The sequence below is a fragment of the Ovis aries genome, chromosome X (assembly GCF_016772045.2).
Source record: "Ovis aries strain OAR_USU_Benz2616 breed Rambouillet chromosome X, ARS-UI_Ramb_v3.0, whole genome shotgun sequence".
Lineage (NCBI taxonomy): Eukaryota > Metazoa > Chordata > Mammalia > Artiodactyla > Bovidae > Ovis > Ovis aries.
The window spans coordinates 129,975,928-130,048,016 of NC_056080.1; the positions used below are offsets into that span (position 1 = coordinate 129,975,928).

The following is a 72,089-nucleotide window of genomic DNA, read 5'->3' on the forward strand; positions in this document are numbered from 1 at the left end:
ATGTAGGTTTGAGAATCAAGCCTATGGGCAGCTCAGAGTGTAGCTTCAGAGTCTATTATAATGCAAACACATGAGGAAACTAAGGGTCAGGTTAAATGACTTGCCTAAGATCATACAGTAGCTACTCTGGGATTGAATCCAGGTGCACCAAATTCTAGGAGCCTATGCAGCAGCATTCTTGTCATTAACCCTGCCTCATCTTGCTCTGCAAATCCAGTTTAGGCTTATCACATTGAATTGTAGGTATTTGTTGATGTGTCTCTTTCTCCATTAGATTATGATTTCGATGAAAATAACAAAGCTTAGAACACATAGTAGGTGTTCAAGAAATGCTTATTGAGTGAATGAAGGAATGCTGTTATATGAGCTCTTCTGTTCTTTTTTTTTGCGGGGTTCGGTGGGGGGGGTTGGATCCCAAGCAGTGATGGCTTACTGCTGGCCACTACTTTCTCTTTAATATAATCATAGAATCATGAAATTTTAAGGCTGTAAGGGACCTTAGAGATCAGGAAATTAAGACCCATAGAGGTTAAGTAACATACCCAAGGTCACTTGGCCAGTTAGTTGCAGTCCAGTACTCTTCAATAGGTGTTAATGCTCTCTCCCTCCTTCCACATTCTCTTTTTTAACCTAAATAATTCCAGTACCAGCCAGCTTGTAGACGGCAGAATGTCAGTAGAAGGACACATTGTGAATGTGATGGGCAGCCGATGCAGTGCTTTTTAGTGTTAATGAACACTTTCCTCCTTGGTTTGAGCAGGTGCCTGCTAGCTACTTTGGTTCCAGTTCAAAATACACTTTTCAAGAGCTCCTGTCTACATTATGTTCCTCTTAGTGCTCTGGTTATTTTAATGAGTTTTTCTTATCTCCTATTTATAAAACCAGACCTACTTTCTGATGTTTTGTTGTTATTGTTTTTTAATAACTCACATTCCCAAGTCTTGTTCCTTTTCCATTGCTCTTTTTCTTTTATACTTTTAATGCTTGTGTGCTTGGAGTTGTGCAGTGCATTTTAAAATGCAGTCTTGTTGCTTGCTACTGTAGTGCTACAGCAATCAGTTTTTCTATAGGGAAAAATAAGCTAACTGGAAACCTTAACTAACCAGAACCTACAGTGTGAAGTTGTGAAAGTAGCAAGTAGCATAGTCTCTAAAATCAGGCCGAGTTGCATTTAAATCCTGGCTTTACTGTCTATCCATCTATCTGCCTATCTATCCTGTTGATTGATCTCCCCTTATTCTTTTTTCTAACTGACATAGTTTTTATAATGTTATTAACATAGCATTATGTTAATCTCAGATGTATAAGGTAATGATTTAATATTTGTATATATTGCAAAATAATCAGTACAATTAACATTTTATTACTGAATTGTGTGACCTTGGACAGATCACTTAACCTCTTTGCATGTTTCCATATCTTTAAAAGATAGCTATAATAGTATGCCTATCTCATAGAGCAGATGTAAAGATCAAATGAAATAATATGTATACCTAGGTTTTAAAATCCTCGTTATGTCACATACTGACTATATAATGATCTCAGTAAAGTTATTTAACTTCTCTGAGCTTCAGTTTTCTTCTCTATAAAATGGGCATTGTTACCAGTTGGCATTTGCTGCATAATATACCACCTCAAAAGATGGATTTTGTTTTGTTTTGTTTTGTTTTGGCTTAACACAACAGAAATTTATTTTCTCTGAGTTCTGGAGGCAAGAAACATGAAATTAGTTTCACTGTGCCACAATCAAGGTGTCTGTAGGATTACGCTCCTTCCAAGAGGTTCTACCAGATCGTCTCTTGTTGCTTTTTCCAGCTTCTGGTGGTGACTGGCACTCCCTGGCTTGTGGTCACATCACTCCAATTTCTGCCTCTGTGATCACACTGCCTACTCTTCTTCTCTCTCAGATATCCTTGCTGCTGCTAAGTCACTTCAGTCATGTTTGACTCTGTGCGGCCCCATAGACAGCAGCCCACCAGGCTCCCCCATCCCTAGGCTTCTCCAGGCAACAACACTGGAGTGGGTTGCCATTTCAAAGTTGCCTCTTATAAAGCTGCTTGTGGTTGCACTTATACAAGGGCCCACTTGGGTAATCTGGCACGGTTTCCAAATGTCCGGGTCCCAAAAGGTAGTGGTTTAAAACAACCAAATATTTGTTCATGACTCTGTGGGTTGGTGGTTTGGACTGCACTCAGCTGGGACTGTCTCTGCTTCATGTTTGTCCTCTGGGTTCACTCATCCATTTATGTCAACTGATCTCACTTGTATGTCTGGTAGCTGACTGGTTGTCAACAGGGCTGATGGAAGTACGTGGGCTATGTGTCATTCATTACCTGGCAGACACTGGTCTAGCCCATTCACCTGGTGAGTGAGGGTGGCTAAGAGCATCCAGAGAGCAGGCTCAAAGTGCAAATACTTTTTAAGTCTTGACTTACACTTGCAATTGTCCCATTGGTCAAAGTAAGTCATGTAACCAAGCCCAGAGAAGGTGTGGGAAGGCACTGACCAAGGACACGGATGCAGGGAAAGGGATTGACTATTGCAGCCATTTTCCCCGAGACAATCTGTCATAGACTTGGTAATACCTGTTTCCTAGGATCTTTGTGAGAATTGGAGATAACACACATCAAAGACTGAGTGAAGTGACTGGTATACTAGATACTCAGCAAATGACAGCTAAAGTATATTATATTGTACCTGACATACGTTTGTATATAGTTAAGGAGTTTTCTTTTATGTCCACTCTCCTTCTCGCATTACTTGGCTATTAGAAGAAAACTATGATCCAAAAAACCCCACAAAAGCAAAAAAAAAAAAAAATTAGCAAACAAACCCACATGGATGATTTTAAATTTAATTGAGTTTTTCTAAATTAAACAAATATCCACAACAAAACACCAAGTGAAGAATAAATTCACAGACCCAAAGTGACAGGATTTGGGTACTAAGAAAACTTTATTATTGTACTTTCTCCACCCCTAACCATAGGGTCTATGACTCTGAGCCCATACAGGATATTGGGTCTTCAAAGGAAAAAAAGTCATTATTGTGACCAAGGCAGTGACATTTAACAAATAGACATTTAACAAATAATTTCTACACCTGCAAGTTGAACTAAACAGGTTTTGGGATTAACTCTGTTTTCCAAACAGTTACATTGAAATCCTTGAATCTTTGAGTTAGAAGGGACTTCAGAGATCTTTGCATTTTGGACCTTCTGTTCCTCCACAGTAGTTCTCAAATATTTTGATCTTAGGGCTACTTTATAGTCTTAAAATTATTGAGGACCCCAAAGTGCTTTTATTTCTGTGTTTTATATCTGTCAATACTTATCATATGAAAAATTTAAGCTGAGAAAAATTTTAAAAATACAAGAGTATACAGCACATATTAAGTTACTTGGCAAAACAACGATTCATCATATATCACATAGCTTCTGAAAAATTCCACTATACACTTTGAAGAGAATGAGAGTGAAAAAAATAATGGCTTAGAGCTATTATAAAAATGGTTTTGACTTTACTAAACATCTGAAAGAGTTTCGGGGACTCCCAGAGGGTCCCTGGAGCATACTTTGCAAATTGTTGCTCTACAGTCTCCCTGTCAGAGATCGTGAAAGTGAAAGTCACCCAGTTGAGTCTGACTCTTTGCCACCCCATGGGCTATACAGTCCATGGAATTCTCTAGGCCAGAATACTGGAGTGGGTAGCCTTTCCATTATCCAGGGGCTCTTCCCAACCCAGGGATCAAACCTAGGTCTCCCACATTGCAGGCAGATTCTTTACCAGCTGAACCACAAGGGAAGCCCAAGAATACTGGAGTGGGTAGCCTATCCTGTCTCCAGCAGATCTTCCCAACCCAGGAATCGAACCAGGGTCTCCAGCATTGTAGGCGGATTCTTTACCAACTGAGCTATCTGGAAAGCCCCCCTGTCAGAGAGGAGCTGCTCAACTGAAAAATTTGGAGGCAGTATGGTATAGTGAAAAGGCTCCACATTGGGACAGATGACATTAATTTCCTCACCTATGAAATGGGGATGATAATATGATAATAATTAAATCTACCTTATATAGTTGTGAAGTTTAAACAAAATGAAGCAATGCACCTAACTTCTATTAAGGGCCTTGTACAAAACCTAGCATCTATCAAGCTCTCAGTGAATGTCAGTCCGCCTATCACTGAAATAAATGTCAAGTAGTTCACTGCCTTGTTAGGCAGCTTATTCAGGCTCTGGATTTTGGACATTTCCTCCTCCTGCCTCTCTGTGATTTCTACCCAATAGCTCAAGTGCTTATTCCTTTGTATAGAATAAGGCAAAGCACTTGAGTTTTAGATAAAAACAGCTGTGGCTCCTTTAGATCTTTCTTATAAGCTATGTTATGGTTGTCAGATTATCCTTATCACTGTGTCTCTGGATGCAGAGGCTTATACAACAAATATTTATGGAGCACCTAAATGCTGTGCTCCATTTTTTTCACCAGTAGTGAAAAGAATAAATAGACAATCCTTCTGTTTTCTTGAGGCTTATATTCTAAGTGTCAGAGACAGACCACGTATAGTAGGCAAGTAAATAACAGATGCAATAGGTCCTACAATGGAAAACAAAGCAAGGTAGGGAATAGCCAGTGATGGGGAAATTGTACGGTGATCATATAAATGCCTCTCTGAGGAAGTGGCATTTGAGTAGAGACCTGAATAAAGAAGGAGGGCAAATCAGGATGAGGAAAAAGTTGGTGTGAAAGTTAAATTTTATTCTAATCCTGATTGGAATCTATTGGAAGATTTTAAGTAGGAAAATGGAGTGCTTTAAGTAGGAAAATGAATTATATTTTTAAGAGATCAGTTATGTCATTGTGTGGAGAATAGACTAGGGGAAAAGAATAGAAGTAGAGAGACTAGTTAAGCAATTCTTAAAATAATCCAGACAAGAGGTGATGGTGCCCTGGTGGTGGTGAGAAGTTAAGCTGGGGTAGAAGGCAGAGCCAGCAGGGTTTGCTGATGGATTGAGTTATGTGAGGAACAAGGAGGGATCAGGGATATTGCCCTAGAGTTTTGGCCTGGATACCGAGATGAGAGGTAGTGCCATTTACTAAAATGTGGAACACTGAGTGAGGAACAAGGTGGAGAGATAGGATCAAGAGTAATACTTGGGATATATGTTAAATTTGAGTTGCCTATTAGACATTCCTATGGAAATATAGAGTGAGTAATCTGGAGCTCAGGGGAGAGTCTGCACTGAAGATTGCCATTTGGGAGTTCTCAGTCTGTAAATTGACAAGATATAACATTCAAAAATTGAGCCATAGAGCACTCCAATGGTTGGTGGTTGGTAAGATGGGAAAGTACCAGCATGTGAGTCTGAAAAAAAAGGTGGCTGAGACATAGGAGAAAAAAAAAAACAGGAGATCGTGTGCTCATAGAAGCCAAGGTATGTTTCAGAAAGAATGGAGTGATCAATTGAGGCAAATGATGCTGATAAATTTAGTAAGATGAGGAATAAGAGCTTATTTTTGCCTTTGGCAAGATGAAGGTCCCTGGTGACCTTGATTAGAGTGCTGTCAGTGGCATGGAGACACAAGCCTGTTTTGAGTGGGTTGAGGAGAGAAGAGAGAATGAGAGTTGAGGACGCAGAGACAACCCTATAGACAACTATCGTGAGGAATTTTCCTATAAAGAGGAGAATAGAAATTGTGAGGTAACTGAAGGTGGACATATGGTCAAAGGGGTTTCTTGCTTGTTTCAGGAGGGAGATTTTGTAGCATTTTAATATGCTGGTGGCAATGGTCCATTAGTGTACTGATGGAAAGAGAAATTGGTGACATCAGAGAGAGAGGGGTTAACTGCTGGAGCAGAATGTTTGAATAGCTGACTGTGAAAGAGGTTCTGTGAAAAATTGAAAGGACCAGCCTTATGGAAATGTGTAAAATTCCTCCTTAGTAATAGGGAAGAAGTCAGGGTATATGGATAGTGATGCAGATGAGTTGATAGCCTTGGTGAAGATGAGGCAGTTCTCTTCTGATTGTTTATATTTTCTCCCTGAAATAATCAGCTGAGAATTATGAAGGGGAGTTGTTTGGAGGTTTCATGGGGGAAGAGAAGCATGAAACAGATGAAATAGTTGCCTTGGAGAGAAGGAAGTGAACTGACTAGGAACATTTAGAATTGTCAGACATTGCTGAAGGCTCACTTAAGATTTCTGGTCAAATTAAATTTAAAGTGGAACTATTCTGCTGCATAGGTGGAGTTGTTCTTAACTAGGACTAAGATGCAGGGAGTACAAGGACACCTGCACTTGCAGATATATACAAGGCAGTGGATGTAATGATGGAACCTGAGATTTAGCTGGGTAGTATAGGAAGTCAAGTTATGAAAGGACAGATGGACTGAGGATAGTAGGATCCATGGCTGGCAGGTAGAGGTTATGTGGCAGAGACAGGCTTTGAAGCTGAAATGATGGAGGTGATGCAGTTATTATTGGGTAGGACAACATCTAGAGTATGACCATTTTAGTATTTGGCTGGGCTTGGATGATGGGAAATAAAGTTGTATGAAGTGACGTCAAGGGATTGGCTGTATCCCCCAGTAGATATTAAAATCACAGGAAAAAGTGGTGGGAGAAGAAACCTGTGAGCCAGATGCTAACATTTCCAGTGAATTAATGAAGGCGAGTGACTAAGAAGTTGATTTAGGGCAGCCATAAGGAGGCTTGGCATGGTCTGATGGTGGACACTTAAATTGGGTTGGGGTTTTTGAGGGGAGAGGGAGGAGAAATGGTCTGGAAGTGGCAAAGTGGTGGTAGGAGAACATTCTTCTATCTCCAGGGCCTGTGAGTGATAAGAAGGGTGTGGGAAAGAAAACATCCACCATCTGAGAGGGCTGAATGGAAGGTGAGACTTCAGGAAAGCCACATTTCTTTTCGAACAAGAAACCAAATTAAACATTGAGAATATAGAGGAATTTGCTGATGATTGGCTTTGCGTTTCAGAGACTGTGGCAGGAGGGTTTGAGAGTTCATCAATAAACAGGGTATTGAGTCAGATCAGAGAATATATGGAGGTTTAACAGGTTAGGAATCCAGATAACAATTCATGTTGGGAGGCTGAGACTTGTGGAGGTGACTGACATAAACAGGGATGGAAGATATGTTGGGATTAGTCCTGTTGGATTCTTAGGAGGAGGTTGGATGATCGGCATTAATTAGAGTCTCTTTCTGGGGCTGGTCTCTTGGCCACTTTGTATTGGTGAGCTGGGGGAGAGGAGCTTACACCAGGACCACTTAATACTCCCTGGCCTCCCTTAACATTTTCTCTGGTCCTTTTCAAGCCTGGAGTAAGAGATTTATTAGGACTTTTCAACAATGGCAGTACCTTGGGATCTTTAAGTTATGCACTCCAAGTTTCCATTAGTCCCTGTCAAGGCCACTTCAAATAAATACATGATCTAAAAAAAAAATGTGTGCTTGATAATGTAATACAGTTTAAAGACAAATACCCTAGCCACCCCTAAGCACCTTCCTACCAGATTGCTATACTAAAACCCCTTTCTTTTACCAGGACTTTCCAGGTGGCTCAGGCTTCCCTGATAGCTCAGTTGATAAGGAATCTGCCTGCAATGCAGGAGACCCCAGTTCGATTCCTGGTTCAGAAAGATCTGCTGGAAAAGGGATAGGCTACCCACTCCAGTATTCTGGCTTGGAGAATTCCACAGACTGTATAGTCCATGGGGTCACAAAGAGTTGGACATAACAGTGATTTTCACTTTCCAGGTGGCTCAGTGGTAAAGAATCCACCTGCCAATGCAAGAGACGTGGGTTTGATCCCTGGTTGGGAAGACCCCCTGGAGAAGGAAATGGCAAACCACTCCAGTATTCTTGCCTGGAAAATCCCATAGACAGAAGAGCCTGGTAGGCTGTAGTCCATGGGGTCACAAAAAGTCAGACACAACTTAGCAACTAAACAAGAACAACAACAATCAAAATTTCAATCACACATAAAAGTAGATTCACATAATGAGCTCCCGTATACCCCATGACCTAGATTTAACAGTTGTTAACATATGTCATCCTTGTTTCATTTATTTTATTCTTTTACTGAAATATCTTCAAGTAAATTACAGACATTGAGACATCTTACTCCTATACCTCAGTATCATAAGCCCTTTCTATATAGAAATTCTGAAGCTGCCACTGCCTTTTAAAATGTGCCAAGAACTGGACAAGAGTGTTCCAGATGTGGACTGATCAATGAGTATTCAGAAAGAACAACTAGGCTCACTTTTTGTTAATAAAGTTTATAATCTCTAAAATTAGTCATTTTAGAGGCCGTGGCACACTATTGACCCAAGTGCATTTGCGATCAGCTGAAGTTCCCAAGTTCTTTGCACATGAACTGCGGCTGTCAAGTCAGGCTTCCCCCATCTTAGTATTTATGTAATTGAATTTTTGTTGGTTTCAGCCTATTGAGAATATTTTGAATGGGAATTTTGCCCTCCAGTGAATTAGTTAATCTTTTCCTGCTTTGGTTCATCGGCAGAGTTGATAAGTAAACCTTTTATGTATTCATGCTACTTTCTAAAATGGAAGCTTATGCCTCCTCAAAATAGTGGAGAGTGCAATAAGATCATCTCAAGCATTTGAGTGGACTCTTTGTAGGACAAATAATCTAAGTTAAGTGTTCTTGATTAAGGACTGAAATCTAGTCTTCTTGACTCTTCCAAGTCTCTGGTTTAACAGATTGGTGGTGTCTGAGTACAGTTTTCTAAGACAGTCAAAATCATTCCAGAATAACTTTTTAATATAAGCAAATCACCAAACAGTTTCTTTGTAGAGCCTTAGAAACACCCACATTGTTCGTGACAGCTAAATCCAGGGGTTGGTTTGGCTTTCTGGAACTCCCTGGGTTTGCTTATGTGACTTCTTAGTCAACTGTTCTCACAATTACACAGGGATCATTTTTTAAACCCAAGTGTGTGAATGATCTGAATGGACAGCCCCTCGCTCTGCCTCATGCTTAGAAAATGAGACTGTACCAGGAACATTCATCAACTGCCAGACAAGTGATATTTTTTATAAAATTTCAAACTAGATATGCTATATGCCTAAACAGAAGGCACAGTCATAGCAATATTCATGGCCAAAATAGCAGATCAGTATGGTATAATTCCACATTCCTCAATATGGTTCCTAATCCTTAGGTATTTGAGAATGAGAGCTCTCTGACAGCAGCCTTCATGGTGAGGCACCACACATAGTAATTGAGACCATGGGTACTGGACCTTGACTATCTAGGTCTAAAGCCTGCCTCTATCACTTGGCTGTGGAATTGGGGCTATTTATTTAACCTTGTGAATGTGTGCTGTCACTTAGGTCATGTCTGACTCTTTGCGACCCTATGGACTGTAGCCCACCAGGCCCCTCTGTCTATGGGATTTCCCAGGCAAGAATACTGGAGTGGGTTGCCATGCCCTCCTCCAGGCAATCTTCCCCACCCAGGGATCGAACCTGCGTCTCCTGCATCACAGGCAGATTCTTTCCTGCTGAGCCATCAGAGAAGCCCTTATTTAACCTCAAATAAGAGTAATTTCCTCATCTGTTAATGATAATAAATAGTACATGCACCTCTTGTATACAGCAGCGTGAGGATTAACAGTGAAAAATGCGGCAATGTACCAAGCATTTAGTAAATGTTAGCTACTATTATTTAGCATGGTTCTGATAGTTCTTATGGAGACCCAAGGTACTGGCTACCGTTTGGTGCCATGTTCATGAAGTTCTTCATCTGGATTTAAATATGCCTACTTTATGGATGTGAGAGTTCGACTGTGAAGAAAGCTGAGCACCAAAGAATTGATGCTTTTGAACTGTGGTGTTGGAGAAGACTCTTGAGAGTCCCTTGGACTGCAAGGAGATCCAACCAGTCCATTCTGAAAGAGATCAGCCCTGGGATTTCTTTGGAAGGAATGATGCTAGAGCTGAAACTCCAGTACTTTGGCCACCTCATGTGAAGAGTTGACTCATTGGAAAAGACTCTGATGCTGGGAGGGATTGGGGGCAGGAGGAGAAGGGGATGACCGAGGATGAGATGGCTGGATGGCATCACGGACTCGATGGACGTGAGTCTGAGTGAACTCCAGGAGATGGTGATGGACAGGGAGGCCTGGCGTGCTGCGATTCATGGGGTTGCAAAGAGTCGGACACGACTGAGTGACTGAACTGAACTGAACTCTAGGAATGCTCTAGGCTGCCACATAGCCTACTGTACTTACCTTATCATCTTAATTTCTACTCCTTTGCCTCCAGAGATCTGGGTAGAACAGTTTAAAGACATATGGAGAGAACTTAAATGTTTTCTACTTTGAGTAAGACAAAGTAGTTCTGGTCTCTTGATTGCTTGTTCTAAGTCTTTGGGTTAGTTCCCATGGTGACTGACAACCACACCAATGTGTGAGGGGAAGAAACATAGGAAATTCTACTTTTCTTCATATATGAATCTCAAGATACATTGCTTTCGGCATCCCAATAATCACCTAGGAAATGATAGTGATCTCCCTTGTATATCCACTTATGTGGTAAGAAAATGACTTAAAAACAGTGACAAAATTTGACATAAATAACTTGGAGAGATGTTGTCCAGAGAAAGAGTTGACATGTATGCCCTTTTCTTATTTTTCACTCTAAGTTATGATGTTCCTTTTGCAGCGATTGTTTTGAGGGGTAACTATTCTCTTGGCCAATAGGAGCATACATCTTGTACTTTCTGTTACTAGACTTACTACTTTTGTTTTCTTAGAAAAGGTAATTCATTTTTGAAATTTATAATTTTTCGGTAATTTTACATGAATTGTAAAAATAGTACAGAGTATTTCCATGTACATATCACCTAGCTTTCCTAGGTGTTAGGTTTGCATATTACGTAACCATGGTATCATTATAAAAGGGTTTCCCTGGTAGCTCAGTGGTAAAAATCCTCCTTCCGATGCAGGAGACACAGGTTTGATCCTTGGGACAGGAAGACCCCCTGAAGAAGGAAATTGTGACCCAGCCCAGTATTCTTGCCTGGGAAATCCCATGGACAGAAGGAGCCTAGCAGGCTACAGATCATGGGGTCACAGAGTCAGGCATGACTTAGCAACTAAACAATAACAACAAACCATTACAAAAACTAAGAAAATAACCATGGTAAAGTATCAGTAAAGATTTTACCAGTTTTTCTACTAATGTCCCTTTTCTTGTCCAGAATCCAGTTCAGGACCTCACACTGAAGTTAGTTGTCGTGTCTTCTTAATCTCCAGTCTGTGACCGTTCTTCAGTCTTTCCTTATTTTTCATGACTTTGAGACTTTTGAAGAATACTGGCTAGTTATTTTGTAGAAGATCACTCTGCCGGGGCTTTTCCAATGTTTTCTCATGATTAGACTGAGGTTACACATTATTGGAGAGGTTAACACAGTTGTGTGCCCTTTGTGCAGTCTATCAAGGGGACAGGATGTTGCTATACATTACGGGTGATAATCTTCACTTGGTTAAGGTGGTGTCTGTCAGGGTTCTCCACTATAACTTACTATTTTCCCCTTTGTATTTAAGAATATTTGCAGGGAGATATTAGAAAGTATGAAAATATTCTGTTTACGCTTATGATTTGCCCACTAATATTAACATTCATCAGTTGATCTTGTCTGCAGCAATTATTGCAATGAAGTACTAATGGTGATTTTCTATTTCCCACATTCCTTGTATATTTAATAATTGGAAAACTGGAATTCTTATGTTAACAAGAATCTTATGTTAAATTTTATGTTAATAAGAATGATTCTTATTTTTATTTATTTTACCAGCACAAACTAATATTTATTTTATTCTTTCGGTTATATCCCTATATTTTTTAGTTTGCTGCTCAAATTATTCCAGCTTTGAGCAGCAAATTATTGTAATCTCTTTTAAATTGGCTCCTGTGCTGAGCATGCCCTTTATCTTTTTCAAAAATGTTTCCTTATTTGCATCATCACAAGATGCACCAGGTTCATCTTCTCTTTTCCCTACTCCAGCCCTGGAATCAGCCAACCTTTTGTTTAATGGGGAATGGCATTTCAAATCCATGATCCGTGCCTTACATGTACTTGCTGTTGAGATATCACTGCTTCTGGGTCCTTAAGGTGGGTATAGATAGGAAATACATGTGTGTGTGTATATGCTAAGTCGCTTCAGTTGTGTTTGACTCTTTGAGACCCTATTGTAGATGGTATTGGACAGACCTTTGTCACATCCCTAACCCTTGGCAACTATTGACTTGTTTTTGTCCATATGGTTTTCTTTTTTTCAGAGTGTCATATAAAATGCAATTTTAACAATTAACACATTGAAAGGTATTTAGATTGTTTCTGCCCTTTGACTCTTATGAATAAAGCATTGTAATAATAGCTTTAAGCATTTATGTATAGGTTTTTGGGTGAACATAAGTTTTTACTTCTCTTGGGTGGTTAACTAGCAGCAGGGTAAGTACTTTAAAAATGTATTTATTCAAATATCCAGAAAATAAAAAGAAAATCATATGTATTCAGTACTACATTTTGGTAACTACCGTATTAATACTGTACCATTTCAGTATAGTTTCATAACTTTACATCAGCTTTACATTGTTATTATCATTTACTGTCAGAATCTTCTGATTTTGGTCAAACTGATTGCATTTTTTTCTCTTAGAATTTCTGTCTTATAATTGCCACAGTGATATAAAATGTTATATTTTGGTTGTTACATGGATTAGAATCAACCCTGAAACAGGTGTCCATGGGGACAAAACGTTCAGTCTTGAAGCCAGGGACTGGCTCTGTTTACTAGCCCCTGAAAAATGTTGACTTTATAATGACCAGTCTTTTATTAATATAAATTTATTTATTTTAATTGGAGGCTAATTACTTTATAATATTGTATTGGTTTTGCCATACATCAACATGAATCTGCCACAGGTATACATGTGTTCCCCATCCTGAACCCCCCTCCCTCCTCCCTCCCCGTACCATCCCTCTGGGTCATCCCAGTGCACCAGCCCCAAGCATCCAGTATCATGCATTGAACCTGGACTGGTGATTCGTTTCATATATGATATTATACATGTTTCAATGCCATTCTCCCAAATCATCCCACCCTCTCCCTCTCCCAGAGTCCAAAAGACCATTCTATACATCTGTGTCTCTTTTGCTGTCTCGCATACGGGGTTATTGTTACCATCTTTCTAAATTCCATATATACGTGTTAGTATACTGTATTGGTGTTTTTCTTTCTGGCTTACTTCACTATGTATAATAGGCTCCAGTTTCGTCCACCTCATTAGAACTGATTCAAATGTATTCTTCTTAATGGCTGAGTAATGCTCCATTGTGTATATGTACCACTGCTTTCTTATCCATTCATCTGCTGATGGACATCTAGGTTGCTTCCATGTCCTGGCTATTATAAACAGTGCTGCGATGAACATTGGGGTACACGTGTCTCTTTCAATTCTGGTTTCCTCAGTGTGTATGCCCAGCGGTGGGATTGCTGGGTCATAAGGAGATCAGCCCTGGGATTTCTTTGGAAGGAATGATGCTAAAGCTGAAACTCCAGTACTTTGGCCACCTCATGCGAAGAGTTGACTCATTGGAAAAGACTTTGATGCTGGGAGGGATTGGGGGCAGGAGGAGAAGGGGATGACTGAGGATGAGATGGCTGGATGGCATCACCGACTTGATGGACGTGAGTCTGAGTGAACTCCGGAAGTTGGTGATGGACAGGGGGGCCTGGCGTGCTGCAATTCATGGGGTTGCAAAGATTCGGACACAACTGAGCGACTGAACTGAACTGAACTGAACTGAAGGCAGTGTTTTAAGGAATCTCCACACTGTTCTCCATAGTGGCTGTACTAGTTTGCATTCCTACCAACAGTGTAAGAGGGTTCCCTTTTCTCCACACCCTCTTCAACATTTATTGCTTGTAGACTTTTGGATTGCAGCCATTCTGACTGGTGTGAAATGGTACCTCATTGCGGTTTTGATTTGCATTTCTCTGATAATGAGTGATGTTGAGCATCTTTCCTTGTGTTTGTTAGCCATCTGTATGTCTTCTTTGGAGAAATGTCTATTTAGTTCTTTGGCCCATTTTTTGATTGGTATAATGACCAGTCTTTAACGAGATGCCCTTTGTGTATGAGCAATGAATTATCTGACATTAATTGAGAGTCTTCTTAAAGAATCCCTGTCTTAATATTATCAAACCTATCAGCTTGTTACAGAAGTTGAAGTTGCTGCCATTAGCATCACTCTTCTGGATCAAAGTTTAATCATTTTCTCTAGAAGATTTCTGTTAAAAATGCACATTTTTAATCTGAGAGGGCAGATGTGTAGCACATTAGCTAGCTGTCACCTCAGAGAGATCATGGCTCTGGTCTCTGAGAGTCCTCTATACTGATACCTTTATGTTAGTAGGCAGATACTCATTTCTGTTTTCACTAAACTGTGAGCTCTTAGACTGAGGTCAGAATTCACCTCTATATTCCCTGTGCCTGGCATTGTAGTAGTTGGTTCATATATATGTCTTGAATGGATGAATAAATGCCTGGTGAGTACATGATGCTTGAAGATAGAGGGTGGGAGGTTTGCAAGGAAAAGCTCCCCATATGTAGCACAGGCAGGAAAAGGGAAGCCTAAGTGGAAGGGCACAAGAATGGGTCTGGAGTACCAGAGAATGACAGGATGTATGATGTTAAGTTGCTTCAGTTGTGTTTGAGTCTTTGCAACCCTATCCATGGAATTCTCCAGGCAAGAATACCGGAGTGGGCTGCCATGCCCTCCTCCAGGGGATCTTCCTGACCCAGGGATCTAACACGTGTCTCTTATGTCTCCTGCATTGTCAGGTGGGTTCTTTACCACTAGCGCCACCTGGGAAGCCCAGCAACAGGATGATATAAGTCTATTGTGGGAAAAGCAGACAAGATAGAAACTAATTGGAGGCCAGCTTCAAAGTTCAAGGCTTTGTGGAAGCTGTGGCTAAGGGGGTGAGCTCTGGAGACAGAATGGGCTAAAACTCCAGCCTTGCTGCTTTCTGCTAGAATTTGGCTTTTACTTCAAGTAAGACAGCGATAAATTTTGGATGGGATGTTTGAGTAAAAAAATAACTTGATGTTGCTTTTATTCTGACAGGATCCCTCTGGTTGTAGTGTTGGGGGTAGAATGAGGTGGGAGGTCAATGCCAGCATGGGGAACATTGGTAAAGAGGCTATGCCAGTAATCCAGGCTGGCAACGAGAGTGGCTTAGGACGAGATGGATGCAGTGCAGATCGTGAGACATGGTCAGATTCAGCATGTATGCTGGAGACAGAGTTGTCAATATTTCATGATGGATAATGCTGGACCTCTTTCGTCTGTGCCCAACAAAACAAAATGAAGCACTATAATGTCTGTAAACTATCAAATAGAAGTTGATATTACTGGGTTAAGCAGAGCTAATTTTCCAGTAAAGCAAAACTTTCTTGCTTTACAAATCCAAGAAGTAACCTTGGATTTGGTATGTTTCCGACAGCTGACATGAGGCTTTCAAGTCCACATTTTCCAGCTGTCTTCTATAAGGAGCTTCAGCAGAGTAGTATTTACATTACCTCTTTTCCTGCTGATTAAATCTGTAGCAAACGGAGCAGTGTGTACAATTTTATCTCAGTTGAGAGCATTTCTGACTGTAGATCTGTCATTCTTTGTATGGGAAATAGAATTCTTTTAGGATGTACTTATTACAGGGAAAGATAAATACACTATGAAAACAATTTGACCAGATAAGGGTTCATGAACCCCATCTATCCACCTATGTACACACACTCAGCTTCATGTAAGTCTGCAGGTCTCTCTGGCCCTGATATGAGAAAACAAAATCTTGGTTAGAGTAACAATGGGTATTCTAATACCTGAATAAAATTTTCATTATTCAAATTCTTCATTTGATTACCCAGATGATTTTTATTTTGGTTCATGTAACAACTGCTCTGTGAGGGTGTGTGGGAATAGGGAAACTTCTGAATACTGTATCCTTATGTCACTCAGAGGGGAATTAACCGCCTTGATTCATTAGCACCTCTCAGAATAGTGCCCCATCCCCTACCAATTTGACATAACTAGGTATACAAGCAGCAAGAGAAGTGTTGGCAAGGGAACCTGAATCCCTCCAAAGATATACAGTCTCATGGCTGAGCTGAACTGAGATTGAAAAACATAATCAACCTTCATTCCTAGGTCTGTGGTGGCATCTAAGATCAATCTCCAGGAGTCCTGTGTATCTGTGGAAGGCACCTGAGACAGCAGGCAGATACCAATGGTTCCGGGTAGTTTTTTAAATCCCTCCTTTGTGGAGGTGGTATTTGATCCATTGATGTTTTCTTAGAGGTGTGGGCTGGAAAAGTCCTTGTGACTTCTGTCAGTGTGCCTATCTACAGCTTAGCAGCCAGAGGATGAGCTTGCAGACACGAGGGTGCCTGTAATTAAATCAGTGATATCCTGCTTCCTCTGAAAATGCAAGTGAAATTCCATTTTGATGGATTCTTCTCTGGGCAGGAGTAAATTTTTCTTTTTTAAAAAATTAATTAATTATTTTAACTGGAGGGTAATTTCTTTACAATATTGTGGTGGGTTTTGCCATACATCGACATGAGTCCACCACAGGTGTACATGTGTTCCCTATCCTGAACTCCCCTCCCACCTCCCTCCCCATCCCATCCCTCTGGGTCATCTCTGTGCACCAGCCCTGAGCACCCTGTCTCATGCATCAAACCTGGACTGGCGATTCATTACACATATGATAATATACGTGTTTCAATGCCATTCTCCCAAATCGTCCCACCCTGTCCCTCTCCCACAGAGTCCAAAAGACTGCTCTATACATCTGTGTCTCTTGCTGTCTTGCATATAGGGTTATCGTTACCATCTTTCTGCTGCTGATGCTGCTAAGTTGCTTCAGTCGTGTCTGACTCTGTGTGACCCCAGAGACGGCAGCCCACCAGGCTTCTCTGTCCATGGGATTTGCCAAGCAAGAGTACTGGAGTATGTTGCCATTTCCTTCTCCAGTGCATGAAAGTGAAAAGTGAAAGTGAAGTCGCTCAGTTGTGTCCGACTGCAGCCTACCAGGCTCCTCCATCCATGGGATTTGCCAGGCAAGAGTACTAGAGTGGGTTGCCATTGCCTTCTCCGACCATCTTTCTAAATTCCATATATATGCATTAGTATACTGTATTGGTGTTTTTCTTTCTGGCTTACTTCACTATGTATAATAGGCTCCACTTTTATTCACCTCATTAAAACTGATTCAAATGTATTCTTTTTAATGGCTGAATAATACTCCATTGTGTATATGTACTACAGCTTTCTTATCCATTCATCTGCTGATGGACATCTAGGTTGCTTCCATGTCCTGGCTATTATAAACAGTGCTGCTATGTACATTGGGGTACACGTGTCTCTTTCAATTCTGGTTTCCTTGGAGTGTATGCCCAGTAGTGTGATTGCTGGGTCATAAGGCAGTTCTATTTCCAGTGTTTTAAGGAATCTCCACACTGTTCTCCATAGTGGCTGTATTAGTTTGCATTCCCACCAGCAGTGTAGGAGGGTTCCCTTTCCTCCACACCCTCTCCAGCATTTATTGCTTGTAGACTTTTGGATCACAGCCATTCTGACTGGTTCTCTAATAATGAGTGATGTTGAGCATCTTTCCATGTGTTTGTTAGCCATCTGTATGTCTTCTTTGGAGAAATGTCTATTTAGTTCTTTGGCCTACTTTTTGACTGGGTCATTTATTTTTCTGGAATTGAGCTGCAGGAGTTGCTTGTATATTTTTGAGATTAATTCTTTGTCAGTTGCTTCATTTGCTATTATTTTCTCCCATCCTGAAGGCTGTCTTTTAACCTTGCTTATAGTTTCCTTCGTTGTTCAAAACTTTTAATATTAATTAGATCCCATTTGTTTATTTTTACTTTTATTTCCATTACTCTGGGAGGTGGATCATAGAGGATCCTGCTGTGATTTATGTCACAGAGTGTTTTGCCTAAGTTTTCCTCTAGGAGTTTTATAGTTTCTGGTCTTACATTTAGATCTTTAATCCATTTTGAGTTCTTATTTTTGTGTATGGTGTTAGAAAGTGTTCTAGTTTCATTCTTTTACAAGTGGTTGACCAGTTTTCCTAGCACCACTTGTTAAAGAGATTGTCTTTTCTTCATTGTATATTCTTGCCTCCTTTGTCAAAGATAAGGTGTCCATAGGTGCATGGATATATGCATTACTATACTGTATTGATATTTTTATTTCTGACTTATTTCACTCTGTATAATAGATTCCAGTTTCATCCACCTCATTAGAACTGACTCAAATGTGTTCTTTGTTACAGCTGAGTAATATTCCATTGTGTATATGTACCACAACTTCCTTATCCATTTGTCTGCTGATAGACATCTGGGTTGCTTCCATGTCCCAACTATTGTAAACAGTGCTTCAATGAATGGGGGGTACATGTCTCTTTCAATTCTGGTTTCCTCAGTGTGTATGCCCAGCAGTGGGATTGCTAGGTCATATGGAAGTTCTATTTCCAGTTTTTTAAGGAATCTCCACACTGTTCTCCATGGTGGCTGTACTAGTTTGCATTCCCACCAACAGTGTAAGAAATTTCCCTTTTCTCCACACCTTCTCCAGCATTTATTGTTTGTAGACTTTTTGATAGCAGCCATTCTGACTGGCCTGAGATGGTACTTCATTGTGTGTTTTTTTTTTTTTTTTGAAAAGTTAAAAATTCCTTAATTTTTTATTCCTGGTACCATTACCACAATTTACAGGGCAATATACCTGATGTAATGAAAAGAAAAAGAAAAAGACAAAGCTACAACAGATAAAAGACCTCAGGAATGTACATCTAATTGACACTACATTGCATTAATCAATAGCTGCACTTTTTGCAAACTATGGCTATGACAGTCCTGAACAAGAAGGGTTTCCTGTTTAAGCTGCAGTAACTTTTCTGACTATGGATCATCGTTCCTTCTGTGGCAGATTTTTACAGTTCCTCTAATGCATTTGGGACGACTGTCTCAAAGTAACCTTCAACTTTCCTTACAACTCCTCGCTCTCTCTCCTGCTAAGAAATGTATCCCTTTTTTCTGAGTTTTTAGAACCTTCTGCTACCATATCCACCACTTCCACCACCAGATCCATAACCACCACCAGAGGGACTGCCCGAGCTTCTTCCACCAAAACTACCTCCTTTCATGGGTCCATAATTTGACTGCTGTTGTCCACTATAATTTCCAGAATCATTATAGTTTCCACCACCACCATAGTAACCTCCAAAATTTCCTCCTTCATTGTAACCATCATATCCTCCACCACTGCCACAATATCCACCACCTTGGTTTCCATTTCCTCCTGGTCCACCACCACCGTAACTTCCTCTACTACTATAACCAGGACCACCACCATAGTTGCCACCATCACTTCCAAATCCATTATATCTGCATCACCTCCTCCATAACTCCCTCTGCTGCCACCACCTCCACCACCATAGCCTCCTCTTCCACCAAATTTTCCACCATGGCCAAAGTTACCTCCAACACCTCCAAAGTTTCCTCCACGACCCATCAAGTTGCCAGATCCACCACCACGACCTCTTTGTGATCCAGCAGATTGCATCTCTTATTTAGAAAGGGCCTTTTTCACTTCACAGTTATGCCCATCAATAGTGTGGTATTTCTGAACAACAGTTATATCAACTGTATCAGGATCATCAAAAGTTACAAAAGCAAATCCTCTCTTTTTCCCACTCTGCCTGTCTCCCATAACTTCTATGGTTTCAATCTTGCCATACTTTTCGAAGTAGTCTCTCAAATTATATTCTTCTGTATCTTCTTTAATACTACCAACAAAAATTTTCTTCACTGTTAGATGGGCACCAGGCTTTACAGAATCCTCTCTAGAAATAGCTCTTTTTGGTTCCACTACACGCCCATCAACCTTGTGTGGTCGAGCACACATTGCTGCATCTAATTCTTCAACACAAGAGTAAGTCACAAAACCAAAGCCCCTGGAACGTTTTGTTTGGGGATCTGTCCTCACCACACAATCTGTACGTGTGCCCATTTCTCAGAATATTCTCTTAAGCTATTATCTGTAGTTTCAAAGCTCAGACCACCAATAAACAGCTTTCTCAACTGCTCCAGTTCCTTGGGATCATGACCCTCCATTTTAAGACCAGACTCACCATTTCCAACTCAAGTTCAATATGGGACCCTTCATTGTGGTTTTGATTTGCATTTCTCTGATAATGAGTGATGTTGAGCATCTTTTCATGTGTTTGTTAGCCATCTGTATGTCTTCTTTGGAGAAATGTCTGTTTAGTTCTTTGGCCCATTTTTTGATTGGGTTGTTCATTTTTCTGGCATTGAGCTACATGAGCTGCTTGTACATTTTTGAGATTAATTCTTTGTCAGTTGTTTCAGTTGCTATTATTTTTTCCCATTCTGAAGGCTGCCTTTTCACCTTGCTTATAGTTCCCTTCGTTTTGCAAAAGCTTTTAAGTTTAATAAGGTCCAATTTGTTTATTTTTGTTTTCATTTCCATTACTCTGGGAGGTGGGTCACAGAGGATCCTGCTGTGATTTATGTCAGAGTGTTCTGCCTATGTTTTCCTCTAGGAGTTTTATAGTTTCTGCTCTGACATTTAGACATTTAATCCATTTTCAGTTTATTTTTGTGTATGGTGTTAGAAACTGTTCTAGTTTCATTCTTTTACAAGTGGTTGACCAGTTTTCCCAGAAACACTTGTTAAAGGGATTGTCTCTTCTCCATTGTGTATTTTTGCCTCCTTTGTCAAAGATAAGGTGTCCAGAGATGCATGGGTTTCTCTCTTGGCTTTCTATTTTGTTCCATTGATTTCCATTTCTGTCTTAGTGCCAGTACCATACTGTCTTGGTGACTGTAGCTTTGTAGTATAGTCTGAACTCAGGCAGGTTGATTCCTCCAGTTCCATTCTTCTTTCTCAAGATTGCTTTGGCTATTCGAGTTTTTTTTGTGTGTTTCCATACAAATTGTGAAATTATTTGTTCTAGTTCTGAAAAATACTGTTGTTAGCTTGATAGGGGTTGTGCTGAATCTATAGATTGCTTTGGGTAGTATACTCATTTTCACTAAATTGATTCTTCCAATCAACGATCATGGTATATTTCTCCATCTATTTGGTCATCTTTAATTTCTTTCATCAGTGTTTTAGAGTTTCCTGTATATAGATCTTTTGTTTCTTTAGGTAAATTTATTCATAAGCATTTTATTCTTTTCATTGTAATGGTGAATGTGATTGTTTCCTTAATTTCTCTTTCTATTTTCTCATTGTTTGGGTATAGAAATGCAAGGAATTTCAGTGTATTAATTTTATATCCTGCAGCTTTACTCTATTCATTGATTCAGTTCAGTTCAGTTCAGTAACTCAGTCGTGTTCACCTCTTTGCAAACCCATGAATCACAGCACACCAGGCCACCCTGTCCATCACCAACTCCTGGAGTTCACTCAAATTCATGTCCATCGAGTTGATGATGCCATATCTGAGGTTATTGATATTTCTCCCGGCAGTCTTGATTGCAGCTTGTGCTTCTTCCAGCCCAGCGTTTCTCATACAGCCTTGACGTACTCCTTTTCCTATTTGGAACCAGTCTGTTGTTCCATGTCCAGTTCTAACTGTTGCTTCCTGACCTGCATATAGGTTTCTCAAGAGGCAGGTCAGATGGTCTGGTATTCCCATCTTTTTCAGAATTTTCCACAGTTGATTGTGATCCACACAGTCAAAGGCTTTGGCATAGTCAATAAAGCAGAAATAGATGTTTTTCTGGAACTCTCTTGCTTTTTCAATGATCCAGTGGATGTTGGCAATTTGATCTCTGGTTCCTCTGTCTTTTCTAAAACCAGCTTGAACATCAGGAAGTTCACGGTTCACGTATTGCTGAAGCCTGGCTTGGAGAATTTTGAGCATTACTTTACTAGCATGTGAGATGAGTGCAATTGTGTGGTAGTTTCAGCATTCTTTGACATTGCCTTTCTTTGGGATTGGAATGAAAACTGACCTTTCCCAGTCCTGTGGCCACTGCTGAGTTTTCCAAATTTGTTGGCATATTGAGTGTAGCACTTTCACAGCATCATCTTCCAGGATTTGAAATAGCTCAACTGGAATGCCATAACCTCCACTAGGTTGTTTGTAGTGATGCTTCCTAAGGCCCACTTGACTTCGCATCCCAGGATGTCTGGCTCTAGATGAGTGATCACACCATCGTGATTATCTGGGTCATGAAGATCTTTTTTGTTTAGTTCTTCTGTGTATTCTTGCCACCTCTTCTTAATATCTTCTGCTTCTGTTATTTCCAGACCATTTCTGTCCTTTATCAAACCCATCTTTGCATGAAATGTTCCCTTGGTATCTCTAACTTTCTTGAAGAGATCTCCATTCTTTCCATTCTATTGTTTTCCTCTACTTTTTTTCATTGATCACTGAGGAAGGCTTTCTTATCTCTCCTGCTATACTTTGGAACTCTGCATTCAGATGCTGATATCTTTCCTTTCCTCCTTTGCTTTTAGCTTCTCTTCTTTTTACAGCTGTCCTGTAGAGCTAAGGCCTCCACAGACAGCCATTTTGCTTTATTGCATTTCTTTTCCATGGGGATGTTCTTGATCCCTGTCTGCTGTACAATGTAACGAACCTCTGTCCTTAGTCCATCAGGCACTCTGTCTATCAGATCTAATCCCTTAAATCTATTTCTCACTTTCACTGTATAATCATAAGGGATTTGATTTAGGTCATACCTGAATGGTCTAGTGGTTTTCTCCACTTTCTTCAATTTATGTCTAAATTTGGCAATAAAGAGTTCATGATCTGAGCCACAGTCAGCTCCTGGTCTTGTTATTGCTGACTGTACAGAGTTTCTCCATCTTTGGCTGCAAAGAATATAATCAATCTGATTTCAGTGTTGACCATCTGGTGATGTCCACATGTAGAGTCTTCTCTTGTGTTGTTGGAAGAGGGTGTTTGCTATGACCAGTGCATTTTCTTGGCAAAACTCTATTAGCCTTTGCCCTGCTTCATTCCGCATTCCAAGGCCAAATTTGCCTGTTACTCCAGGTGTTTCTTGACTTCCTACTTTTGCATTCCAGTCCCCTATAATGAAAAAGACATGTTTTTTTTTTTTTTTTTGGTATTAGTTCTATAAAGTCTTGTAGGTCTTCATAGAACCGTTCAACTTCAGCTTTTTCAGCGTTACTGGTTGGGCCATAGGCTTGGATTACCGTGATATGGAATGGTTTGCCTTGGAAACAAACGGAGATCATTCTGTCGTTTTTGAGATTGCATCCAAGTACTGCATTTCGGACTCTTTTGTTGACTATGATGTCTTCTCCATTTCTTCTAAGGGATTCCTGCCCACAGTAGTAGATATAACAGTCATTTGAGTTAAATTCACACATTCACTGATTCCTAGAATGTCGACGTTCACTCTTGCCATCTCCTGTTTGGCCACTTCCAATTTTCCTTGATTCATGGACCTGAAATTCCAGGTTCCTATGCAATATTGCTCTTTACAGCATTGGACCTTGGTTCTATCACCAGTCACATCCACAACTGGGTGTTGCTTTTGCTTTGGCTCCACCCCTACATTCTTTCTGGATTTATTTCTCCACTGATCTCCAGTAGCATATTGGGCATCTACTGACCCAGGAAGTTCCCCTTTCAGTATCCTATCATTCATTGATTAGCTCTAGTAATTTTCTGGTGGAGTCTTTAGGGTTTTCTATGTAGAGGATCATGTCATCTGCAAACAGTATGAGTTGTACTTCTTCTTTTCCAGTATGGAATCCTTTTATTTCTTTTCTTTGATTGCTGTGGGCTAAAATTTCCAAAACTATGTTGAATATTAGTGGTGAGAGTGGGCACCCTTGCCTTGTTCCTGATTTTAGAGGAAATGTTTTCAGTTTTTCACCATTGAGGATAATATTTGCTGTGGGTTTGTTTGAATATGGCTTTTATTGTGTTATGTTCCTTCTGTGCCTGCTTTCTGAAGAGGTTTTTTTTTTTTTTTTTAAATCATAAATGGGTGTTGAATTTTGTCAAAGGATTTCTCTGCATCTATTAAGGTAATCTTATGGTTTTGTCTTTCAACTTGTTAATGTGGTGTATCACATTGATTGATTTGTGACTTTTGAAGAATCCTTGCATCCCTGGGATAAAGCCCACTTGCTCAAATGTATGATCTTTCTCATATGTTGTTGGACTCTGTTTGCTATAAATTTGTTGAAGAGTTTTGCATCTATATTCATCAGTGATATTGGCCTGTAGTTTTCTTTTTTGTGGCATCTTTGTCTGGTTTTGGTATTAGGGTGATGGTGGCCTCATAGAAAGAGCTTGGGAGTTTACCTTCTGCAATTTTTTGGAATAGTTTGAGTAGGATAGGTGTTAGCTCTTCTCTAAATGTTTGGTAGAATTCAGCTGTGAAGCCATCTGGTCCTTGGCTTTTGTTTGTTGGAAGATTTTTGATTACATTTTCAATTTCCATGCTTGTGATGTGTCTGTTAAGATATTCTATTTCTTCCTGTTTCAATTTTGGAAGGTGATATTTTTCTAAGAATTCGTCCATTTCTTCCAAGTTGTCCATTTTATTGGCATATAATTGCTCATTGTAGTCGCTTATGATCTTTTGTATTTCCATGTTGTCTGTTGTGATATCTCCATCTTCATTTCTAATTTTATTTATTTGATTCTTCTGGCCTGAAGGGTTTCTTTTGAAAGATAGCTGTTATCCTTACGGGGATCCCCTTGAGTGTTATTTGTTGCTTTTCCTTTTCTGCTTTTAGTATTTGCTCTATGTTTTTAATATTTTTTTTTAGTTTGATTAATATGTGTCTTGGGGTGTTTTGCCTTGGGTTAACCTTTTTGGGACTCTCTGGGTTTCTTGGAGTTGAGTGACTATTTCCTTCCCCATTTTAGGGAAGTTTGCAACTATTATCTCCTCAAGTATTTTCTAATTCCCTTTCTTTTTGTCTTCTTATGGGACACCTATGATTCGAATGTTGGGGTGATTAACCCTGTCCCAGAGTCTCTGAAAGTGAAAGTGAAAGTGAAGTCGCTCAGTCGTGTCTGACTCTTTGCGACCCCGTGGACTGTAGCTTGCCAGGCTCCTCCATCCATGGGATTCTCCAGGCGAGAATACTGGAGTGGGTTGCCATTTCCTTCTCCAGGGGATCTTCCCGACCCAGGGATTGAACTCAGGTCTCCCGCATTGCAGGCAGATGCTTTAACCTCTGAGCCACCAGGGAAGCCCAGAGTCTCTGAAGTTGTCCTCATTTAATTCTTTTTTCTTTTTTCCTCTCTGCTTCATTTATTTCCACCATTCTATCTTCCACCTCACTTATCCTCTCTTCTGCCTCAGTCATTCTACTGTTGGTTTCCTCCAGAGTGCTTTTAATCTCAGTTATTACATTGTTGATTATTGATTGACTCTTCTTTATTTCTTCTAGGTCCTTGTTAAACATTTCCTGCATCTTCTCAATCCTTGTCTCTACTCTATTTATCTGTAACTCCATTTTGTTTTCAAAATTTTGGATCATCTTTACTATTATTATTCCGAAATGTTTTTCAGGTAGACTCCCTATCTCTTCTTTTGTTTGGTTTGGTGGTTTTTTTTTTTTTTTAATCATGTTCCTTCACCTGCTGAATATTTCTCTGCCTTTTCATTTTGTTTAGATTGCTGTGTTTAGGGTGCCATTTCTTCAGGCCAGCAGGTTGTTGTTCCTCTTAATTGTGGATTCTATTCCCTGTGGGTGGGGTTGGGCCAGTGGCTTGTCAAGGTTTCCTGGTTTGTGGAACTTGTGTCTGTATTCTGGTGGGTAGAGCTGGATATCTTCTCTCTAGACTGCAATGAGGTGTCTGGTAGTGAGTTTTGGGGTGTCTATGGGCTTGGCATGGCTTTGGGAAGCCCATCTTTTAATGTTTAAGGTTGTGTTCTTGTTTTGCTGGAGAATTAGCATGGTGTGTCTTGCACTGGAACTTGTTGACTCTTCAGTGGAGCTTAGTTTCAGTGTAGGTATGGAGACTTTTGGGTTAGCTCTTGTCTATCAGTGTTCCCTGGAATCAGGAGTTCTATGATGTTCTAAAGTTCTGGAGTTAAGCCTCCTGCCTCTGGGTTTCAGTCCTTCTCTTACAGTAGCCTAAATACTTCTCTATCCATATAGCACAGAAGATGAAACCCTTAGGCTGATGGTGAAACAACTCTCCACAGCCAGGAACTGTGGAGCCATCAACAGCCAACTCCACAGCCAACAACTCTCCATACCCAGAGAGACTGACAGAGTTATATGAAGAAGAGAAGAAGGAGGAAGGAGATAGAGGTCACTTGGAGGAGAAAAGGGAGTGTCAAGAGGGGAAGAGAGCAATCAAGCCAGTAATCTAATCCCTACGTGAAAATGGATACTGAAGATTAGATTCTTAAAGGTACAAAATTGATTACAAATATAAAAAAGCAAAGATTAAAAACCTAGAACAGAGGTTAGACTCTGACAAATACAATATAAAAATGCAAAACAAAATTGATCACAAAAATTAAAATATATATGGAATTTGTTGTTAAAGATAGGGTTTTTTTTTTGAAAGGTAATAGTAGGCTATAAAAATGAAAGGCAAGAGTCATAAAGAATTAAAATTTTTCAAATTTTAAAAAGTGATAATAGTAAAAATATACCTAGGAGTTTTTCAGGAGCTGTTGTGGGCAGTATGGGGTCAGTTTTGTGTCAGATAGTCCCTTCTTCTGGCTTGTACTTAGTCTCAAGGTCTATAGCTGCTCCTCAAATACACAGTCTCAGCAGTAATTGCAGGGTTTCATTCTGTTGCACCTGTCACTCCTGGAGCGGTTCCCCCTTCTTTGTTTATTTTGCCTTCCTCTGTTTGCAAGTCTCTTCAGTGTCTAATTTCTGTCCTGACACAAGTGGGCAAAGGCTCACTTGTTCGACTGTGCTGTGGAGAGGGACGGACACTGCAAACAGATACCACTGGCATGTGTGGGGAGTGCTTACAGTGGGTGGATGGACCACACTGGGTTTGCCACAGCCCACGGTGATGTGTACTTCCCAGGTCCACACTGCTCAGCCTCTAGAGTGCTCTGCAAGGGCACTGTCCCAGGTGAGCCCTGCATTTTGAGCACTTCCCAGGTCTAAGCCTCTCAGATTCTCAGGTGTTCTGCAAGGTCACAGACCCACATGGGCTGTGTGTTTTGTGCCCTTCCCAGGTCCAAGCTGCTCAAGTGACTGGGTGCTTGGCAAGTGGACTGTCCCAGGTGGGCCATGCATATTATGCACCTCCATGATCCCGGCTGCTTGGTTTCCCATATGTGCTGTGAGGGCACAGTCCCAGGTTTGACGTGTATCTCCTCTGGGGAGCTTATCTCAGGCTGTGACACTACTGGCAGATGTGAACCACCCAGGATCCCAGGAAGATGTGGTAAGCAACTGGCAGCCTGCTCAGTTTGCTGGAAGATGTGATCTCTGGGACCAATATTGTAGCCACTCCTTGCCTTCCAGCTCTGGCTGTCATACACATGCCTCTCTGCCTCCAGGGAGGTAGGGCCCTAAATGGCAGCCATCTTGCTCTCCTTTGGTATTCGTTAGGGGCACAATCTTTTGTTCTGTGACGGCTCCAGGGGTCACCATGCAGGATTACAGTCTTTCGCGGGAAAGGTCTTTTTTTTTGGGGGGGGGGTGCTATGGCACTTTAGCTCCCTTAGATTGCCCTCAAGGCATTCAAGCCCAGTCCTTACCCTAGGGACTGATGATGCAGCCTGCATCTCCTTGCCCAGCTCCACTTGCTGCTGGCAGACGCACAGTATCCAGGCTACTTCTCCACTGGCAGTTGCAGTTTGGTGTGTATTCTGTTATTCCCTCCCCCCCCCCCCACTTATATTGCCTTCTGAGATTCCAAAGCTCCTCACAGACACACCTGTGAGAGGGTTTCCTATTGTGTGGAAACTTTTCCTTCTTCACAACTCTCTCCCCAGGACGGGCCTCCATCCCTAAATCTTTTGTCTCAGTTTTCATCTCTTATATTTTATCCTACCTCCTTTTGAGACTTCCCTGGTGGCTCAGATGGTAAAGCGTCTGCCTACAATGAGGGAGACCCATGTTCAATCTCTGGATGGGGAAGACCTCTTGGAGAAAGAAATGTCAACCCACTCCAGTACTCTTGCCTGGAAATTCCCATGGATGGAGGAGCCTGGTAGGCTACAGTCCATGGGGTCACACAGTCAGACTTGACTGAGCAACTTCACTTTCACTTCACCTCCTTTTGAAGAGATTGGGCTGTCTTTCTGGGTGCCAGGTGTCGTCCACCAGCATCCTCTGCTAGCGTCTAGAAGTTGTTTTGTGGACATTGCTCAACATTCAGATGATCTTTTGATGAATTTGTAGGGGAGAAAGTGGTCTCCCCATCCTATTCTTCTGCCATCTTGGGACTGCCCCCTGGAGTAAAATTTTCAAAACGTAAGCGCAGAAGCCTTCAGTGATATTTTTAGAACTTGTCTTTTATTGTGCTTCAGTGTATTGTAGAAAGTATACAAAGTCAGAAATTTATTCTATCATTAAATAGATTAGAATTCTCAGCATGTTAATAGGGCAAATGACTAGTTTCTGGAAAATCTATTTTTTACAGACTGCATTTTACGTCTGTCCATTCTGTAAAAATGTAATTTTCTGGGTAAATATATATATATGTATATTCAGAGCCAGTTTATGAACCACATAAACTTATCAATCTCATGATTTTGTAATCTTATGACATACACACAGAGAAAAACACAATGCAACCCAGAACCAGGCAGTATGAGACAAAAAGTTCTCTGAATAATAAAAATGTTTTCATTTATTCAACTTTTAACAAATTTATTGAGCAGTTATTAGATACTAAGAACTGTATGAGATACATATGAGAACTATAAGAGATATGAATACAAATGTGAGCAAGACAGATAATATCAATGCCCTCTTTTCTAGTATGTGTATTGAGGGTGTTGTGAAACAGGTGATAAATAAAGCACTGTAAGGTACGGAGTTAAGAGTAGGCGAGGTTCAGAAAAAGAACAAGACTGGCACTCTACAGGAGCAGATCACCTTTAATGAGAGGGGGCAGCAGTCAGATTAGCGAACTGCTGCACTTATGTAAGAGAAAGCTACTGTCTTAAGGTGGCCTGTTCTTCTCCAAGGTTGCTGGGAGTAGTTCTCTCTTAAATGGCTGGGGCAAGGAGTTCTGGAGATCAGCCAGAGGCTGGGCTGGCTTGGAGCTGGGCATAATCAACCTAATGTCTTATTTTTTCTTTGGGTGAGAGTTCTTTCTTTTGCCTAGAATGGTGGGAAGGACGTGGAGGGGAGTTGTAACTCCAGGCAACCTTGAGCCATGCAACTTTCCTTCATTCCAGACTTTAAGGAATATATATATATAAAGAGAAAGAGATGTGGGTGCCGTTAATGTTCAGGGCTTCTTCGTGCTGATAATGAGGGTCAGGGGTTTGTAGTCTGGGAGGAAGGAAGTCTAAGGCCTGTGGTGTTGAATTTTTATTCTGGCTGCCAGGGTTTCAAGCAAAAGAACAGTCTTGACTTGGTCTCAAGAGATGGCCCAAATCTGTTCTTGGCGAAACCTTTCAGAGATTGAAGAGACAGGGCCCAAATAAGAGGAATAAAATAAGTACCAATGGTCCCAAGAAAGGGAATAACCAAGGGAGGGCCTGTTGGAACAGGTTTTGAGGAGTGTAAAGGTTTTTTAACTCTTTTTTGTGGCATTCAATTCTGTCTCTAAGTTCTTCAACTCTGCCCTGGACTATGTCCATTTCATTAATAAAATAGCAGCAGTCTTCCTTCCCCTAGAAAGAGGCAGGTCCCTCCCTTTTCTGTGATGAGAAGGTTCTGCTGCTGCTGCTGCTAAGTTGCTTCAGTCGTGTCCGACTCTGTGCGATCCCATAGACTGCAGCCCCCCAGGCTCCCTCGTCCCTGGGATTCTCCAGGCAAGAACACTGGAGTGGGTTGCCATTTCCTTCTCCAATGCATGAAAGTGAAAAGGGAAAGGGAAGTCGCTCAGTCGTGTCCGACTCTTAGCGACCCCATGGACTGCAGCCTACCAGGCTCCTCCACCCATGGGATTTTCCAGGCAAGAGTACTGGAGTGGGGTGCCATTGCCTTCTCCATGAGAAGGTCCAGGGCTCGCCTATTTTGTAGAGCCACAGAAGCTAATGAGTTAATTTGTCTTTGGATCGAAATGAAGGACTCTGCTACTTGCTCCATATCCTCATTAAGTTCTTGGGACAGCTTGTAGTAAAAATGGGCTGAGGTCAAGATGCCCCCAATTCCGGTGCCTAGGGCTGCTGCTATGCCAGTCCCAATCAGGAGCGGGGGTATGACAGCTCATCTTTTTCTGTGGGAAAGTTTCCCTTGGGGGTAGACTATTTGTTCTATCTCTTCTTCTTTGAGGAATGTTAGACCTGGGGTCAGGAAGACCAAGATGCAAGGTCCAGAGGGGTCAAGAGGGACACATGAATATGCATAGGTCCCACAGAGAATGAAGATTCCCCGGTTGGTGCAATTATTTGTGCTGTTCCAGAGAACCCAAGTGGAATAGAAGGAGGGAGCAGAGTTTGCAAGACCAGTGTAGTTGGGACTATAGTCGTTGTTACAGGTTGGGTTTGAAGAGGCTGCGAGTAGGACATTGTCAGAGACTGGCCCAATAAGTTGTGTGGTTTTTTGTTTGGAAGGCAAGGTACAGTTGTCCTGTAACAGCCAGGTTGAGGGTAAGGGAATTGCTATGTATGGTGAGGGAGACAGTGACATGCATATCCAACACTGGGATGTGTGTTGTGTGTACTGGAAGAATTCTAAAGAAGAGTTGAGAAGGCGGGTAAGGTGTTGGTTATCAGAGGGAGGTTTTAGGAGAGGCCGTAATTGGGAAAGGAGGTCTAGGTATTTATAAGGCTCAGGGGTCGCCTGTAACTGGTAAATTAAGTTCTTTATAACTTTTTTTTTTTCTGATTGATCTAGTATCCCGCCCCCGTCTGAGTACCCCCAGTGGGTAATGGGATAGAAACATTTTTTTTCATTTAGCTTAGGGTAGGTGCTCATGAAACTTCTTCTCTTTTGTACTTTAACAATGAGTAGGGGTTTGGTCTTTCCCCACTCCCCGAGATTCATGGTGCATGGTCTTGGAGCCATATTATAACATGAGGAGTGAACATAGGAATAAATGTCTGAGCAGGGACAGGGACTAGCCAGAAGGCTGGGGAGCACAGCAAGGATAAGGAATAATGGTTCTGTTGGGCAGTGCAGAGGAAATGGTACCCTAGGAGTAGAACACAGGGTAACAACCTAGGTGATACCATTGGAAAGACCAGTCCTGAGGGGAGATAGTTATTAGGCCTATAGCAAGGACTAAGATGAAGAGTGCAGTTAGAGAGACAGGAAGAGGCCAGTCAGGGCGAGGAGCAGAAGGTCCCAAGTTGGTGGTTGCTTGAGTCTGAGGAGGAACAGTGTTCATTAGAATGTAGAATGATGTAGAGAATGAGAGTAAAGAAACCAATTTCATCTGGAGTCAGGTTGTAGAAGGTTCCCTGAAGCCACAGTTGAGACACCAGCATGGTCAGGTCTTCAAAGGAGGTTCCTGTCAAGGCACTGGTCCAGAGGTCTTGCAGTAATTGGGTCAGGAATAGCTGTAGGTTGAAGAGTGTCCAGGTCATTCAGTGTCTTCTTGGATGGTCGATAGAGGTTGTCGCTGGGTGATTTTTAAGGAGGTAGGCCCTGTGGGAGAGACCTGATAGGGGTCAGTTAAGAAGGGCAGCGGAGGATCAGAGATCAGGTGAGAGAGGTGTACCCAGGAGGTGACTCCAGTGGGTAATGGGATAGAAACTTTTTTTTTTTTTGCAAAGGCAGTTTAATGTCTTAAGACACTTGTATCATGCACAAAACTCTTTTCTGCTTGCCACAAACCTTTATACTTTCTGTATTCATCACTTTATTTGTCCATTCATAGAACAGCCATATTTCCTTTTTCTCTTAATAAAATGTAATTCTATTTCTTATACCTTTTTTACTGAAAACATGCATCTTACTTCCTTTCAGAAACCATGAACTGTTGTTTAGCTCATTTATAAATTAACTTCAGCAATATTATCCGAAGACAAAGACATACACTGAGATATACGTATATATCCAGAAAAACAGAGATCTCAGTGTTTTCTGCTTCAAGATTGAAAAGGTCTCTTTGCCCCCCCCCTTTTTTTTTTTGCTTGAAGTTGGACTAATCTAAGGCTGACATCTCAGGCAAAGTGGGTTGTCTATTTCAATAACGTGATAACAGTTAACTACAGGCTTTTGCCTAGGCACATCTCTGTTTTATCAGGGTTGGAGCTGTTGGGTCAGGAACAGCTGTAGGTTAAAAAGTGTCTAGGTCATTCAGTGTCTTCTTGGATGGTCAGCAGAGGTTGTCGCTGGGTGATTTTTAAGAGGTAGGCCCAGTGAGAGAGACCTGATAGGGATCAGTTAAGGAGGGCAATGCAGGATCAGAAGTGACCCGTTTTAGGCGAGAGAGGTGTACCCAGGAGGTGACCTTCTAGAGTTTAGCTGCAGTTGGGGTAAGCAGTATGATTCTGAATGGTCCCTGCTACTTTGGGTTTAGGTCACCGTGGGGATTATCATACAGATAGACAATGTCCCCAGTTTGTAAAGGGGGCAATGGGGCTTGGGGGTCAGGGGCAGGCTATGGTTGACGAATTTCCAGAGGGCATTGTGGAGTTCCGCCAGCAGAGGGGAGTGTTGGAAGCTTGGTATGGGAGGAGGTTCAGCGGGGAGTCCAGGAGGGAGCATGGGCCTTCCGTACATCACCTCAAAGGGGCTCAGCCCCAGGAGCTTTCTGGGCAAAGCCCGCACTCTGAGAACAATCGGCAAAAGTTTAGTCCAATCCAGATATACCTCGAGGGTTAATTTGGTAAAAGTTTCTTTGATTATCCTATTCATCCTTTCTACCTTTCCTGAGGACTGGAGACAATATGGAATGTTAAGTTTCTAGGGTATCTGTAAGAATTAGACAAGTTGTTGGGTGACCTTGGAAATAAATTCCAGGCCCTTATCAGACTGTAGGGATGAAAGCAGGCTAAACCTGAGGATAATTTCTGTGAGGAGGATTTGGGCCACAATGTGGGCTCTTTTGTTTGTAGTGGGAAATGTTCTACCCATCCCGAGAAAGTGTCCACAAGGACCAGGAGGTATCTGAATCACTGAACCAGGGGCATATGAGTAAAGTCTTATCTGTCAATCCTGTGCTGGGAGGCTACCTCGCATTTGATGGGTTGGAAAGGAGATAGGTTTAAGGTTGGAATTGTGATTAATACATTGACATATTTGACAGGAGCGGGTAAGGTTACCTAAATATTGTTGGTCAGCAGTGGATATGGGGAAGTGGTTACAGAGGAACTGTTGGAGTGCCTTGGACGAGGAGTGAAAGAAAGTGTAGATAAGAGAGGCTTTCTCTGGTGGTGGTTGGGTTGGAGTCAGGGCTAAGATAATGGGACTGGAGGGAGGGATGGGATAGGGCTCTTTTGCCTTCTGGTCTGCAGGATTGTTGTAGGCTGATATGAGACTTCCCTTTTGATGTCCCCTATAGTGGAGGATGGCGACTTTGTTTGGTAAGAGTGCTGCTTCTAGAAGTTTGTGGATCAAGTCTGAATTAATAATGGGGGATCCCTTTTGGGTTAGGAAACCACTCTCTCTCCATATTAGGATGTTTGAGTGAAGTATGTTATAGGCATATTTGGGGTCTGTGTGGGTGTTAACCCTTAGATTTTTAGCCAGAGTTAAAGCTCTGGTGAGAGCTATCAGTTCTGCCTATTGGGAGATGGTGTGAGGTGGCAGAGGTGAAGCCTCAGTTCTCTGGGTCCCATGATTGTGACAAGGGTCCCCCTGGATGATGGCACATCCTGCCGCGAAGGGTGGGGATTTTTGGGAGCTGCCATCAACGAACCTGTGTGGGGTGTCTGGCTCTAGGATGGGCTGATCTGTTAGGCTGCAGCTATGTAGGAAGGGGCCTGTTGTAGAGGATGTGGGTGATAAGCTGACAGGGAAGGGAGAGCAGGGGGAGAATGAGAGCAGAGGGTCGAGGAGAAAGGATTGTAGGACCTGTAGCCTGGAAGCAGGGAGAGGAAGGCCCGATGTGATAGTACATCTCGGAAGGTGTGTGGAGAATAGACTGTTAAAGGGGCATGTCTAGAGAGTTTATTTGCTTTGGGTACAAGGGCTGCGATTAGCAGCCATGGCCTGTATGCAGGGAGGCCACCCCTTGGTCACCATGTCAAACTGTTTTAATAGGCTATGGGAGCCCAAATGTCTTCGGCCTGCTGACACAGAAGTCCCAGGGTCTTTCCTTGTTTGGAATGGGCAAAGAGAAAGAATGGTCTGGTGCGATCTGGCAAGTGGAGAGTTGGCACTTGGAGGCGGCTATGGGTGAGCTGGTGAAGAGGATTGGCCAGCGAGGAGGGGTTAAAGAGGGGGCTCATCTAGACATCCTTTTGTAGCCTCATAGAGTGGCTTTGCAATGAGGAAGAAGTTAGGGATCCAGATACAGAAAAAGTTTAGGAGGCCAAGGATAGACAGAAGCTCCCTTTTTGTTTTTGGAAGTGGACAGTTAATTAAGGCCTGGATTCTATCTGGGGGAATAGTTGTTTGTTGGTGGGATATGGAGAGAACCAGGTAGGTGATGTTCGTCTGTACAACTTGGGCTTTGGATCAGGACACCCGATAACCCCAGGATCCCAGGGCCCCAGGGCCCCAAGGAGTTTGGCAGTATGTTGAAGACAGAGTTTTCAGGTTGGGCTACAAAGAAAGAGGTCATCAACCTATTGGAGGAGATGACTTGGGGCTACGTCGAATGTCTGTAGGTCCTTTTGTAAAGCCTGTCCAAAAAAGTCGGGGCTGTCTCTGAACCCCTGGGGGAGAACTGTCCATGTTAGTTACAAAATGTGAGTCTTGGAGTCTTGCCAGGTGACGGTGAAAAGGGGTTGGGAGAGGGGGTGGAGGGGGATAGTGAAAAAGGCATCTTTGAGATCTAAAACTGTGAAGTGGGTTGCAGGTGGGGGTATGGCAGACAGAAGGGTTTAAGGATTAGGAACTACTGGGAATGTCAGCGTCATAGTCTCATTCATTTTTCTCAGGTCCTGGACCAGTCTCCAAGAGTTTGGTCCCTTTCTTACTGCCAGAATAGGGGTGTTGTGTGGTGAATGGGTAGAAATTAACATAGAGGCTTGACGACGACAGTCTATGATAGGCTTAAGTCCCCTGTGGGCCTCTGGGGTGAGAGTGTACTGTTGTTGGCTGATTATAGTCGAGGGGTCTTTTAGGGTAATGTGGACTGGGGGATGATGTTTGGCTATAGATGGGTGATCAGTGTTCCAGACTTGGGGGTCTAAGGTGGGTAGATCCAAGGGAAAGTCGGGGGTGAGGGATAGGGATGGTCCAGGTGCCATCTGCATGCAGAATATATAGACTGTATCAAGGGGCGAAGTATGGTAATAAAGACTCCCAATTTGGATAATAGCTGTCTCCCTAGGAGTGCCACTGGGCACTTAGGCATTATGAGGAATGTGTGTATGAGGGTCGATTTTCCAAATTGACAGAGTAACGGAGGTCTGATTTTTGGCCTTAAGGGAACTCCAGAGACTCCCTTGATTGTGAGTTCTGAGTCTTGAGTTAGGCCAGAGTAGGAAGTTAAGAGAGAGAAAGTGGCTCCAGTGTCTACTATAAAGGAGATCCTTTTTCCAGCCACTACCCCATCTACCCTAAGTTCCAAGCTCATGTCTGGAACACAGGCCAGGGGGCTGGAACCTGGGCCCTGTCATTGGAATAACTCTCGTAGTGTTGGGCTGGGGTTCTGGGGAGAAGTAGGGATCTCCCCAGGGGTGCCAGGGCGTCTCTGTGGACATTCCATGTCTAGGTTTGGGAGGTGGGGGCCTCTCCAGGGGCATCAGCATGTCCCTGGGGACAGTCCCATCTTTCAGTGTCCCCATTGGCCACAGGTTGGGCATGCTTTTGTGGGGGGCCGTGGGTTCGGAGATGCCTTTGCCCAGCGTCCTGACTGGTTGCACTGGAACCAGGGTCTTGGGGAGGGGGGAACGTCTTAAGTTCCAGTCTGGGATGACTTGGGCCGGGCTGATCTCTTCCCTTAATTGCTGCCACCAAAAAGGCGTATTTAGCTTTTCTCTCACAGTCTTTTTCTCTTTTAGCTTCTTCCTATTATTGAACACCTTGAAGGCTACTTCTAGGTCTCTTTGGGGGGGTGTCTCAGGGCCCTTCTCTAGCTGTTGAAGCTTGCATCTCATGTCAGGGGCGGACTGGCTGATGAACATGAAGGTAGAGTAACCCAGCAGGGGTGGTGAAATCTAGGTAGAGTAACCCAGCAGGGGTGGTGGTATCTAGGTTGATAAAACTTTTGGACTGCCTTTATTGAGGCATGCCAAGAATAAGGCTGGATTTGTGTCTGCCCCTTGGGTGATTTCTTTTATCATAATTGACATAAATATGAGCATTTTTCTGCATTCCTTCTAGAAGGCAAGTAATCATATGATTGAGTCTCTTGATATCTGGGTCACTGGGCTGGTAAGTCCAGTGGGGATCTAATTGAGGTACCACCTCATCAGCAACTGGGCTATCCTGGTCTTAGTTATATAAGTGATTGGCATGGGCTTTTGCTGCTTGCCAATTATGCTTTTTCATCTGGGGTGAGAGTGGCATTTAGAATGTATGTCACTCCAAGTGAGGTAATAGGCCTGGGAGAGTCTCAGGAATTCTTTCCTGTATCTGGCAGGGTTTTCAGAAAATGACCCTAATTTTTCTATCTGGCTCATATCTGACAATGAAAATGTCACGTGGACTCGGGTGGGGCCCTCTGGCCCTGCTACCTCTCTCAGGGGAAACATATGTTGGGTATGTGACCGTGTGGTAGGAGGAGAGGGAAGAGGAGAGGGGGAGTCAGGGAGATGGGGTAGCAGGGTTAGGGGGAGTCAGCAGAGGTTTTGGGGTCAGTAGGTAAACTGGATGAGGGGGAAGGACAGAGTTGGCAGATAGGGAGGGGGCTTGTCTGCTGGGTCAAACTCTAGGGGTGCAGAAGGTCATGACTGGTGGTTAGCTGAAGAGGAGTCCTTTTGTTTGGGAGGCAAGGTGCATAGAAGGACCTCATGGGTGAAGCAGTTCTTGCATAGGGAGGGCCTGCTTGAAGGGCCCAAAAGGCTTGGGCATATGGGATCTCCAACCCTTTGCCATTCCATTTGAGGAAGTTAGTGAGATCTGATAAAATATTGAAATCAAAAGTCCCAAACTCAAGCCAGTGATTTTGGTTGTTTAATTGGTATTGAGGCCAGATCTGTACACACAGTTGTTTTAAGTGGTTAGCCTTGAGTTCAGTGAGAGAGAGTGGCTTGAGACTTTTGAGAACACAGGCTAGAGAGGAGTCCTTTGGGACAAATTGGCCAGACAGACTCTATAATTCAAAGGCAAGCAGAGGCTCCTATTGGGAGCTCGAGTTGTGACCTGTAGTCACAATAGTAGTTATGAGAAGAGAGCTCTGTGTTGAGGTGGAGCATCCCCCACCATTGCCTACAGAGTGGCCCTAGGCTGGGGAGTCCCTGGTACCCGGAGAGGACTAAGTTTTAGGGTGCCTCTAGAAAACTGTCCAGATTGGATCTTACCTTAATTTAGGGGCTGGCTTGAATGGAGTATTGCATGTAAAGCGGTCGAATGGCAAAAGGCCTGTGTCCTGGAGTTGGTCGGTCTCACAAAAAAGAGAATGTAGAGAAAGCAGGAAGGAAGAGAGAGAGAGGCCAATATTCCTTGGGGTATGTGGAAAACCAATCAAGCCCTTACACAGGACTTGTATCACTCACCAAGGCACAGGGCATCCTCTCGAAGAGTTCTTCAAAGCCCAGGCAGGAAAGTGAGCTCGGCAGGCTTCCACACTCCAAAGAGCTGTGAAGGAGAAAGAACCTCAACTCCTGGGTTTCGGCACCAAAAACAGAAGGTACGGAGTTAGAGTTGGCGAGGTTCAGAAAAAGAACAAGACTGGCACTCAACAGGAACAGATCACCTTTAATGAGGCGAGAAGGGGCAGCAATCAGATTAGTGAACTGTTGCACTTATCTAAGAGAAAGCTACTGTCTTAAGGGGGTCTGTTCTTCTCCAAGGTTGCTGGGAGTAGTTCTCTCTTAAATGGCTGGGACAAGGAGTTCTGGAGATCGGTCAGAGGCCGGGCCGGCTTGGAGCTGGGTGTAAAAAAACTAATGTCTATTTTTCCTTCGGGTGAGAGAGTTCTTTCTTTTGCCTAGAATGGTGGGGAGGACCTGGAGGAGTGTTTTAACTCCAGGCTACCTTGAGCCACGCAACTTTCCTTCAAGCACCATGCAAAATGAGTCTCATAAGGAGACAGATGCTATAAGGAAAATAAGATGGGACTCAGAGTGCGGAGAAGGCAATGGCACCCCAACTCCAGTACTTTGCCTGGAAAATCCCGTGGACGGGGGAGCCTGGTGGGCTGCCGTCTATGAGGTTGCAGAGTCAGACACGACTGAAGTGACTTAGCAGTAGCTAATAGAGTGACTATGTTAGGGTGCCAGTGGAAATCAAAACTGTTTTGTACATGTTAAAGATGCCAATTACAAACACAACAGCTGTTACCAAGAAAGAAAAGAAAGTGAAGTCACTCAGTCATGTCTGACTCTTTGCCACCCCGATGGACTGTAGCCTACTGGGCTCCTCCGTCCATGGAATTTTCCAGGCAAGAATACTGGAGTGGGTTGCCATTTCCTTCTCCAGTTACCAAAAAGTCATCACTATAAAGCTTTTTCATACAGAAGCTCCTCAGGTCCTGTCAGAACTATTTCTCTTATTTTATGCACAGATTAAATGAACTTGGTCTGCTGTTTCTTTCACCCACAGCAGAGTAAAAGCTTGGCATCTCTTTGTGTTTCTAGCACTTGATACCATATATATCTAATTCCCTGCTGAAAATATCCACTCAACCTAACATGTTCAAAGCTTAATCTAACTTCCTCTTCACACTACTTCTGTATTTTTAATGCAACTTCATGATTCCTTTATTCACCCCTTTGATCCAAGCTTATTCCTAGACTCTGCCCCTCCCTTACTGCAATGAATCACTAAGTTGTGTTGAGTAATACCTCCCAAATGTCTCTCATCTCTCTCCTACTCTCCTTCTGAACTGCTACTACCATTCAAGACCACATTACTTCTTGTCTGGATTACCACGTTACAGTATGATCTTCTTGAAAGCGTAAGTCACTCAGTCGTGTCCAACTCTTTGTGACCCCATAGACTGTAGCTCACCAGGCTCCTCTGTCCATGGAATTCTCCAGGCAAGAATACTGGCATGAGTTGCTATTCCTTTCTCCAGGGGATCTTCCTGACCCAGGAATCGAACCCGTCTCCTGCACTGCAGGCACATTCTTTACCATCTGAGCCACCAGGAAAGTCTATCTTCTTAAACCATCTTCAATCATCCTTTACCTACTACATTTTGGTAACTCTTGATTATCCTTCAAAACTCAGCTCAGTGATAACTTCTTTCAGGAAGACTTCACAGACAACTCTGACTTGTTCCCTCACCCCATCTAAATTAGATAATCTCTATTATATGTCCCTATAGTACCCTGTGATTAGTTTTATTTTAGCATCTAGCACATGGTGTATTTGTCTCTTCACTTGTCTGTCCTTCCATTGCTCTGTGGGCTCCTAGGTATCTGTTAGGGATTGTATCTTTTGTCACATCTCTGATGTCCACCATGGTGTCTGACAATAAATATTTTTGAATGAACAAATGCTTGAATCAAATTAGAAAATCTGCTTAAAGGGAAACTGGCAACAGTAAGAAATGGTAGCTTATACATGTAAAAGTTAAGAAGGAAACAGTGAAGTTATGTCACTTAAAAAAAAAAACTCAAAAAGTACCACAATCTGGGGTCACTTTGGTCCCATCACTTCATGGCAAATAGATGGGGAAACAGTGGAAGACTTTATTTTTGGGGGCTCCAAAGTCACAGCTGATGGTGATTACAGCCATGAAATTAAAAGACACTTATTCCTTGGAAGGAAAGTTATGACCAAACTAGACAGCATATTAAAAAGCAGAGATATTACTGTGCCAACAAAGGTCCATCTAGTCAAAGTTATGGTTTTTCCAGTAGTCATGTATGGATGTGAGAGCTGGACTATAAAGAAAGCTGAGCACCAAAGAACTGATGCTTTTGAACTGTGGTGTTGGAGAAGACTCTCGAGTGTCCCTTGGACTGCAAGGAGATCCAACCAGTCCATCCTAAAGGAGATCAGTCCTGGGTGTTCATTCGAAGGACTGATGTTGAAGCTGAAACTCCAATCCTTTGGCTACCTGATGTGAAGAGCTGACTTATTTGAGAAGACACTGAGCGACTGAACTGAACTGATGCCGGGAAAGATTGAGGGCAGGAGGAGAAGGGGACGACAGAGGATGAGATGGTTGGATGGCATCACCGACTCAATGGACATAGGTTTGGGTGAACTCCGGGAGTTGGTGCTGGGCAGGGAGGCCTGGTGTGCTGTAGTCCACGGCGTCACGAAGAGTTGGACACAACTAAGCGACTTAGCATTGACTGGGACTATTAGTATAATTATCTATTATGGTTTGTATAATGTAATGCAGTCATTCCCATTAATTTTAAAGACATCAAAACATCTAGAAGAGACTATTTTGTAGCTTCCATTTAGGAAAATATGGGAACATGTACCACATAATAGGACATAACTTAAGACTAATCTACATCAAACCAGATTTGGGGAAAGTGATTAAAGACAAAGTTATTTAAAAATTAATTAATTTGGAGGCTAGTTACTTTACAATATTGTGGTGGTTTTTGCCATACATCAACATGAGTCACCCATGGGTATACATATGTCCCCCCATCCTGAACCCCCAAAACCCCACTCCCACCTCCCTTCCCGACCCATCCCTCTGGATTGTCCCAGAGTACCGGGTTTGAGTGCCCTGCTTCATGCATTGAACTTGCACTGGTCATCTATTTACATATGGTAATACACGTTTCAATGCTATTCTCTCAAATCATCCCATCCTCACCTTCTCCCACATAGTTCAAAAGTCTGTTCTTTACATCTGTCTCTTTCGCTGTCTTGCCTATGGGGTCATCATTACCATAAAGATGAGTAGTTTTAACACACATAGTTCTGGAATTTATGTATTTTTTCCAAATTGATTTGTTGGTTTAGATATAAATAATTCATAACTGAAACCTAAATCATTTTTACAGAGGTGCTATTGAGTTCATTTTCTGAGACTATCCTCAAAAATCTTTCATATACTATACAATTAAAAATGTTTCTCTAGATGGAAATGCCTTCAAAATGTCCTTCAAAATGTTCATGACTCATGTAAATAAAGTTATGAATGCTCTAATGTAAAGGAGCTTGGAAGTAATGATTTATGTCTAGACCTTTTGTTTTATTGCTCCTCATTACTATACTCTTTGGCCTTTTTTTCCTATCCCTGTTTTCCCATAAAACTCTTCTTGCAATGCAAGAACAAGGGCTTGATCCCTGTGTCAGGAAGATCCCCTGGAGAAGAAAATGGCAACCCACTCCAGTCTCTTGCCTGTAAAATTCAATGGACAGAGGAACACGGCATGCTACACAGTCCATGGGGTCACAAGAGCCGGATATGACTTAGTGAGTAGACCACCAACCACCATCAGTTAAGTAGCTCAACAAATGGCTAGAGTATACATACAAAATATAGGTAATAAAGATATAGGCAACTATGAATCCATATTAAGTGATTAATGGCCATCTAACTATTTGTTTAGGAATGATTGATGACCATCATTTGGGAGCAGCAGAACCAGGACACATTGTTGCTACAGTTTTCTCACTGCTTACATTTTCATAGCATAATCTTTTGTGGGAATGGGTGTTTGGAAGTGGAGTGGGTAAGATGAGTGGATTGGGGAATAGGGAAAACAATAAAAATGAAAGCAAAGTCCATTAAGAAGTCTTTTCTGTACATAAAATATTCAAACTTTTAAACATAAAACATACAAGTTAACATATGAATTAACTTTTCCTTCAGAGAAGGAAAGCTCTTACTAGGGCAAGAGGAAATTTCAGGATGAGCAATCAGTATGAGAGTTCTGTCACTGCAGTTTCAAGTTGGTTTAGAAGAGTGACATGTTGTATAAGACTGGGAAGCTATTGAGACAAAAATCCTTTCCAAAAGAAGAGCAAGATCAGTCTTACCTTTTTAAGCTCAGTACTTTAAAACACACATGTTTCTCATGCAACATAAAAAAAATCATTCTATACTCTACAGTCTCTAGTATCAATACTACAGTTTATACACAGGAAGTAGCCTGAGAAGTGCTGTTGTTTGACACTAGAAACCTGCAAATCACAGAAATAATCATATATTTATGCTATTATATGCTATGCTTTTTCTTTTAATCCCTTAACAAGCCCATAAGGCAGGTCCTATTATTATCCCATTTTCCAGATGAGAAAATTAAGGGTTCCAGGAGGTGATGTTAATTGCCCAAGATAATAACATAGCAAGTGATGGAATTGTCATGAAACACAGGCATCTGGGTCTCCCAAGAGCTATGCATTTTCCCACTAAGATATATTGTTCTGTGCACTGGCAAGCACTATTTTCCTTTCCCCTCATAATCTCTCTACCCATGTTTCTGGATACGGGAATAAACGTGGCACATCGGCTTATTGAAATTGAAGGTGTGAATGTGGAAACATATGGTTACGATTCCATAACCCGAGCTATGCCTGGGGCATTTGCACCAGCGATTCATAGCAGGATTGTCTAATATGATTTGAGGACTACATAACCTGAAAGGTTTAGAAGGCTTTCTCACCGAGATGTCACATGGGCCAAGGGGGACAATATTAAACGGTATTACGTAGATGTGAGAGCTCTGTGGGAGTGAAGGAATAGTCCTACTAAGTCCTTGGCAGAGCTGAGACACCTGTAAGATGCTTTTGTGGAATAGGATTCAAGGATGGAGTCATATTAAGCCTTCAGTGTAGAATTTTGTGGTTTATGAATGTATGTTTTAGCCAAGTGTGGCACCTCTGATGGCTACTAATGAATATGTTAAGTATAACTGTTAACAGGATTTTAAAGACAGAAATAAGAATATAAGTGTTTTACACTGGAAGGATGAAATATTTCTTTCAACTGAGACAGAAACCAAAATATTTCAGTCACTCCTGTGACTCTAATGAATCACAGACATGGTGAGCTTGCCAAAGACACAGAAGCAAAATACATTCTCCGTTGTCCCTGAAGAATTTCAGGGTAAAAGTAGATTTTTATAAATGCTTCAACTTAGAATGAATGAATGAACAACAGGTGAATAAATGAGAAGTTCTTCTGTCAGATGGCCCCTGCTCCCTGCAGAAAATATTTCCTCAGAGATGATGTTGTATCTGCTACTATGAAAAATCCACTAAAATCTGTATACAAATGGTAAGAACTGTTTATTAGAACTTACTATGTTTTAAGCCCTTGCTAATGTAATACCCACGAGAGCTATGTAATATTGGGTACTCTTACTGATGGGCTTCCTAGGTAGCTCAGTGGTAAATCTGCCTGCCAATGCAGGAGACACAGATTTGATTGCTGGGTCAGCAAGATCTCGTGGAGGAAATGGCAACCCTCTTCAGTATTCCTGCATAGAGAATCCCATGGACAGAGGACCCTGGCAGGCCAAAGGGTCAGACACAACCGAGCACATGTGCACTCTTAATGATATTATTTTACAGACGAGGAAATAGCCTTGGAGTGCTTCTATTTCTTGATCTAGGTTACACAGCTGTAGACTAGTGATTTTACATTAGCCCCCTTTACTACTACACTATACTGTTTTAAAAATTCTGAGTAGAGAGTACCCTTAAAGTAACTCAGTCCAGCATAAAGAATACAGGTAATAGCAAAGATAGGGAATTTAGCTTAGTCTCCCTTGAGGAGGGCTTCCCTGGTAGCTCAGATGGCAAAGCGTCTGCCTGCAATGCAGGAGACCTGGGTTTGACCCCTGGGTTGGGAAAATACCCTGGAGAAGGAAATGGCAACCCACTCCAGTACTCTTGCCTGAAAAATCCTAAACAGAGGAGCCTGGTAGACTACACTGCAGTCCATGGGGTCGCAAAGAGTCAGACACTACTGAGCGACTTCACTTTCTTTTCACTTTTCTTTGAGGAATCAAACATTTAACCAGAACCTTAAGATGCCTCAGAAGTGCCCAACAGAAGTAAGAAAGTGGCCCAAAGTTTGTCTGTCTGCAGAGCTGATTCACATAATAGAACCACTGTCATTACTTGTTGCATGGTGGAGATGAAAGGGTAAGGCAATCACCTTTCTACACCACATCTATGCTAAAAGTGGCTCTATGCTTGGTTGCTTCAGCTGTGTCTGACCCTTTGTAGCCTCCAGTCTTCTCTGTCCAAGGGATTCTCCAGGCAAGAAGACTGAAGTTGGTTTCCATTTCTTCCTCCAGATCTTCCCGACCCAGGGATCGAACCCCCATCTCCTATGTCTCCTGCATTGTAGGCAGATTCTTAACCGCTGAGCCACTGGTAAACCCCCAAACACATTCTGGTCAAAAACCTTTTGTTCCTTCCTATTGCCTAGAGAATCAAGTTCTGATTCTTTACCTTGTTACTCAGGGCTGGCCACAAGATGACCACAACCTAACTTAGCAATTTGTCCTTAGGCCAGTCTCATACACTACAGACTAGACAAAGTTTGGGATCATGGATAACATGCAGCTCAAACAAACAAGATTTTATTAAGCATGCAGCAAGCCATATTGTTAATGAAAAGTACTTACAGCACAGTTACAACTTCTTCCCAAGTACCCAGATAATGCCAGTGATAAACAATCCACCTGCAATGCACACACACACACACACACAATGAGGCACGAGTTCTATTCCTGGGTCCAGAAGAACCCCTAATGGAAAGCATGCCACCCACTCAAGTACTCTTGCCTGGAAAATCCCATGGATAGAGGAGTGTGGCGAGCTACCATTCATAGGATTGCATAAAGGACACAACTGAACACAAGCAGTTAAGTTTACACAGTGACAACTTGACCTAGGGACAGTACCAATTACTGACACCTCAACCTACGGGCAGCTTGACCTATGGACAGCGCCTATTACTGACAGCTAGACCTAGGAAAAGGACAAGCGCCAGATAGTGACAACTCAACCTACGAGCAGCTCCGGTGATAGCTCGCATCAGAGGCAGGTCCAGTGGCAGCTCCCGTGGAAACTAACTCTTAACACACAAGAAGAACAGCAACCTCAAAACCAACGCGAGTTGTCGTGGCTTCCTTTTTTTATACCTTTGGTCTCCACTCCCTGGAGCCTGATTGGTTATGCCCTATGCAAAATAGGTGACAGTACCTGCATGCCCCTGATTGGTTACACCCAGGAGCACTCCAGCAAGGGGTGTGTGTTTTCCCAGGTTAGGCCCTATGCAAATGTGGGATGATGCCAGCATGTGTCTGATTGGTTACACCCAGGACCAATCAGGGAAGGGGGTGTGTTTTCCCTGGTTAAAGTGACAGTGAAAGTTGCTCAGTTGTGTCCAACTCTTTTGGACCCCATGCATTATAGCCTGACAGGCTCTTCTGTTCATGGAATTCTCCAGGCAAGAATTCTGCAGTGGGAGTGCCTATCGCCATGGGATCTTTCCAACCCAGGGATCAATCCCAGGTCTCCTGCATTTTAGGCGGGTTTTTACCGTCTGAGCTACCAGGGAAGCCTAGGAATACTGGCATAGGTAGCCTATCCCTTCTCCAGTGGCTATGCCCCACCCAAGAATCCAACTGGGGTGTCCTGCATTGTAGGCTGATTGTTTACCAGCTGAGCTTTCCCAGGTTCAGCCCTATGCAAATATGGGATGGGGCCAGCATGTACCTGATTGGTTACACCCAGGACCAATCAGGGAAGGGGGTGTGTTTTCCCTGGTTAAAGTGAAAGTGGCTCAGTTGTGTCCAACTCTTACGGACCCCACGGATTATAGCCTGACAGGCTCGTGTGTTCATGGAATTCTCTAGGCAAGAATACTGGAGTAGGAGTTCCCATCGCCAGGGGATCTTCTCAACCAAGGAATCGAACCCAGGTCTCATGCATTTCAGGCCAGTTCTTTACCATCTGAGCCTAGGAATACTGGCATAGGTAGCCTATCCCTTCTCCAGGGGACATGCCCACCGAGGAATCCAACCCAGGTGTTCTGGATTGTAGCCTGATGCTTTACTTGCTGAGCTTTCCCAGGTTTGCTGCTGCTACTGCTGCTAAGTCACTTCAGTCGTGTCCAACTCTGTGTGACTCCATAGACGCAGCCCACCAGGCTCCCCCGTCCCTGGGATTCTCCAGGCAAGAACACTGGAGTGGGTTGCCATTTCCTTCTCCAAGGCATGAAAGTGAGAAGTGAAAGTGAAGTCGCTTAGTTGTGTCCGACCCTCAGCGACTCCATGGACTGCAGCCCACCAGGCTTCTCCACCCATGGGATTTTCCAGGCAGGAGTACTGGAGTGGGGTGCCATTGCCTTCTCCGTTCCCAGGTTTGGCCCTATGGAAATATGGGATGGTGGCAGCATGTGCCTGATTGGTTACTCCCAGGACCAATCAGGGAAGGGGGTGTGTTTTCCCTGGTTAAAGTGAAAGTGAAAGTTGCTTAGTTGCGTCCAACTCTTTAGGACCCCATGGATTATAGCCTGACAGGCTCTTCTGTTAGTGGAATTCTCCAGGCAAGAATACTGGAGTGGGAGGTCCCATCGCCAGGGGATCTTCCCAACCCAGGTCTCCTGCATTTCAGGCCGGTTCTTTACCGTCTGAGCCACCAGGGAAGCCTAGGAATACTGGCCTAGTTAGCCTATCTCTTCTCCTGGGGATATGCCCCGCCCAGGAATCCAACGGGGTGTCCTGTATTGTAGGCTGATTCTTTACCAGCTGAGTTTTCCCAGGTTTGGCCCTATGCAAATATGGGATGGTGGCTGCATGTGCAGCCACTGTGCCACCTGGGACACCTGTATATCCGTTACTATAATAATCATAAATAGTGTATTCACTGCCCTAAAAATCTATGCTTTGTCTATTCCTCTTTCTCACCCCTAGCTTGAATCATACAGTATGTGTACAGAGGACTCCCTGGTGGCTCTGCCTGCCAAGCAGGAAATGTGGATTCAATCCCTGGGTCAGGAAAAGCCCCTAGAGAAGGGAATGGCAACCTGCTCCAGTGTTCTTGGAGAAGAATGGACACAGAAGCCCAGAGATGTTGCAGAGTTTTACACAACTGAGAATGCACAAGGACTATACAATATGTAGTCTTCTCAGATGGGCGTCTTTCACTTAGTAATATGTATTTGTTTCTCGATAACTCATTTGTTTTTTAGGGGTGAATATTCCTTTGTCTGGATGTACCTTTTGCCTCCAGTCTTTCCCATCATCAGGGTCTTTTCTAAATGAGCCGACTCTTCACACCAGGCAAAGAGAGAGCAGGGTGCCAGAGGATAAAATAGTTAGATAGCATCACAGTCTCAATGGACACCAATTTGAGCAAACTCTGGGAGATGGTGAAGGACAGGGGAGCCTGTTGTGCTGCAGTCCGTGGAGTTGCAAAGAGTTGGATGTGACTTAGTGACTGAACAACAGCAACAACAACTGGATGTACCACAATTTATTTATCCATTCACCTACTGAAGGACACCTCTGTTGCTCCCAAACTTCGATAAGTATGAATAAAACTTCTATAAATATAGAAGTTCTTTCATAGACATAAGTTTTCAGCTCCTCTGGGTAAGTGCCAAAGTATGTGATTGCTGAATCATTTGATAAAAGTATGTTTAGTTTTGTAAGAAACCCCCAAACTGTCTTCCAAAGTGTCTGTACCATGTTTCATTCCTACCATCAATGAATAAGAATTCCAGGGAAAAACACACCTTTCCCTGTGTTTCAGTGTTCTGCATTTTGGCCATTCTAATAGGTGTATAGTGTATCTTATAGTCATCTTAATTTCCATTTCCATGATGACATATGATGTGGAGAATCTTTTCATTTGCTTATTTGCCACCTGCATATCTTCTTTCATGAGGTGTCTGTTCAGATCTTTTGCCGATTTTAAAATTGGGTTGTCGGGTTTTTTAATTGTTGACTTTTAAGTGTTCTTTGTAGTTTTTGAATAATGGTCCTATATCAAATGTGTCTTTTGCAAATATTTTCTCCCAGTCTGTGACTTGTCTTCTAATTCTCTTGATACTGTATTTTGCAGAACAGAAGCTGTTGATTTTAATGACGTTCAGCCTATCAATTATTTCTTTCTTGAATCTCATTTATGGTGTTTTATTTAAAAAGTCATTGTCATACTCAGTGTCATCTATGTTTTCTTATATTATCTTCTGAGTTTTATGGTTTTGCATTTTACATTTAGGTCTATGATCTGTTTTGTTTGTTTTCTATTTTGAAATTTTCTTGTCTTAATCTTTTTCTACAATTGCAATGATAAAAGAACTTTAAAAAGTTGATTCCCGAGTCCAGAAAACATCTCTCTTTTGATAGGTCCCTGAAAACATGGATTGTATTTTACTCTGTGTTGAAGGCTGCTAGGCCCTTGCAGTCTGCCACTTTAGGAAAATAGTCCTTTATTCTCTCTGAGCGTAGAGGTGTTCAAAGGCCCATTTCTCCTGCAAGACAACAGCTTAAGTATAGAGGAAAGAGCAGTTTGGAAACTACTGAATGTAGAGTACAGTCCACCAGGAACAGTTCTTCCGAGATGTGGCTGGAGAATCATTGTGCTGAAGGAGGTAGAACAGGATGGCAGAGGATTTTTATAATTTTCTTCCTACTACTTTTTAAAATATCTTTTTTTGTTGAGATATAATTGACACATACTATTATTTAAGTTTAGGTATAGAATATGTCATTTTTAGTCTGTTTATATATTACAGTATGATCACCACCAGTTAGCTAACAGCTCTATCACATCACATAATTATCATTTTTTTGTAGTGAGAACAGTATTTTTCATTCATGAGAAAGAAGAAGTCTTGCCATTTGTGACAACACTGATGGACCTTGAGGGCATTACCGAGAGGTACATCAGGCAGAGAAATACAAATATTGTACAATATCACTTGTATGTGGAATATTAAAAAGAAATCCAAAGCAGAGTAGAATGGTGATTATCAGAGACTGGGAGTGGAGGAATTGGGGAGATGTTGTTTCAGGGTACAAACTTGCATCTAGTAGATAAATAAGTTCTGGAGAGCTAATACATAACAGTGATTATAGACAATATTATTGTATTTTAAACTTTACAGTTACTAAGAGATTAGATCTATGACCCATTTAGAGTTATCTTTTGTGATGGCTACTCAAATACTTCCTCATGGAGACTTTTCAGATTAGCCTCTCCCAAGAGATTGACATGATTTTACCCTCCAAGCTATCAAACACCTATTTTTGTCTTCTCTCATGATTGGGGCTGACCATATAATTTATTGTTTGAAGGGGCACACTTTCCAAAGTGAAAGAGTGTGCTACTGATAGTTACATCAGTATGACAGACACTAATTGAAACTGTCCTTATGGATATGTTAATTATAGTACATGCTTTACCTTTTCCATATTGTTCAGTTCATTTCAGTCACTCAGTTGTGTCCGACTCTTCACGACCCCATGGACCACAGCATACCAAGCCTCTTTGTCCATCACCGACTCCTGGAGTTTATTCAAACTCATCTCGATGGAGTCGGTGATGCCATCCAACCATCTCACCTTCTCTTGCTCCCTTCTCCTGCCTATAATCTTTCCCATCATCAAGTTCTTTTCAAATGAGTCAGCTCTTCACATCAGGTGGCTAAAGTATTGGAGTTTCAGCTTCAACATCAGTCCTTCCAATGAACACTCAGGACTGATCTCCTTTAGGATGGACTGGTTGGATCTCCTTGCAGTCCAAGGGACTCTCAAGAGTCTTCTCCAACACCACAGTTCAAAAGCATCAATTCATTGGCACTCAGCTTTCTTTATAGTCCAACTCTCACATCCACATATGACTATTGGAAAAACCATAGCCTTGATGAGACTGACCTTTGTTGGCACACTAATGTCTCTGCTTTTTAATATGCTGTCTAGGTTGGTCATAACTTTCCTTCCAAGGAGTAAGCATCTTTTAATTTCATGGCTGAAGTCACAATCTGCAGTGGTTTTGGAGCCCCCCCCAAAATAAAGTCAGTCACTGTTTCCACTGTTTCCCCATCTATTTGCCATGAAGTGATGGGACTGGATGCCATGATCTTTGTTTTCTGAATGTTGAGTTTTAAGCCAACCTTTTCACTCTCCTCTTTCACTTTCATCAAGAGACATTTTAGTTCTTCTTCACTTTCAGCCATAAGGGTGGTGTCTTCTGCATATCTGAGGGTATTGATATTTCTCCTGGCAATCTTGATTCCAGCTTGTGCTTCCTCCAGCCCAGCATTTCTCATGATGTACTCTGCATATAAGTTAAATAAGCAGGGTGACAATATACAGCCTTGATGTACTCCTTTTCCTATTTGAAACCAGTCTGTTGTTCCATGTCCATTTCTAACTGTTGCTTCCTGACCTGCATACGGATTTCTCAAGAGGCAGGTCAAGTGGTCTTGTATTTCCATCTCTTTCAGAATTTTCTAGAGTTTGTTGTGGTCCACACAGTCACAGGCTTTGGAATAGTCAATAAAGCAGAAATAGATGTTTTTCTGGAACTCTCTTGTTTTTTTGATGATCCAGCAGATCTTGGCAATTTGATCTCTGGTTTCTCTGCCTTTTCTAAAACCAGCTTGGACATCTGGAAGTTCATGCTTCATGTAATATTGAACCCTGGCTTGGAGAATTTTGAGCATTACTTTACTAGCATGTGAGATGAGTGCAATTGTGGGGTAGTGAGCATTCTTTGGCATTGCCTTTGGAATTGGAATGAAAACTGACCTTTTCCAGTCCTGTGGCCACTGCTGAGTTTTCCAAATTTGCTAGCATATTGAGGACAGCACTTTCACAGTATCATCTTTTAGGATTTGAAATAGCTCAACTGGAATTCCATCACCTCTACTAGCTTTGTTCATTGTGATTCTTCCTAAGGCCCACTTGACTTCACACTCCAGGATGTCTGGCTCTAGGTGAGTGATCACACCATCATAATTATCTGGGTCATGAAGATCTTTTTTGTATAGTTCTTCTGTCTATTCTTGCCACCTCTTCTCATTATCTTCTGCTTCTGTTAGGTCCATAACATTTCTGCCCTTTATTGAGCCCATCTTTGCATGAAATGTTCCTCTGGTATCTCTAATTTTCTTGAAGAGATCTCTAGTCTTTCCCATTCTATTGTTTTCCTCTATTTCTTTGCACTGATCACTGAGGAAGGCTTTCTTATCATTTGTGAATGTAACCAAAGGGTATCATAAACTCCAAGGATTTTGTGACCTCCTTGGCAGCATCTTCCTCTTTTCTGAAGTTCTTAGCACAGCATTTTGAATGTGCATTAAAGCCCTCTTCTTTAAAAGATATTTTGACTGCACCATGTGGCATGTGGATCTTAGTTCCCTGACCAGGGATCGAACTCACACCCTGCTGCAGTTGGGGCATGGAGTCTTAACTATTGGACCACCAGGGAAGTCCTAGAAGTCCTCCTATCTAAAATGATTCTACCTACTTAGTTAATTAAAGAAGTCAGATGAAAAAGAATATTAAGTATATATACTTAAGCATACTTTTTTCTCAAAACACATGAATGTTCAGTTATACACTTATGTTTTGATCTAGGACCTCTCAAGTCGTTTGAGGATGAACTCATTGACTACTGTTCCATAAACTTTTTTTTTTTTGCAGAAACTCCACCTATAAGTATCAGCTCTGATTTTCAGGGCAATTTCCTTGAAGTAGAGATATATTCTAAAGATACTTTCAAAGTAATAAGTAATAGTTCTCTCCTTACTTTTCCAATTAAAAAACATATAATCATATAATATTTAATAATTTAACCAATAAATATACAGTTCAATGTTATTAAATACCCTCATAATGTTGTATAGCCATCACCACTATCTATCTTAATAACTCTTGCAAAATAAAACTCTATACCCATTAAACAATAACGGTCTATACCACCCTTCCCCTTAGCTCTGGTAACTACCATTCTACTTTCTAACTCTGTAATTTCGATTACTGTAAGTATCTCTTATAAGTGGAATTATACAGTACATATTTGCCTTTTTGAGAGTTATTTGTTTCACTTAGCATAATATCTTCAAATTTCATCTCAATTGTAGCGTGTCAGAATTTCCTTCCTTTTTAAGGCTGAATAATATTTCACTGTATGTGTATTCCACATTTCCTTATGCATTCAATCTGTTGATGGACACAAGTTGCCTCCACATTTTAGCTGTTGTGAATAATACCGTTAAGAATCTCTTTGAGACTGCTTTTAATTCTTTTGGGTATATATATCCAGAAGTGAAATTGCTGGATCATACGGTAATTCTAATATTAAAGATTTTTTTTGAGCCGTGCTGTTTTCCACAATGGCTACTGTTTTACACTCACAACAGGAGTATTTTGTTCATTTGCTTAGTCGTGTCCAACTATTTGCGACCCCATGGACTGCAGCACACCAGGCTTCCCTGTCCTTCGCAATCTCCTGGAGTGTGCTAAAACTCATGTCTATTGAGTATGACATCCAACCATCTTATCCTCTGTCACCCTCTTCTCCTATGTCCTCAGTCTCTCCCAGCATCAAGGTCTTTTCCAATGAGTCCACTCTTTGCATCATGTGGCCAAAGTATTGGAGCTTCAGCTTCACCATCAATCCTTCATATGAATATTAAGGGTTGATTTCTTTTACGATTGACTGGTTTGATCTTCTGGCTGTCCAAGGGACTCTTGAGAGTCTTCTCCGGCACCACAGCTTGGAAACATCAATTTTTCAGTGGTCAGCCTTCTTTTTAGTCCAGCTCTTGCATCCATACATGACTACTAGAAAGACCACAGCTTTGACTATACAACTTTTGTTGGCAAAGTCATGTCTCTGCTTCTTAATATGCTGTCTAGGTCTATGATTATACAATGTCTAGTTAGGACTGAACATGTCTAGGTTTGTCATTAGATAATGTCTAGTTAGAACCATGTCTAATTAGAACCAGACATGGAACAATGGACTGGCTCAAAATTGGGAAAGGAATACATCAAAGGTGACTGTTGTCCCCCTGCATCTTTAACTTATATGCAGAGTACATCATGTAAAATGCTGGGCCAGATGACTCACAAGTTGGAACCAAGATTGCCGGGAGAAATATCATCAACCTCAGATATGCAGATGATACCACCCTTATGGCAGAAAGTGAAGAGGAATTAAAGAGCCTCTTGATGAGGGTGAAAGAGGTGAGACAAAAGGCTGCTTTAAAGTTTAACATTCAAAAAATGAAAATCATGGCATCCGGTCCCCTCATGTCATGGGAAATAGATGGGGAAACAATGCAAACAGTGACAGACTTTATTTTCTTGGGCTCCAAAATCACTGCAAATGGTGACTGCAGCCATGAAATTAAAAAATGCTTGCTCCTTGGAGGAAAAGCTATGACAAATGTAGTTGTTGTTTTTCATTCACTCAGTCGTGTCCAACTCTTTTCAACACCATAGACTGCAGCACACCAGTCCTATCTGTCCCTCACCATCTCCCTAAGTTCCCCAAGTTCATGTCCATTGCATTGGTGATGCCATCCAACCATCTCATCCTCTGACTCCCTCTTCTTCTGCCCTCAATCTTTCCCAGCAACAGGGACTTTTTGAATGAGGCAGATGTTCACATCAGATGACCAAAATACTGGCGTTTCAGCTTCAGTATCAGTCCTTCCAAGGAGTACTCAGGGTTGATTTCCCTTATGATTGATTGGTTTGATCTCCTTGATGTCCAAGGGACTCTCAAGAATCTTCACCAGCACCACAGTTTGAAGCCATCAATTCTATGCTCAGCATTTTTAAGGTCTAGCTCTCACAACCATGTGTTACCACTGGGAAGACCATAGCCTTGACTATATGGATCTTTATTGGCAGAGTAATGTCTCTGCTTTTCAATGCACTATCTAGGTTTGTTATCACTTTCCTGCCAAGAATCAAACATTTCTGATTTCATGGCTGCAGTCACCATCTGCAGTGATTTGACTGATTTCCCAAGAAGAGGAAATCTGTCACTACTTCCACCTTTCCCCCTCTCTTTGCCATGAAGTAATGGGGCCAGATGCCGTGATATTAGTTTTTTTTTAGTGTTTAGTTTTAAGCTGGCTCTTTCACAAATCCAGACAGTGTATTAAAAAGCAGAGATGTTACTTTGCTGACAAAGGTCCATATAGTCAGTGCTATGTTTTTTCCAGTAGTCACGTACAGATGTGAGAGTTGGACCATAAAGAAGGCTGAGCACTGAAGAATTGATGCTTTTGAACTATGGCATTGGATAAGACTCTTGAGAGCCCCTTGGACTGAAAGGAGATCAAACCAGTCAATCCTAAAAGAAATCAACCCTGAATATTCAGGGACTGATGGAGGGACTGATGCTGAAACTGAAACTCCAATACTTTGGCTGCCTGATGTGAAGAGCTGCCTTATTAGAAAAGACCCTGATGCTGGGAAAGACTGAATTGTCAGAAGAAGAAGATGACAGAGGACAAGATGGTTGGATGGCATCACTGATTCGATGGACATGAGAGATGGGAGATGGTGAAGGACAGGGAAGCCTGGTGTGTGCTACATGGTGTCGCAAAGAGTCAGATAGGGCTGAGTGAATGAACAACAACTATGTTTGTCATAGCTTTTCTTCCAAGAAGTAAGTATCTTTTAATTTCATGGCTGAAGTCACCATCTTCACTATTTGGAAGCCCAAGAAAATAAAGTCTGTCACTGTTTCCACATTTCCCCATTTATTTGCCATGAAGTGATGGGGCCAGATGCCATGTTCTTTGTTTTTTGAATGTTGAATTTTAAGCCAGCTTTTTCACTCTTCTCTCTCACCATCATCAAGAGGCTTTTTATTTCCTGTTCACTTTCTGTCATAAGAGTGGTGCCATTTGCATATCTGAGCTTGTTGATATTTCTCCCAGCAATCTTGATTACAGTTTGTGAGTAGCATTTCACATGATGTACTCTGCAAATAAGTTAAAGAAGCAGGGTGATAACATTCAGCCCTGACATACTCTTTTCCCAATTTTGAACCAGTCCATTGTTCCATGTCTTGTTCTAACCGTTACTTCTTGACCTCCATACAGGTTTCTCAGGAGGCAGGTAAAGTGGTTTGTTATTCTCATCTCTTTAAGAATTCTCAATAGTTTGTTGTGATCCTCACAGTAAGAGGCTTTAGCGTAGTCAATGAAGGAGAAGTAGATATTTTTCTGGAATTCCTTTGCTTTTTCTATGATCCAATGGATGTTGGGAATTTGATCTCTGGTTCCTCTGCCTTTTCAAAACCAGATTGTACAACTGGGATTTCTTAGTTCATGTACTAGCTTGAAGCCTAGTATGAAGGATTTTGAGCATAACCTTGCTAGCATGTGAAATGTGCACAATTGTATGGTAGATTGAGCATTTTTTGGAATTTCCCTTCCTTCGGATTAGAATCAAAATTGACCTTTCCAGTCTTGTAGCCACTGCTGAATTTTCCAAATTTGCTGGCATATTAATTGCAGCACTTCAACAGCATCATCTTTTAGGATTTGAAATAGTGCAGCTGAAAATCTGTCATTTCCACTAGCTTTGTTCATGGTAATACTTTCTAAGGCCCCCTTGACTTCACACTCCAAGATTTCTGGCTCTCAGTGAGTGACCACACTATCATAGTTATCTGGGTCATTAAGACTTTTTTTGTATGGTACTTCTGTGTATTCTTGCCACCTCTTCTTAATATCTTCTGCTTCTGTTAGGTCCATACTGTTTCTGTCCTTTATTGTGCCAATCTTTGCCTGAAATGTTCCCTTTGTATCTCTCATTTTCTTGAAGTGAACGCTAGTGTTTCCCATTCTATTGTTTTCCTCTATTTCTTTGCATTGTTCACTTAGAAATGCTTTCTTATCTCTCCTTGGTATTCTTTGGAACTCTGCATTCAGTTAGGTATATCTTTCCCTTTCTCCTTTGCCTTTTGCTTCTCTTCTTAGCTATTTGTAGTCTAAGACTTCCTCACACAACCATTGCCTTGTTGCATTTCTTTTTCTTGGGGATGGTTTTGGTCACTATTTCCTGTACAATGTTATAAACTTCTGTCCATAGTTCTTCAGGCACTCTATCAGATCTAATCCCTTGAATCTATTTGTGACTTACACTGTATAATAATAAGAGAGTTGATTTAGGTCACACCTGAATGGCCTAGTGTTTTTCCCCAGTTTATTCAACTGATACCTGAATTTTGCAGTAAGGTGCTCATGATCTGAGCCACAGTCAGCTCCCAATCATGTTTTTGCTGACTCTATAGAGCTCCTCCATCTTGGGCTGCAATGCGGGGTTCTAATTTCTCTATATCCTCTCCAATACTTGTTATTTTTGTTTTTTGTTTGTTTGTTTTTTGATAGTCATTCTAATGGGTGTGAGGTAATAAATGTCTCATTGTAGTTTTTTTAATATATTTATTTTAATTGGAGGTTAATTACTTTACAATATTGTATTTACATCAACGTGAATCCACCACAGGTATACACATGTTCCCCATCCTGAACCCCCCTCCCTCCTCCCTCCCCGTACCATCCCTCTGGGTCATCCCAGTGCACCAGCCCCAAGCATCCTGTATCATGCATCGAACCTGGACTGGTGATTCGTTTCATATATGATATTATACATGTTTCAATGCCATTCTCCCAAATCATCCCACCCTCTCCCTCTCCCGCAGAGTCTAAAAGACTGTTCTACACATCTGTGTCTCTTTTGCTGTCTCGCATACAGGATTAGTTTTTATTTTCATTTCCCTAATGATTAATGATGTGCTTACTGGCCATTTGTATACCTTATTTGGAGAAATATATATTCAAGGCCTTTGTTTATTAATTGAGTTATTTTCTGTTGTTGCTTTTAGGAGCTCTTCATATATTCTGGATATTAATTCATTATCAGATATATGATTTGCAAATATTTTCTCCCATTCTGTAGGTTGCCTTTTTATTCTGTTGATATTGTCCTTTGAAACACAAATTTTTAAAAATTTCATGATGTCCAGTTTGTCTATTTTTTCTTTTGTTGCGTGTGCAAGAAATTATTGCTAAATCCAGTGTGGTACCCTATATTTTTATCTAAGAGCTTTATAATTGTAATTCCTACATTTTGGTTTTTTAATCATTTTGAGGTAATTTTTGTATATGGTGTTAGATAAGGGTCCAACTTTATTCCTTTGCACATGGACACCTAGTTTTCCCAGCATAATTTGTTGCAAATACTGTCCCTTTCCCCTCTGAATGGTTTTGGCACTCTTGTCAAAAAATCATTTGACCATACATGCAAGAGATTATTTCGGGGTTCTCTGTTCTATTTCATTGGTTTGTATGTCTGCCTTTATGTCAAAATGATACTTTTTTAGATTACTATAGTTTTGTAGTAAGTTTTGAAATCAGCAAGTGTGAGCCCTTCAAGTTTGTTCCTGTTTTTCATAATTGTTTTGGCTATTTTGAGTCCCTTGAAATTCCATATGAATTTTAGGATGGGTTTTATTATTTCTGCAAAAAATGTCATTGGGATTTTGATAGAGATTGCATTGACTCTGTAGATCACTTTGGGTAGTATTGGCATGCTAACAATATTAATCTTCCTACTCATGAACATGGGTGTTTCCATTTATTTATGTTTTTTTTTATTTCTTACATCAATTTTTTTCTTAATTTTTATAGTGTTTCACATCAAATTTGACAGCAATTTGTGATTCCCGTTTAACTAGTCTTTCTAAATGTTTTAATAGAATTTTTCATAGAAGCAAATACTCTTTCTTGCATATACTTCATTAGTATAATATTTTATTAAACTCATAATAAAAAAAACAAGTATGATTGGCAGAAACAGGTTTTGTAAATAAACCTGACTCTTGTTAAGCCTAGAGCACTATGGGTGGGAGCAGAAGCACACGGAAAAGCTGGAGATTAGCCTACCAAAAGCAATGGCTCAGTCAACCTCAGACATCAATCAGTATGTTTTACAGAGGGTATGAAGAAGTTTTGTTAATCTGTTGAGTTGGCTAAATGGGTGGATTGTTTACAGAATATATACTACAGAAGGTTCTAGTAAATATTTGTTGAGTTTAATTGAATTTAACTGAGTCTTTATGAAGATTTTCTACCCTCCATTTTTACTGATATTTTATCCGTTGTGTCTATGAAAGGGGAAATGCAGATAGGATGACCAGTTTTATTATTAAAATTAAAATTTCAACCCTTGCCCCTTTTGGTACTGTTTATAATAAACTGTGGAAAATTCTGAAAGAGATGGGAATACAGACCACCTGACCTGCCTCTTGAGAAATCTGTATGCAGGTCAGGAAACAACAGTTAGAACTGGACATGGAACAACAGACTGGTTCCAAATAGGAAAAGGAGTATGTCAAGGCTGTATATTGTCATCCTGCTTATTTAACTTACATGCAGAGTACATCATGAGAAACGCTGGACTGGAAGAAACACAAGCTGGAATCAAGATTGCCAGGAGAAATATCAATAACCTCAGATATGCAGATGACACCACCCTTATGGCAGAAAGTGAAGAGGAACTAAAAGCCTCTTGATGAAAGTGAAAGAGGAGGGTGAAAAAGTTGGCTTAAAGCTCAACATTCAGAAAACGAAGATCATGGCATCCGGTCCCATCACTTCATGGGAAATAAATGGGGAAACAGTAGAAACAGTGTCAGACTTTATTTTTGGGGGGCTCCAAAATCACTGCAGATGGTGACTGCAGCCATGAAATTAAAAGACGCTTACTCCTTGGAAGAAAAGTTATGACCAGCCTAGATAGCATATTCAAAAGCAGAGACATTACTTTGCCGACTAAGGTCCGTCTAGTCAAGGCTATGGTTTTTTCCTGTGGTCATGTACGGATGTGAGAGTTGGACTGTGAAGAAGGCTGAGCACTGAAGAATTGATGCTTTTGAACTGTGGTGTTAGAGAAGACTCTTGAGAGTCCCTTGGACTGCAAGGACATCCCACCAGTCCATTCTGAAGGAGATCAGCCCTGGGATTTCTTTGGAAAGAATGATGCTAAAGCTGAAACTCCAGTACTTTGGCCACCTCATGCGAAGAGTTGACTCATTGGAAAAGACTGATGCTGGGAGGGATTGGGGGCAGGAGGAGAAGGGGACAACAGAGGAAGAGATGGCTGGATGGCATCATGGACTCGATGGACATGAATCTGAGTGAACTCTGGGAGTTGGTGATGGACAGGGAGGCCTGGCGTGCTGCGATTCATGGGGTCGCAAATAGTCGGACACGACTGAGCGACTGAACTGAACTGATCCTTCCTCTGTACTTAACTTTTCTCAACGTACTTACCACCATCTGATGTATTAAATACACTATTTAATTTAGTTGTTTATTGTCTTTCATTATACAGTAGGATCAAAGGTCAGTAAGTGAAGGAATTTTGGGCTCCTTTATTCACTGATGCATTCCTGAAGCCTAGGAGAATTGACTGCTGTATAGTAGGTGCTCAATAAATATGTATTGAATGAACAAATGCAAGTTAGAATGGTATCATAGAGTGTCAAAACTGCAAGGAGACTTTGGGATAATCTAGTTCAATCCTTTATTTTATATAGTTGTAGCATAGCATAGAAATTTAGTATGGGGCACATAGATCTTGGTTCAGATCTGTTACTGGCTATGATTTGTGGCAAATTACTTGACCTTTTTGTGCCTCAGTTTCCTCATATTTAAAACTGAGTCAATAACAGTCACCTAATATAGAGCAAATTGTGAGGATTCAATGACATTATACATGTGAAGCATTTAGTATAGTGTGTAAGAAATGATAGTTTTGCATCAAAGTTTAGAAATAGAGATCACTTCAAGGATTGACAATAAAAAGAAATTAATGTGAGGAATTGGTAATAAAGGGGATGGAGCAGCTGAGAAGCCAAACGGGATCATAAGTTAATCCATAGATTAACAACTGAAACCTGGGGCTTGGAGGAATAGTGGGAAAAGATGGTGTTAACAGAACACAGAGGCTTGGTCATCTGAGGGAAGCTTGAAACTTAATGAGCCTGTCAGGAGTTGAATCTATAGAGAAGATTCAGCTGCTATAGGAGATGCCACCGTAGGTAGAGAGGGAGGGAGAACAACCCTGGTTTCTCCTTGCCTAGTGCATAACAGTGTCCCTCCAATGTTTCCCATTGGCTAAACCTAGCCGGAAACCAGATCACGTGGGAACCTGGGAAAAGTGGCCTATTGAGGTTGCTCTTGGCCCTTCGATTCAGAGCAGAAACACAGAAGAATGAGGAATGGCATGCTGTTTAATCAGCAAGAAATATTATTGCTATTATTACCTTCACTAACACAAGGCAGAGCTAACGAGCTAGAGGCAGTTTGTTACATAAGGGAAAATGTGCTAAATGATGAATCAGAGCCACATTTTGTCATGTTCAACACCATTTACATTAGTCATGATGTTACCAACTCACAAAGGATTGGCTGGATATCCGACTCTTTGAGGTTCAACATGTTATGTTTCTGAGTTGGGCTACTAGGTGTTAGCTAAGGACATAAGCTTTTCCCTACCCCTAAACTTAGGCCATTTCCCGATTTCACAACTGAATGTTATTTACAGTTCCATAAGGTGCAGCCAAAATTAATGTAAACTGAAATATTTATTTTTTTGATGCTGTTTAAATAGCCGAATTATGGACTAAATTTAAATTTAAAAACTCAGCATGAATCAGATGGCTTATGTCTCTGTGTGATGGCTTTTATATTAAATGGTTTACATGAATGCTGTTGTTCATCTTGGAAACAGGTTGTCATGCATATTAATGAGACCCAGGTGTTAACTTCATGCTGTTTTCTTTCCAAAGAAGAAAATCTTTACATTAAGTTAAAGTGTTTTTACAAGTATTTGTTGTAATAATTATAAGACAACATTTTGCACCTTGGAGTGTTTACCAGGTTTATTTCCTAATTCCAACTCATTTCTTAATTCCTCTCCTTTCCCACTGCACTTTTGCTTTTTGTATGCTGAGAGTTTATGGCCATATATGACAGTAGCCTGAAAGTTCCCCAGGAGCTCAAGAGGGACAAACCTTTCTCCAACAACTCTTCAAATGGCAAGACTTCATGTTCATCTGTGTTCTACCCAAGGTCATTTTATGCGCACCCCTTTTGATTTCCTCCTTCCCTAACAGGAAGGGAGATTGGCCAATTGATTACAGGTTAAAGATCCCATATCTTTTATGATTTTCTAATATTTCCTTAGGGTACTTTTTTTTTTTAACTTCTTGGATCACTTCCATATTTTTTCTGTATCTCTCCAGTTTTCCTTTCAGTGCAGAAACTCGGGCTGGTTGGGCTTCTCTAAGAGGAACTGACTGATGTCACACATAGCTGGACAATAACTGTGGATCTTGCTTATCTTAGAGAAAATTCTCAGGGTAGCAGCACTCCACCTAACTTTCTGAGATTGATGTTGTGGGATTGTGTCCAAAGGGACTACCCCCTGAAGGAGTGGTAGGTACACACTCCTTTTGATTTTACAAACAGGTTTGGAGCACATACTGTATGCTGAGCATGGTGTTATGTTCTTGGAATACAGTGATGTGTAAGACATCATCCTAAGTGTTGGAGGATTTGTAGTCTTACAGCTGAGACTTGTACGTAAAGTTTTAAAAAGTGTGGTGGTACAGTTTTTGAGATATACCCTGGGTAATTCTGAATCACAGTAGAGGCACCCAAACCAGCCTTGGGGTAGAGAACCTCAAAGATATGATACCTAGAGTTAAGTCTGGGATGAGGAATAGGAGTTATTTGAGTGAGGAGGTGAGCTAAGGGCATTCCTGGAAGAGAGAACATATGTGAACTCAGCGAGGCGGGGGGGTGTGAAGAAACATGTCCTAATCAGGATTTCAGGGTTACTATGGATAAGTGAGGTGAGGTGTGATGGGAGGTAAAGTTTGAGGAAGACTTGGGGCCAGGTTGTGAAATGCCTACTTGCCTACTGCTGTGTGGAGTGCAGTCTTTCACCTTGAATTTGTTCTTGGGGTGAAGATGAGGTAGGATGGAGTGATGAGGGATACAAGGCTTTATAAAAGAGTAATTTATTTTCTTTGAGGTTTGGAAGGATGAGATGGGCTGAACAATACTTTATCTTGACATGGCTCTTATTTCTTTATATTGTCCAAAGCTAACATGTACATCCTGAGGCTTCTGTCTGTTTGTATGGGCAGTGAAGTATTTTTTTTATTCAGTTCAGTTCAGTTCAGTCGCTCAGTCATGTCCGATTCTTTGCGACCCCATGAATCGCAGCACACCAGGCCTCCCTGTCCATCACCAACTCACGGAGTTCACTCAGACTCACGTCCATTGAGTCCGTGATGCCATCCAGCCATCTCATCCTCCGTCGTCCCCTTCTCCTCCTGCCCCCAATCCCTCCCAGCATCAGAGTCTTTTCCAGTGAGTCAACACTTCGCATGAGGTGGCCAAAGTACTGGAGCTTCAGCTTTAGCATCATTCCTTCCAAAGAAATCTCAGGGTTGATCTCCTTCAGAATGGACTGGTTGGATCTTGTTGCAGTCCAAGGGACTCTCAAGAGTCTTCTCCAACACCACAGTTCAAAAGCATCAATTCTTCGGCACTCAGCCTTCTTCACAGTCCAACTCTCACATCCATGCATGACCACAGGAAAAACCATAGCCTTGACTAGACGGACCTTAGTCGGCAAAGTAATGTCTCTGCTTTTCAATATGCTATCTAGGCTGGTCATAACTTTTCTTCCAAGGAGTAAGTGTCTTTTAATTTCATGGCTGCAGTCACCATCTGCAGTGATTTTGGAGCCCCCCAAAATAAAGTCTGACACTGTTTCTACTGTTTCCCATCTATTTCCCATGAAGTGATGGGACCGGATGCCATGATCTTCGTTTTCTGAATGTTGAGCTTTAAGCCAACTTTTTCACCCTCCTCTTTCACTTTCATCAAGAGGCTTTTTAGTTCCTCTTCACTTTCTGCCAAAAGGGTGGTGTCATCTGCATATCTGAGGTTATTGATATTTCTCCTGGCAATCTTGATTCCAGCTTGTGTTTCTTCCAGTCCAGCGTTTCTCATGATGTACTCTGCATGTAAGTTAAATAAGCAGGGTGACAATATACAGCCTTGACATACTCCTTTTCCTATTTGAAACCAGTCTGTTGTTCCATGTCCAGTTCTAACTGTTGTTTCCTGACCTGCATACAGATTTCTCAAGAGGCAGGTCAGGTGGTCTGGTATTCCCATCTCTTTCAGAATTTTCCACAGTTTATTGTGATCCGCACAGTCAAAGGCTTTTGGCATAGTCAATAAAGCAGAAATAGATGTTTTTCTGGAACTCCCTTGCTTTTTCCATGATCTAGTGGATGTTGGCAATTTGATCTCTGGGTCCTCTGCCTTTTCTAAAACCAGCTTGAACATCAGGGATTTCACGGTTCATGTATTACTGAAGCCTGGCTTGGAGAATTTTGAGCATTATTTTACTAGCATGTGAGATGAGTGCAATTGTGCGATAGTTTGAGCATTCTTTGGAATTGCCTTTCTTTGGAATTAGAATGAAAACTGACCTTTTCCAGTCCTTTGGCCACTGCTGAGTTTTCCAAATGTGCTGGCATATTGAGTGCAGCACTTTGACAGCATGATCTTCCAGGATTTGAAATAGCTCAACTGGAATTCCATCACCTCTGCTAGCTTTATCCGTAGTGATGCTTTCTAAGGCCCACTTGACTTCACGTTCCAAGATGTCTAGCTCTAGATTAGTGATCACATCATCATGATTATCTGGGTCATGAAGATCTTTTTTGTACAGTTCTTCTGTGTATTCTTGCCACCTCTTCTTAATATCTTCTGCTGCTGTTAGGTCCAGACCATTTCTGTCCTTTATCGAGCCCATTTGCATGAAATATTCCCTTGGTATCTCTAATTTTCTTGAAGAGATCTCTAGTCTTTCCCATTCTATTGTTTTCCTCTATTTCTTTGCATTGATCGCTGAAGAAGGCTTTCTTATCTCTTCTTGCTATTCTTTGGAACTCTGCATTCAGATGCTTATATCTCATGAAAATTAAAAAAAGCAAGAGTCAAAATCCAGAGAGCTCAGTTTTAAAGTAACTTTTATTGTGTGTTTTTCTCTGATTCAAGGTAACACATGTTCACTTTTAAAATGTAGTATGAACAGAAAAATGCAAAGAGCATTTAAATTACCAATACTCCTGATATTCAGAAAATGTATTATTAATATTTTGAAGCCTTTTCTCTTAATCTTTTCAACACACACACATATACACTCACACCCACACATATGTATGCATTTTACAAAGTTGGGATCATATTCAATACATTGTTTTGTAAGCTGTTGTTTCTTTTTTTACTTTACCTTCTATGGTGAACATTTTCCAGGTTATAAACTATTCCTCTACAAAGAATTTTAATAGCTGTATAAGTGTTTCATTCAACTTACATACACAATGCTATTTACTCTCCTCCATTGTTAGACATTCATTTTTCTCTATTATACTATTTCACTATTATATTATGATACTCATGCCTCTACATAAATATTTATGTACCTTACTGATTATTTTCTGTTGGATGAATTCTTAGAGGTGGTTGTGCTATAAAAAAGGGACTACATTTTTTTAAAAAAACTTTAATGGACCTTGCTAAATTATTCTCTAGAATTGTTATTCCATTTTTATTTCCACTTCTTATTAATCTTTATAAAATGCTACTGTTTCTCCATATTTCTTCAAATTTTACAGGGAAAACTGGTTTCTGATGTTCTCTAATTTATTTGATCACTTGTGAATTTTACTATCTTTTCTCACGCCTATAAGTCATCAATTCAGTTCAGTCACTCAGTCGTGTCTGACTCTTTGCAACCCCATGAACTGCAGCACGCCAGGCCTCCCTGTCCATCACCAACTCCTGGAGTTCACTCAGACTCAACGTCCATTGAGTCAGTGATGCCATCCAGCCATCTCATCCTCCGTCGTCCCCTTCTCCTCCTGCCCCCAATCCCTCCCAGCATCAAAGTCTTTCCCAATGAGTCACCTCTTCGTATGAGGTGGCCAAAGTACTGGAGCTTCAGCTTTAGCATCATTCCTTCCAAAGAACACCCAGGGCTGATCTCCTTCAGAATGGACTGGTTGGATCGCCTTGCAGTCCAAGGGACTCTCAAGAGACTTCTCCAACACCATAGTTAAAAAGCATCAATTCTTCAGTGCTCAGCCTTCTTCACAGTGCAACTCTCACATCCATGCATGACCACAGGAAAAACCATAGCCTTGACTAGACGGACCTTAGTCAGCAAAGTTATGTCTCTGCTTTTGAATATGCTATCTAGGTTGGTCATAACTTTTCTTCCAAGGAGTAAGCGTCTTTTAATTTCATGGCTGCAATCACCATCTGGAAGTTCATGGTTCACTTATTGCTGAAGCCTGGCTTGGAGAATTTTGAGCATTATTTTACTAGCATGTGAGATGAGTGCAATTGTGCGGTAGTTTGAGCATTCTTTGGAATTGCCTTTCTTTGGGATTGGAATGAAAACTGACCTTTTCCAGTCCTGTGGCCATTGCTGAATTTTCCAAATTTGCTGGCATATTGAGTGTAGCACTTTCACAGCATCATCTTTCAGGACTTGAAATAGCTCAACTGGAATTCCATCACCTCCGCTAGCTTTGTTCATAGTGATGCTTTCTAAGGCCAAATTGACTTCACATACGTATCCTTTTAATGAATTTCCTATGTGTGTTCTTTCTAAATTTTTTATTGCTGTTCTGTTCCTCATTATCAGTTTTAAAAGTGTTTATATACTAATAATATATTTCCATTTACCTGTCTCTTACATTGCATTTTCCCTAGTTATTTTCCTCTTTTTATTCATGGAATACACACACACACACACACACACACACATACATATATATATATAATATAGTCAAACCTGTAACATTTCATTATGGTTTCTTTTTACTTTTATTCTTAGAATAAAAATATTTCCCCACAGTTTGTTCAAATATTCACCCATAATGCTTTTCTTTTTATTGAAAAAATATTTAACTGTCTACTCTCCTTTGAATTTAGTTGATATACATTGTGAGAAAGGGGTCAGATTGTTTTTTCCAAACAGTATGCCAATTAGTCCATCATTATTTATTGAGTAATTGATATGTTCATCTCCCATACTGACATAGCATCTTTATTTTACATTGAAAGTTCATTGAAATCCATCTCTTTCTTTTTTTATTTTGGCTGTGTAGGTCTTTTTTATGGTGTGTGGGCTTTCTCTAGTTGTGGACTTCTCTTGTAGTGTAAGGGCTTCTCTCATTGTGGAACATAGGCTCTAGAATGAGCGAGCTCCCTGGGTTGAGTTGCCCTCTGGCATGTGGGATCTTAGTTCCCTATCCAGGGGTCAAACCCGCATCCCCTGCATTGGAAGTCAGATTCTTAACCACTGGACCACCAGGGAAGTCCCTCATATCTCTTTCTGGACTTGTTATACTCCTGCTCTGAACTCTCTATTCTGGCACCAGTGCCCTTTATAGTTATTTTAGTTTTTGATATGTTTAATAAGGACTGTAGAAAAATCTTATTTTAAAAATTTAGGTATTCTTCCCTGTTTCTTACCTCATATTATCTTTACCAAAGAAAAATCTGATTGTGATTTTAATTGGAATTGTTGCACTTTATAGATCATAGAGAGAGGAATTGATATCTTTATAATATTTGGACTTACCACCCAGTTATGTTATATGGTTCTCCATTTCTTTGAAGTTTTAAATAATGTATGTCTTTAGAATTCAATTTTGAAAATGCCTTATAGACAAAGATAGGCAGCTTGCATGTAAAACTTGCATCTTCATGCAAGTTGATTCATGATCTGACCTGATGGGGCAATTTGACAAGTACAAGCACAAGTTAAGAAAGAAGCATGGAATTTGATAAGGCCCTTTCAACATTTAGCCCCCAGTGTTCTTCAGCTGTTCAGTTGCACATATTCTCCTAGGTCACTCTGGACATTTATCCTGACAAAGGCACCTTGCTTGAGTTTTATCACTGCTGCAGAAGAACCTGGAGTTTCCCTTGTGAATAGCAGTATTTCGGCACTTCACTGATTAGAAGAGACCTTACAACTAATAAGAGCCAGGGAAGGGCTTAGCATTCAAGCAGAGACCTAATTTTAAAGCAGAAAATGTAGCCAGGAAACTCTTGTGTGGTAAGATTCTCTAACTTGGTGGTTAGCATTCCTAGACACTCCTACTCAGTATTACACACACACACACACACACACACACACACACACACACACACACACACACACACAAAATTTGCTTTTTGAGTTGTTGAAGTAGGAATATTTTCGAAAAATGTAACTTGCATTACTATATCACTTCATCTTTTTTGAAGATTAGAGACCTTAAATAGTTTCCATATTCAGTTAGGAAAATATGAAGATTATTGAGCTGATAGCCTTTGGAGATAAGTTGAAAGTGAAAAAACTCACATTCTGAAATAAACAGTCAGCAGTAGTGAGGGAAATATTAATGGTTACTTCAAAGAATAGAGCAGATAGATTTGGATATATTTGGAGGGACGTAATTAAGCTCATGTCAGATTCTGTGTAGAAATAGCCTGATGAGACAGGGTTAATCTCTAAGGTAGGGTTTATAATAGGTTTCATCCTATGCAAATTAAGTATCAGTATTCTTGTTTGATCTCCATAATGCCATTGTATAGGTGTCCATAAGGAGTAGGTAATGACAACCCACTACAGTATTCTCGCCTGGAAAATTCCATAGACAGAGGAGCCTGGCAGGCTATAGTCCATGGGGTTGCAAAAAATTGGATAAGACTGAGGTACTGACCACAAGGATAATACTGACTATGAAGGACAGGGACAGAGAGATAAGATTTCTGCAATGGTGAGGTAAGGACCTCCACAAATTTGGATGAACCTTGAAAACACTCTGCTGAGTCATAGACCACATGCCGTATAATTTCATTTCTATGAAATACCCAGGATATGAAAATCTACAGAGACAGAGAGTAGACTGTTATTTACTTTGTGCATGCTTAGTAGCTCAGTTGTGCCCTACTCTTTTTGACCACACAGACTGTAGCCCACCAGGCTCCTCTGTCCATGAGGATTCTCTAGGCAAGGATACTGGAATGGTTGCCATTTCCTCCTCCAGGGGATCTTCCCAACCCAAGGATCAAACCCATGTCTCCTGAATTTATAGGCAGATTCTTCACTATTGAGCCACCAGAGAAGCCCTTAATTACCTCAGATTTATTCTAATAATTAAATAGTTGCCTATGTTTAGGGCAGGACATGGGGGCAGGATTTCCTTTTTGGGGTGATGAAAATTTTCTAAACTTACTGTGGTGATAGTTTCACAGCTTGTACAATTCAGTTGTTTTTACTATATGTGCATGTTGGGTGAATGGCATATGAATTAAATAGCAATAAAGCGTTTTTTTTTTTTTTTTCCAACAGAATACAGAATAAGAGTTTAGCAGAGCAAGGGTGAATAAGCTGATACCATAGGTCTTGATCAAGTATCTAACTATTGTGGGCCTTATTTTCTTCATCTATAAAAAATGAGAGTTCAGTTCAGTTCAGTTGCTCAGTCGTGTCTGACTCTTTGCGACCCCATGAATCGCAGCATGCCAGGCCTCTCTGTCCATCACCAACTCCCGGAGTTCACCCAAACTCATGTCCATCGAGTCCGTGATGCCATCCAGCCATCTCATCCTCTGTCGTCCCCTTCTCCTCCTGCCCCCAATACATCCCAGCATAAAAGTCTTTTCCAATGAGTCAACTCTTCACATGAGGTGGCCAAAGTATTGGAGTTTCAGCTTTAGCATCATTCCTTCCAAAGAACACCCAGGGCAGATCTCCTTCAGAATGGACTGGTTGGATGTCCTTGCAGTCCAAGGGACTCTCAAGAGTCTTCTCCAACACCACAGTTCAAAAGCATCAATGATTCGGCGCTCAGCTTTCTTCACAGTCCAACTTTCACATCCACACATGACCACAGGAAAAACCATAGCCTTGACTAGATGGATCTTTGTTGGCAAAGTAATGTCTCTGCTTTTGAATATGAGTAGTAACATCAAAATCAGAGTTCTGATAATTACATGAGGTATCTTTAAACTACTTAACTCAGTAATTAACACATAGTAACTTTACAGGCCATCAAGAAAGAGGCCAGATTCCAAGTGACCAGTTACTGAAGAGAAATGAAAAGTTATTACAGTATATTTAAGAAGGCAATCAGGACCAGAGACCCAGGAAGTGAGAGTCAGCAGAAACAACACACAGGTAGAGCTGGTACCCAATACTCCCTGGAATAAGTGTCTTTTGTTTCATCTTGTTTTCATACTGCTTTCTGGATTGGATAACCTGAAGGGGGGACCATCAGGTGGTGATTTCAACTAGATGGAGACAAGGGTCTATAGGTGAGTTTTCCTTTATATGACATGTGGGGCAAAGATACCTATGGTTACCTTACACAAAAGTTCTGGTCTTTCTAGCTAACTTTCTCATCAGGTGCAAAAATGCAGCATCTGTCATGTGTCTTCCTTTCCCCTTACCACTGAAATAAGGTCAGAATTTTCATAAAATGGAGTGAAAAAGTTGTGATTACTGAGCTGAGAGTTGACTTAGAATCATATTTTCATACGTGCACCAGTGGAAAAATCAGTCCTCTTCTTTTAGTCATCCCTTTGCCTCTCCTAGGGATGAAAAGTATTGGGCCACTTATCCATTCTTGCAGCCATCTGATCTACCCACCTGGCTTTCTAGCTATAACTGCTTACTTGGTCAGATTCTGATAGGTGGTCTGGGGGAATTGGATCACTGCTGAATGCTTGTCCTTGAGCATTTCTCTGAAGCCAGTGTAATGCTTTCTTTTTTGCCAATTAACTTAATGAGGTTCTTTAGGATGGCTCCACTGAGGTTTGGTAAAAAGCAAGAAGGAATATTGAAGCCAATTAAACTTTAGTCTTGGAAGAAGAAGCATAACTGGTGGATTGAGTGTTACCAGAGATAGCGGTAGCTTGCAACCTTGGCCATGAAGGATCATAATTCAGCTGATTGGGAAACAGGAGGCAGGTGGAGTCTTGGAGCTTTGAAACGGGAGGCAAGAAGCCTGTTGGTCAGACATGTTTTGTAAATCACTTTCACCTCCTTCATGGTGCTTATGGGATGGTTGACCTCTAGGCTATAAAAGTTATGCAGTGTACAATCTATGCTGCCCTTTTTCATCTTTGTTGGGATAAAATGAGTAAGGAATTTTGAAATTTTTGAGAAGTTATGGACATGTTAATCATCCTTACCGGATTGTAGAAACCTGTTAGTCTTCTTGACTGATTAAGAAGTACTGTTCCTGAGATGTGGCATGACAGTTTCACAATATTATATGGCTGTTTTGATGATGAAATCTTGGCTGCTTACAATGTCTTGAAGGCATTCCTCCGGTGAACTGCATCAAAGCAGAAAGTTCTTCAGAGTTCTTTGAAGGAAAATCAATTCTTGGGAAGATTGAAGAGGTGCTCTGCATGACACTAAAGCATATTTGGTAAGACATGGCGATAGGGGAAAGAGAAAGAGATTCTAGAAGTTGATGTCAAATTTCAGCCTAGGGATTGAATTTGCTCTCAGTGGAAGATGAGTATGACATTTGTAAATGCTGCTGGGAATATTTCAGTTGGGGTGACACATTTTGGTAATGGATTCCTTTAAGCAGTTGAATGCCTTGGAGGAATTGAATAGTCATTCTCCTTTCACTTCAGGGAGACCAGGTGGCTAAATGGAAGAAGAAACAGTGCAAGTGTCCCTCAGTCCCTTACCTAGCTTCTCTGGTGACTTCCTATTGCCACTGGGTCTTTAACTACCTAGTGATTTGTTCATAACGCTTGTGTGTTGAGTGGGGCACCAGTCTCCTTTATTAAAGCTGTTCAGAGAAGTGTGAAATTTGAGCCAAAAGAGTTATAGCTGAATACCTTGCTTATAGTAAATGCTACTTGTGGTGTCTCAGAGGAAGAAAGCTAAATAATGACAAAAGTCATTTAGCTCTCAAACAACCCAAGACATATCATTATTATGTCCATTAGACAGATGAGGAAACCATGGCTTAGGGAAATTTGATAACTTGTCCCAATTCACACACTGTATAAGTAATGAGTCAAGGTAGGAAGCCAGGTCAGTCAGATTCTGGAGCCTGCGCCTTTAATCACAAAGCCATGCTGCTTGTTTCCATGGGGAGGTGACTTTTCCTGAAACAAGCAGAGCTTACCAGTTTACTTACATGTAATACAGCTTGCTTATATAAAGAGCCCATTTTCAATTACCCATAATCATAACAAAATGGGTTTTCTGAGTTGCATTTTCTGGTTAACTGAGAATATTCATGGATATCTGTTCCACTCCTTGTTCACATGGTGGTACTTGCAGGATCACCAACAGCAAAAAAAAGGCCAAGCCTCAATACACCAGAACTTTTCAAGTCTCACAACTGATATTGCCACATTGCCTTAAAGAAGTTATGTGGCTGAGCCTAGAATCAAAGGCAGGGAGAAACTGTCTACCTTTTGATGATAGGAGTGGGAAAATTACAGAGGAGTGTGCATCTCAGATCTGTGGACAAATTCAGAGCCTGTATTAAGACAGTCTACCATGCTTCCTAATAACATTTCATGCTTTGTTTGTTAACGCTTCTTCCTTAGCC

General features: G+C 41.3%; 1 long non-coding RNA gene and 1 pseudogene across 2 annotated transcripts; both read right to left on the reverse strand.

Moving 5' to 3' along the window:
* Positions 1–18,767: 18,767 nt before the first annotated feature.
* LOC101123532 (heterogeneous nuclear ribonucleoprotein A3-like) lies at positions 18,768–20,233 on the reverse strand (annotated as a pseudogene).
* Positions 20,234–28,572: 8,339 nt separating this feature from the next.
* LOC105605640 (uncharacterized) lies at positions 28,573–45,466 on the reverse strand. 2 transcript variants are annotated; one of them, XR_006058330.2, is made up of 4 exons: positions 45,366–45,466; positions 44,978–45,034; positions 37,970–38,051; positions 28,573–31,841 (listed from the first exon to the last, which is right to left on the reverse strand). It is a non-coding gene; the product is annotated as an uncharacterized LOC105605640 (long non-coding RNA). The 2 variants fall into 2 exon arrangements; XR_001025350.5 differs by lacking the exon at positions 44,978–45,034.
* Positions 45,467–72,089: the final 26,623 nt, after the last annotated feature.